General features: G+C 39.6%; 1 protein-coding gene across 1 annotated transcript; it reads left to right on the forward strand.

Moving 5' to 3' along the window:
* The first annotated feature begins 33,205 nt into the window (after nt 1-33,205).
* On the forward strand, nt 33,206-57,651 carry LOC137433710 (protein dispatched homolog 1-like). Its single transcript, XM_078768727.1, has 23 exons — nt 33,206-33,236; nt 33,462-33,652; nt 41,985-42,116; nt 43,182-43,219; nt 44,122-44,358; nt 44,458-44,563; nt 44,741-44,850; nt 44,972-45,021; nt 45,110-45,212; nt 45,314-45,441; nt 45,601-45,662; nt 45,779-45,841; nt 46,350-46,371; nt 46,541-46,655; nt 46,778-46,853; nt 46,990-47,024; nt 47,379-47,459; nt 48,238-48,467; nt 49,838-49,935; nt 50,620-50,682; nt 54,767-54,770; nt 54,880-55,142; nt 55,275-57,651. The coding sequence occupies exons 1-23, from the start codon at nt 33,206-33,208 to the stop codon at nt 57,648-57,650; spliced, it is 4,614 nt and encodes a 1,537-aa protein (XP_078624853.1). The 3' UTR covers nt 57,651.
* The last annotated feature ends 14,438 nt before the right edge of the window (nt 57,652-72,089 follow it).

A 72,089-nucleotide genomic window follows, 5' to 3' on the forward strand; every position in this document is an offset into this window, starting at 1 on the left:
CCAGGTAGTCGTGTCGAAGAGTCTCCTTTGTGCTATTGTCCATCCACGTCTGAAGGAAGGTGATGGTGGCATGTACATGGCCAGCCAGCTCTCTCTGTTGAGCAGACACCTCGACCAATGTGTAGTTGCCCTGGTCCAATTCACTCCAAGTGTTGAGCAGTCGCTTGAACAGCTGTTCATTAGGTCCTGTGGTGGGGCCATACACTATTGAGCAAGACGCCCCTCCAACCAATTCGTGGATGTGGTGCCGACACGCCAGTTGCAGAAGACTCCTGCCAAACTCAGTCTCCAGTCTTACTACGACTCCACTCTTGACCCCAGAGTTCACTGCCGTTGTATCGAAGACAAGAGCGCCTATCCTTGATGTGTGCAAGAGCGCCTTGAACGCCCTGATGAATGGTTACAGTAACAACCGAAAGCAGGCATTAAAATTAATGATTGTAAGCTGCTTTTGTTAACTTTTTTTTATTGAAATGAAGATGGCCAAATTTAAACAACGTTATAACAGTTATAAAAACTGGACAATACAAGGTTGTAAAAGACAATTTAAAGTAAATTTAATCTGATTAATGGTTATCCTATGATTAAAAAGCAAAATTTTCAATTTTTTTCCATAAATATGCTTGAAATTTCAGACAAAAATCAGTTTTTTGGATAAAAGTGGTATTGAATTGTGTCACAGACATTGCTAAGCTATCCAATCATCCTTGGCTTTCAATTCTGCATCTTTTGGTACCAGAATCAACTCTGGGGGTCAAACACAGCTTGAGAAATCGTCAATTTAGGCATTTTTTGAGTCGTCTGTAACTGTTGCTATGGTAACGGGCTGTCTGACCGTAAAACGTCAATATTTTTGAATTTTTTTTTCATGATTTTGTTCCTGATACTCACTCACAACTTTTAGGTAAATTACATTGAATTAGGAAAATCACCTCCGATTTGGCCCAGCCTAGTATGCAGTACCGATAAAGCCATTGAAGGAGATTGCAACATGGAAAAAATCAACAGAGAGAGTAAGTTTTCGGCGGACTCAATATCCATTAGTACTTGCATATGCCATTACCTGCAATGCAGCACAAGGAATCACGAGAGACAGAGTTATGGTCGACTACACAACAAAATGTCAAAGTTTTACAAGACAACATGGTTGTTTCTTTGTTGCTGTCAGTCGGTCAAGAACTTTAGAAGGTGTGTTTCTGAAGAATTTTCAAAGAGGTTATATTTATTGTCATCCATCTGTAAAACAAGAATTAGCTCGACTGGAAGCATCTGCTGTTCATGAATGTTCACCCAAATTTTTGGATGAGAAGGCATTCGAGTGCTCAAAGGATGATATGGTGTTAACTGATTACAAGGTTTCATATATCAATATTAACGGTTTGCAAAATGCTGATCATCTTGAATGTTTAAGAAAAGATAATAATTTAGGGTTTTCTGATTTATTGTGCAAAGCTGAGACCAAACTAGGACCTGATGTAGACAATTCAATGATTGCACTTGAAGATTTCGAAATAGTTGAAAGAATCGATGTTCCGTCGAAATCAATGGGATTAGTCATTTACAAGAAAAAGAATACAGATTTAGTTTGGCTTTCATGCTCAGGCTTTAAACTAGCTTCAGGAAAAGGTCAAATAATCATATGTAAGTTAAATGTAGCCTTAATTATGTTCCTCTACCTTCACCCAAAATATGAAAGAAGTGATCTCGCAGATCTTACAAACTTCATTGGAGCAACTGAATGCAATTCAAATGCAAAGATTATAATGGGTGACTTCAATATGGATACTCTCTCAGGTCTTACACATAAGGAAGATCATTTGAAGTACATTTGTGAAAGTACTGGGTGTGTTCAAGCTTTGAAAGCCATGACACATATAAATGGAGGACAACTAGACCATATCCTATTGGATTCGAAATTTCCCTTTACATTTGTTTCTAGTTGCTTCACTAATTTTTATAGTGACCACAAAGCTATATCAGTGCGATTTTCTACCAGTGAAGGAGTTACAGCAAGGAAAGACAAAGTCAATGTTTGAAGAGGAGTAAGAAAGTGAATGTGGTTGTACCAACAAGCTTTCAAAGCAGTTACATAATATATAAATGGAGGACAACAAGACCATATCCTATTGGGTCCTTCATTTCCCTTTACATTTGTTTTTCGTTGCTTTACTATTTTTCATGGTGACCACAAAGCTACATCAGTATGATTTTCTACCAGTTATATAGTTGTTGTTATGTGGAAAGTAAAGGGTTGTGAGTTATGTAGAAAGTAAATGTTTGAAGAGGATTAAGAAACTGAATGTGTTTATACCAATATTGTACATGATGGACAGAGAGAAGTTGCTCTAAAACAAAAATGTTTCGAAACACAGTCTGTGATTCTTGATGATACCACCATGGTTCTGGAATTGTTTGAATTTATGACCATTTTTGCATGCTAGAGAGAGGTTTGGTAGATTCCTCCAATAGCAGTATGTTCCTCCAATACCTACTAAGAGGTATTGCGTATGCTGTTACCTGTTATCTGTGTTTGCTACATTGTTACCTGTTATCTATACTTGTTTCACTCCTGTTTATTATGCTCTATGGGTGAACATATGAGTCATTTTGCTATGCATTGAAAATGTGGACAATTTGCCAACTTACGTCATTTCAATAAATATAATACCAAATCGTTGTGGTCTTTTTTGTACAACAGCCCCTCCCAATTCTGTTTCAAGGTGCCACATGGTGACATCGGCGGGCACTTTAGTTGCCCGCCGATGTCACTCTCAGAAGTATTATTTGTGCACATTTACCTCAGAAGTGCATTTGTACACAATGCACGCAGTGCAGCATCAACGGACGCCAAAGTGCATTGTGCACCTTTCCCTCCCAATACAGTCTCTATGAGCTGCACTGCGGTATTGCCGGGCGCCGGAGGCGCCCCGGCAATGCCGCGCTGTAGCATATTTAATTATTTGGCATGGGGGCGGTGTACTTTGAATGTATGTGTACTTGTTGTACACCGCTCCTTTCCTATGCCATCTCCAGGCATTGCAAATCGTCATTGCCGGGCACCGAAGGGGGCTCGGCAGTGACGCACGCTGAAAGAGAGTACTCAGTTTTCACTCTGGTTGTTTGTTGTACACCGCTCCTTTCCTATGCCATCTCCAGGCATTGCAAATCGTCATTGCTGGGCACCGAAGGGGGCTCGGCAGTGACGCACGCTGAAAGAGAGTACTCAGTTTTCACTCTGGTTTCTTGTTTGTTTGTTTTCTTGGTTGTTGTACACCGCTCCTTTCCTATGCCATCTCCAGGCATTGCAAATCGTCATTGCCGGGCACCAAAGGGGGCTCGGCAGTGACGCACGCTGAAAGAGAGTACTCAGTTTTCACTCTGGTTTCTTGTTTGTTTGTTTTCTTGGTTGTTGTACACCGCTCCTTTCCTATGCCATCTCCAGGCATTGCAAATCGTCATTGCCGGGCACCAAAGGGGGCTCGGCAGTGACGCACGCTGAAAGAGAGTACTCAGTTTTCACTCTGGTTTCTTGTTTGTTTGTTTTCTTGGTTGTTTGTTTGTTGTACACCGCTCCTTTCCTATGCCATCTCCAGGCATTGCAAATCGTCATTGCCGGGCACCGAAGGGGGCTCGGCAGTGACGCACGCTGAAAGAGAGTACTCAGTTTTCACTCTGGTTTCTTGTTTGTTTTCTTGTTGTACACCGCTCCTTTCCTATGCCATCTCCAGGCATTGCAAATCGTCATTGCCGGGCACCGAAGGGGGCTCGGCAGTGACGCACGCTGAAAGAGAGTACTCAGTTTTCACTCTGGTTTCTTGTTTGTTTTCTTGCTTTCTTGGTTGTCCGGACGATATCTCAGCCATCCTTTGAGCTAGGAAGCTTAAATTTCGGCACAGTAGTGAGCAAGTCCTTTGTCAAATACGGTATTTTTTGTTTTTTGAATAATCAATTAATTGAGGAGTTATTTAATTATTAGCGTTTAATTAAGTACTTATTTAATTAATTAAATTTCATTTCTCTTCTGACCATTATTAACTCAGGCACCTTTTGAGTTAGGAAGCTGATATTTGGACATGCCAATGACCAGGTGATTTGGCTGCAAAGGATATTTTTGATTTATTAATTAATCAATTAATCGATTAATTATTTAATTATTCGATTAATGACAAAAAAAAATTTTTTTTTTAAGTTACAGATTCTGATGAAATAGTGGTAGTTTATGTGTTCTCTGACCAAATTGATTAATAATTTAATTTTTTTATGATTATTATTTATTTATTTTCATTATTAATCATTTATTTATTTTCTTTCTCATTTGGCCAATATCTCAGGCACCTTTTGAGCTGGGAAGCTAATATTTGGACATGAGTGACCAAGTGATGTGGCTATCAAGGATATTTTTGATTTATTGATTAATCATTTCATCTATTAAGTATTTATTGATTAATCGATTAATTATTTATTGAGTAATCAATTAATTATTTAATTTTTTATAAATGACTTATTTAATTAAATTTCTAAAAGATACATCTTCGGATGAAGCACTACTGGTTTAGTTATGCGATTAGCCAATTGATTATGAAAATATTTTGTGATAATCTTTTATTGATTTTAATTATACAATTAATCAATCAATTAGTGTACACCTCTCCCTCCCAATGCAGCCTTAATGAGCTGCACTGCGGTATTGCCGGGCGCCTGAGGCGCCCCGGCAATGCCGCGCTGCAGCATATTTAATTATTTGGCATGGGGCGGTGTACTTTGAATGTATGTGTACTTGTTTTCTTTCTTGTTTGTTTGTTTTCTTTCTTGGTTGTCCGGGCGATATCTCAGCCATCCTTTGAGCTAGGAAGCTGAAATTTCAGCACAGTAGTGAGCAAGTCCTTTGTCAAAAACGGTATTTTTTGTTTTTTGAATAATCAATAAATTGAGGAGTTATTTAATTATTAGCGATTAATTAAGTACTTATTTAATTAATCAAATTTCCTTTCTCTTCTGACCATTATTAACTCAGGCACCTTTTGAGTTAGGAAGCTGATATTTGGACATGCCAATGACCAGGTGATTTGGCTGCAAAGGATATTTTTGATTTATTAATTAATCAATTAATCGATTAATTATTTAATTATTCGATTAATGACAAAAAATTTTTTTTTTTTAAAGTTACAGATTCTGATGAAATAGTGGTAGTTTATGTGTTCTCTGACCAAATTGATTAATAATTTAATTTTTTTATGATTATTATTTATTTATTTTCATTATTAATCATTTATTTATTTTCTTTCTCATTTGGCCAATATCTCAGGCACCTTTTGAGCTGGGAAGCTAATATTTGGACATGAGTGACCAAGTGATGTGGCTATCAAGGATATTTTTGATTTATTGATTAATCATTTCATCTATTAATTATTTATTGATTAATCGATTAATTATTTATTGAGTAATCAATTAATTATTTAATTTTTTATAAATGACTTATTCAATTAAATTTCTAAAAGATACATCTTCGGATGAAGCACTAGTGGTTTAGTTATGCGATTAGCCAATTGATTATGAAAATATTTTGTGAAAATCTTTTATTGATTTTAATTATACAATTAATCAATCAATTAGTGTACACCTCTCCCTCCCAATGCAGCCTCAATGAGCTGCACTGCGGTATTGCCGGGCGCCGGAGGCGCCCCGACAATGCCGCTCTGTAGGATATTTAATTATTTGGCATGGGGGCGGTGTACTTTGAATGTATGTGTACTTGTTTGTTTTCTTTCTTGGTTGTCCGGACGATATCTCAGCCATCCTTTAAGCTAGGAAGCTGAAATTTCGGCACAGTAGTGAGCAAGTCCTTTGTCAAAAACGGTATTTTTTGTTTTTTGAATAATCAATTAATTGAGGAGTTATTTAATTATTAGCGTTTAATTAAGTACTTATTTAATTAATTAAATTTCATTTCTCTTCTGACCATTATTAACTCAGGCACCTTTTGAGTTAGGAAGCTGATATTTGGACATGCCAATGACCAGGTGATTTGGCTGCAAAGGATATTTTTGATTTATTAATTAATCAATTAATCGATTAATTATTTAATTATTCGATTAATGACAAAAAAATTTTTTTTTTTAAAGTTACAGATTCTGATGAAATAGTGGTAGTTTATGTGTTCTCTGACCAAATTGATTAATAATTTAATTTTTTTATGATTATTATTTATTTATTTTCATTATTAATCATTTATTTATTTTCTTTCTCATTTGGCCAATATCTCAGGCACCTTTTGAGCTGGAAAGCTAATATTTGGACATGAGTGACCAAGTGATGTGGCTATCAAGGATATTTTTGATTTATTGATTAATCATTTCATCTATTAATTATTTATTGATTAATCGATTAATTATTTATTGAGTAATCAATTAATTATTTAATTTTTTATAAATGACTTATTTAATTAAATTTCTAAAAGATACATCTTCGGATGAAGCACTAGTGGTTTAGTTATGCGATTAGCCAATTGATTATGAAAATATTTTGTGATAATCTTTTATTGATTTTAATTATACAATTAATCAATCAATTAGTGTACACCCCTCCCTCCCAATGCAGCCTTAATGAGCTGCACTGCGGTATTGCCGGGCGCCAGAGGCGCCCCGGCAATGCCGCGCTGCAGCATATTTAATTATTTGGCATGGGGCGGTGTACTTTGAATGTATGTGTACTTGTTTGTTTGTTGTACACCGCTCCTTTCCTATGCCATCTCCAGGCATTGCAAATCGTCATTGCCGGGCACCAAAGGGGGCTCGGCAGTGACGCACGCTGAAAGAGAGTACTCAGTTTTCACTCTGGTTTCTTTCTTGTTTGTTGTACACCGCTCCTTTCCTATGCCATCTCCAGGCATTGCAAATCGTCATTGCCGGGCACCAAAGGGGGCTCGGCAGTGACGCACGCTGAAAGAGAGTACTCAGTTTTCACTCTGGTTTCTTGTTTTCTTTCTTGGTTGTCCGGACGATATCTCAGCCATCCTTTGAGCTAGGAAGCTGAAATTTCGGCACAGTAGTGAGCAAGTCCTTTGTCAAATACGGTATTTTTTGTTTTTTGAATAATCAATTAATTGAGGAGTTATTTAATTATTAGCGTTTAATTAAGTACTTATTTAATTAATTAAATTTCATTTATCTTCTGACCATTATTAACTCAGGCACCTTTTGAGTTAGGAAGCTGATATTTGGACATGCCAATGACCAGGTGATTTGGCTGCAAAGGATATTTTTGATTTATTAATTAATCAATTAATCGATTAATTATTTAATTATTCGATTAATGACAAAAAATTTTTTTTTTTTTAAGTTACAGATTCTGATGAAATAGTGGTAGTTTATGTGTTCTCTGACCAAATTGATTAATAATTTAATTTTTTTATGATTATTATTTATTTATTTTCATTATTAATCATTTATTTATTTTCTTTCTCATTTGGCCAATATCTCAGGCACCTTTTGAGCTGGGAAGCTAATATTTGGACATGAGTGACCAAGTGATGTGGCTATCAAGGATATTTTTGATTTATTGATTAATCATTTCATCTATTAAGTATTTATTGATTAATCGATTAATTATTTATTGAGTAATCAATTAATTATTTAATTTTTTATAAATGACTTATTTAATTAAATTTCTAAAAGATACATCTTCGGATGAAGCACTACTGGTTTAGTTATGCGATTAGCCAATTGATTATGAAAATATTTTGTGATAATCTTTTATTGATTTTAATTATACAATTAATCAATCAATTAGTGTACACCTCTCCCTCCCAATGCAGCCTCAATGAGCTGCACTGCGGTATTGCCGGGCGCCTGAGGCGCCCCGGCAATGCCGCGCTGCAGCATATTTAATTATTTGGCATGGGGCGGTGTACTTTGAATGTATGTGTACTTGTTGTACACCGCTCCTTTCCTATGCCATCTCCAGGCATTGCAAATCGTCATTGCCGGGCACCAAAGGGGGCTCGGCAGTGACGCACGCTGAAAGAGAGTACTCAGTTTTCACTCTGGTTTCTTGTTTGTTTTCTTGTTGTACACCGCTCCTTTCCTATGCCATCTCCAGGCATTGCAAATCGTCATTGCCGGGCACCAAAGGGGGCTCGGCAGTGACGCACGCTGAAAGAGAGTACTCAGTTTTCACTCTGGTTTCTTGTTTGTTGTACACCGCTCCTTTCCTATGCCATCTCCAGGCATTGCAAATCGTCATTGCCGGGCACCAAAGGGGGCTCGGCAGTGACGCACGCTGAAAGAGAGTACTCAGTTTTCACTCTGGTTTCTTGTTTGTTTGTTTTCTTTCTTGTTTGTTTTCTTTCTTGGTTGTCCGGACGATATCTCAGCCATCCTTTGAGCTAGGAAGCTGAAATTTCGGCACAGTCGTGAGCAAGTCCTTTGTCAAATACGGTATTTTTTGTTTTTTGAATAATCAATTAATTGAGGAGTTATTTAATTATTAGCGTTTAATTAAGTACTTATTTAATTAATTAAATTTCATTTCTCTTCTGACCATTATTAACTCAGGCACCTTTTGAGTTAGGAAGCTGATATTTGGACATGCCAATGACCAGGTGATTTGGCTGCAAAGGATATTTTTGATTTATTAATTAATCAATTAATCGATTAATTATTTAATTATTCGATTAATGACCCAAAAAAATTTTTTTTTTAAGTTACAGATTCTGATGAAATAGTGGTAGTTTATGTGTTCTCTGACCAAATTGATTAATAATTTAATTTTTTTATGATTATTATTTATTTATTTTCATTATTAATCATTTATTTATTTTCTTTCTCATTTGGCCAATATCTCAGGCACCTTTTGAGCTGGGAAGCTAATATTTGGACATAAGTGACCAAGTGATGTGGCTATCAAGGATATTTTTGATTTATTGATTAATCATTTCATCTATTAATTATTTATTGATTAATCGATTAATTATTTATTGAGTAATCAATTAATTATTTAATTTTTTATAAATGACTTATTTAATTAAATTTCTAAAAGATACATCTTCGGATGAAGCACTAGTGGTTTAGTTATGCGATTAGCCAATTGATTATGAAAATATTTTGTGATAATCTTTTATTGATTTTAATTATACAATTAATCAATCAATTAGTGTACACCTCTCCCTCCCAATGCAGCCTTAATGAGCTGCACTGCGGTATTGCCGGGCGCCGGAGGCGCCCCGGCAATGCCGCGCTGCAGCATATTTAATTATTTGGCATGGGGCGGTGTACTTTGAATGTATGTGTACTTGTTTTCTTGTTTGTTTTCTTGCTTGTTTGTTTGTTTTCTTGGTTGTCCGGACGATATCTCAGCCATCCTTTGAGCTAGGAAGCTGAAATTTCGGCACAGTAGTGAGCAAGTCCTTTGTCAAATACGGTATTTTTTGTTTTTTGAATAATCAATTAATTGAGGAGTTATTTAATTATTAGCGTTTAATTAAGTACTTATTTAATTAATTAAATTTCATTTCTCTTCTGACCATTATTAACTCAGGCACCTTTTGAGTTAGGAAGCTGATATTTGGACATGCCAATGACCAGGTGATTTGGCTGCAAAGGATATTTTTGATTTATTAATTAATCAATTAATCGATTAATTATTTAATTATTCGATTAATGACAAAAAAATTTTTTTTTTTAAAGTTACAGATTCTGATGAAATAGTGGTAGTTTATGTGTTCTCTGACCAAATTGATTAATAATTTAATTTTTTTATGATTATTATTTATTTATTTTCATTATTAATCATTTATTTATTTTCTTTCTCATTTGGCCAATATCTCAGGCACCTTTTGAGCTGGGAAGCTAATATTTGGACATGAGTGACCAAGTGATGTGGCTATCAAGGATATTTTTGATTTATTGATTAATCATTTCATCTATTAATTATTTATTGATTAATCGATTAATTATTTATTGAGTAATCAATTAATTATTTAATTTTTTATAAATGACTTATTTAATTAAATTTCTAAAAGATACATCTTCGGATGAAGCACTAGTGGTTTAGTTATGCGATTAGCCAATTGATTATGAAAATATTTTGTGATAATCTTTTATTGATTTTAATTATACAATTAATCAATCAATTAGTGTACACCCCTCCCTCCCAATGCAGCCTTAATGAGCTGCACTGCGGTATTGCCGGGCGCCAGAGGCGCCCCGGCAATGCCGCGCTGCAGCATATTTAATTATTTGGCATGGGGCGGTGTACTTTGAATGTATTTGTACTTGTTGTACACCGCTCCTTTCCTATGCCATCTCCAGGCATTGCAAATCGTCATTGCCGGGCACCAAAGGGGGCTCGGCAGTGACGCACGCTGAAAGAGAGTACTCAGTTTTCACTCTGGTTTCTTGTTTTCTTTCTTGGTTGTCCGGACGATATCTCAGCCATCCTTTGAGCTAGGAAGCTGAAATTTCGGCACAGTAGTGAGCAAGTCCTTTGTCAAATACGGTATTTTTTGTTTTTTGAATAATCAATTAATTGAGGAGTTATTTAATTATTAGCGTTTAATTAAGTACTTATTTAATTAATTAAATTTCATTTCTCTTCTGACCATTATTAACTCAGGCACCTTTTGAGTTAGGAAGCTGATATTTGGACATGCCAATGACCAGGTGATTTGGCTGCAAAGGATATTTTTGATTTATTAATTAATCAATTAATCGATTAATTATTTAATTATTCGATTAATGACAAAAAATTTTTTTTTTTTTAAGTTACAGATTCTGATGAAATAGTGGTAGTTTATGTGTTCTCTGACCAAATTGATTAATAATTTAATTTTTTTATGACTATTATTTATTTATTTTCATTATTAATCATTTATTTATTTTCTTTCTCATTTGGCCAATATCTCAGGCACCTTTTGAGCTGGGAAGCTAATATTTGGACATGAGTGACCAAGTGATGTGGCTATCAAGGATATTTTTGATTTATTGATTAATCATTTCATCTATTAAGTATTTATTGATTAATCGATTAATTATTTATTGAGTAATCAATTAATTATTTAATTTTTTATAAATGACTTATTTAATTAAATTTCTAAAAGATACATCTTCGGATGAAGCACTACTGGTTTAGTTATGCGATTAGCCAATTGATTATGAAAATATTTTGTGATAATCTTTTATTGATTTTAATTATACAATTAATCAATCAATTAGTGTACACCTCTCCCTCCCAATGCAGCCTCAATGAGCTGCACTGCGGTATTGCCGGGCGCCGGAGGCGCCCCGGCAATGCCGCGCTGCAGCATATTTAATTATTTGGCATGGGGCGGTGTACTTTGAATGTATGTGTACTTGTTTTCTTTCTTGTTTGTTTGTTGTACACCGCTCCTTTCCTATGCCACCTCCAGGCATTGCAAATCGTCATTGCCGGGCACCGAAGGGGGCTCGGCAGTGACGCACGCTGAAAGAGAGTACTCAGTTTTCACTCTGGTTTCTTGTTTGTTTTCTTGGTTGTCCGGACGATATCTCAGCCATCCTTTGAGCTAGGAAGCTGAAATTTCGGCACAGTAGTGAGCAAGTCCTTTGTCAAATACGGTATTTTTTGTTTTTTGAATAATCAATTAATTGAGGAGTTATTTAATTATTAGCGTTTAATTAAGTACTTATTTAATTAATTAAATTTCATTTATCTTCTGACCATTATTAACTCAGGCACCTTTTGAGTTAGGAAGCTGATATTTGGACATGCCAATGACCAGGTGATTTGGCTGCAAAGGATATTTTTGATTTATTAATTAATCAATTAATCGATTAATTATTTAATTATTCGATTAATGACAAAAAAATTTTTTTTTTTTAAGTTACAGATTCTGATGAAATAGTGGTAGTTTATGTGTTCTCTGACCAAATTGATTAATAATTTAATTTTTTTATGATTATTATTTATTTATTTTCATTATTAATCATTTATTTATTTTCTTTCTCATTTGGCCAATATCTCAGGCACCTTTTGAGCTGGGAAGCTAATATTTGGACATGAGTGACCAAGTGATGTGGCTATCAAGGATATTTTTGATTTATTGATTAATCATTTCATCTATTAAGTATTTATTGATTAATCGATTAATTATTTATTGAGTAATCAATTAATTATTTAATTTTTTATAAATGACTTATTTAATTAAATTTCTAAAAGATACATCTTCGGATGAAGCACTACTGGTTTAGTTATGCGATTAGCCAATTGATTATGAAAATATTTTGTGATAATCTTTTATTGATTTTAATTATACAATTAATCAATCAATTAGTGTACACCTCTCCCTCCCAATGCAGCCTCAATGAGCTGCACTGCGGTATTGCCGGGCGCCGGAGGCGCCCCGGCAATGCCGCGCTGCAGCATATTTAATTATTTGGCATGGGGCGGTGTACTTTGAATGTATGTGTACTTGTTTTCTTTCTTGGTTGTCCGGGCGATATCTCAGCCATCCTTTGAGCTAGGAAGCTGAAATTTCAGCACAGTAGTGAGCAAGTCCTTTGTCAAAAACGGTATTTTTTGTTTTTTGAATAATCAATAAATTGAGGAGTTATTTAATTATTAGCGATTAATTAAGTACTTATTTAATTAATCAAATTTCCTTTCTCTTCTGACCATTATTAACTCAGGCACCTTTTGAGTTAGGAAGCTGATATTTGGACATGCCAATGACCAGGTGATTTGGCTGCAAAGGATATTTTTGATTTATTAATTAATCAATTAATCGATTAATTATTTAATTATTCGATTAATGACAAAAAAATTTTTTTTTTTAAAGTTACAGATTCTGATGAAATAGTGGTAGTTTATGTGTTCTCTGACCAAATTGATTAATAATTTAATTTTTTTATGATTATTATTTATTTATTTTCATTATTAATCATTTATTTATTTTCTTTCTCATTTGGCCAATATCTCAGGCACCTTTTGAGCTGGGAAGCTAATATTTGGACATGAGTGACCAAGTGATGTGGCTATCAAGGATATTTTTGATTTATTGATTAATCATTTCATCTATTAATTATTTATTGATTAATCGATTAATTATTTATTGAGTAATCAATTAATTATTTAATTTTTTATAAATGACTTATTCAATTAAATTTCTAAAAGATACATCTTCGGATGAAGCACTAGTGGTTTAGTTATGCGATTAGCCAATTGATTATGAAAATATTTTGTGAAAATCTTTTATTGATTTTAATTATACAATTAATCAATCAATTAGTGTACACCTCTCCCTCCCAATGCAGCCTCAATGAGCTGCACTGCGGTATTGCCGGGCGCCGGAGGCGCCCCGACAATGCCGCTCTGTAGGATATTTAATTATTTGGCATGGGGGCGGTGTACTTTGAATGTATGTGTACTTGTTTGTTTTCTTTCTTGGTTGTCCGGACGATATCTCAGCCATCCTTTAAGCTAGGAAGCTGAAATTTCGGCACAGTAGTGAGCAAGTCCTTTGTCAAATACGGTATTTTTTGTTTTTTGAATAATCAATTAATTGAGGAGTTATTTAATTATTAGCGTTTAATTAAGTACTTATTTAATTAATTAAATTTCATTTCTCTTCTGACCATTATTAACTCAGGCACCTTTTGAGTTAGGAAGCTGATATTTGGACATGCCAATGACCAGGTGATTTGGCTGCAAAGGATATTTTTGATTTATTAATTAATCAATTAATCGATTAATTATTTAATTATTCGATTAATGACAAAAAAAATTTTTTTTTTAAAGTTACAGATTCTGATGAAATAGTGGTAGTTTATGTGTTCTCTGACCAAATTGATTAATAATTTAATTTTTTTATGATTATTATTTATTTATTTTCATTATTAATCATTTATTTATTTTCTTTCTCATTTGGCCAATATCTCAGGCACCTTTTGAGCTGGAAAGCTAATATTTGGACATGAGTGACCAAGTGATGTGGCTATCAAGGATATTTTTGATTTATTGATTAATCATTTCATCTATTAATTATTTATTGATTAATCGATTAATTATTTATTGAGTAATCAATTAATTATTTAATTTTTTATAAATGACTTATTTAATTAAATTTCTAAAAGATACATCTTCGGATGAAGCACTAGTGGTTTAGTTATGCGATTAGCCAATTGATTATGAAAATATTTTGTGATAATCTTTTATTGATTTTAATTATACAATTAATCAATCAATTAGTGTACACCCCTCCCTCCCAATGCAGCCTTAATGAGCTGCACTGCGGTATTGCCGGGCGCCAGAGGCGCCCCGGCAATGCCGCGCTGCAGCATATTTAATTATTTGGCATGGGGCGGTGTACTTTGAATGTATGTGTACTTGTTTGTTTGTTGTACACCGCTCCTTTCCTATGCCATCTCCAGGCATTGCAAATCGTCATTGCCGGGCACCAAAGGGGGCTCGGCAGTGACGCACGCTGAAAGAGAGTACTCAGTTTTCACTCTGGTTTCTTTCTTGTTTGTTGTACACCGCTCCTTTCCTATGCCACCTCCAGGCATTGCAAATCGTCATTGCCGGGCACCAAAGGGGGCTCGGCAGTGACGCACGCTGAAAGAGAGTACTCAGTTTTCACTCTGGTTTCTTGTTTTCTTTCTTGGTTGTCCGGACGATATCTCAGCCATCCTTTGAGCTAGGAAGCTGAAATTTCGGCACAGTAGTGAGCAAGTCCTTTGTCAAATACGGTATTTTTTGTTTTTTGAATAATCAATTAATTGAGGAGTTATTTAATTATTAGCGTTTAATTAAGTACTTATTTAATTAATTAAATTTCATTTATCTTCTGACCATTATTAACTCAGGCACCTTTTGAGTTAGGAAGCTGATATTTGGACATGCCAATGACCAGGTGATTTGGCTGCAAAGGATATTTTTGATTTATTAATTAATCAATTAATCGATTAATTATTTAATTATTCGATTAATGACAAAAAATTTTTTTTTTTTTAAGTTACAGATTCTGATGAAATAGTGGTAGTTTATGTGTTCTCTGACCAAATTGATTAATAATTTAATTTTTTTATGATTATTATTTATTTATTTTCATTATTAATCATTTATTTATTTTCTTTCTCATTTGGCCAATATCTCAGGCACCTTTTGAGCTGGGAAGCTAATATTTGGACATGAGTGACCAAGTGATGTGGCTATCAAGGATATTTTTGATTTATTGATTAATCATTTCATCTATTAAGTATTTATTGATTAATCGATTAATTATTTATTGAGTAATCAATTAATTATTTAATTTTTTATAAATGAGTTATTTAATTAAATTTCTAAAAGATACATCTTCGGATGAAGCACTACTGGTTTAGTTATGCGATTAGCCAATTGATTATGAAAATATTTTGTGATAATCTTTTATTGATTTTAATTATACAATTAATCAATCAATTAGTGTACACCTCTCCCTCCCAATGCAGCCTCAATGAGCTGCACTGCGGTATTGCCGGGCGCCGGAGGCGCCCCGGCAATGCCGCGCTGCAGCATATTTAATTATTTGGCATGGGGCGGTGTACTTTGAATGTATGTGTACTTGTTTGTTTTCTTTCTTGGTTGTCCGGACGATATCTCAGCCATCCTTTGAGCTAGGAAGCTGAAATTTCGGCACAATAGTGAGCAAGACCTTTGTCAAAAACGGTATTTTTTGTTTTTTGATTAATCAATTAATTGAGGAGTTATTTAATTATTAGCGTTTAATTAAGTACTTATTTAATTAATTAAATTTCATTTCTCTTCTGACCATTATTAACTCAGGCACCTTTTGAGTTAGGAAGCTGATATTTGGACATGCCAATGACCAGGTGATTTGGCTGCAAAGGATATTTTTGATTTATTAATTAATCAATTAATCGATTAATTATTTAATTATTCGATTAATGACAAAAAATTTTTTTTTTAAAGTTACAGATTCTGATGAAATAGTGCTAGTTTATGTGTTCTCTGACCAAATTGATTACCAATTTAATTTTTTTATGATTATTATTTATTTATTTTCATTATTAATCATTTATTTATTTTCTTTCTCATTTGGCCAATATCTCAGGCACCTTTTGAGCTGGGAAGCTAATATTTGGACATAAGTGACCAAGTGATGTGGCTATCAAGGATATTTTTGATTTATTGATTAATCATTTCATCTATTAATTATTTATTGATTAATCGATTAATTATTTATTGAGTAATCAATTAATTATTTAATTTTTTATAAATGACTTATTTAATTAAATTTCTAAAAGATACATCTTCGGATGAAGCACTAGTGGTTTAGTTATGCGATTAGCCAATTGATTATGAAAATATTTTGTGATAATCTTTTATTGATTTTAATTATACAATTAATCAATCAATTAGTGTACACCTCTCCCTCCCAATGCAGCCTCTATGAGCTGCACTGCGGTATTGCCGGGCGCCGGAGGCGCCCCGGCAATGCCGCGCTGCAGCATATTTAATTATTTGGCATGGGGCGGTGTACTTTGAATGTATGTGTACTTGTTGTACACCGCTCCTTTCCTATGCCACCTCCAGGCATTGCAAATCGTCATTGCCGGGCACCGAAGGGGGCTCGGCAGTGACGCACGCTGAAAGAGAGTACTCAGTTTTCACTCTGGTTTCTTGTTTGTTTTCTTGTTTGTTTTCTTTCTTGTTTTCTTGGTTGTCCGGGCGATATCTCAGCCATCCTTTGAGCTAGGAAGCTGAAATTTCGGCACAGTAGTGAGCAAGTCCTTTGTCAAATACGGTATTTTTTGTTTTTTGAATAATCAATTAATTGAGGAGTTATTTAATTATTAGCATTTAATTAAGTACTTATTTAATTAATTAAATTTCATTTCTCTTCTGACCATTATTAACTCAGGCACCTTTTGAGTTAGGAAGCTAATATTTGGACATGAGTGACCAAGTGATGTGGCTATCAAGGATATTTTTGATTTATTGATTAATCATTTCATCTATTAATTATTTATTGATTAATCGATTAATTATTTATTGAGTAATCAATTAATTATTTAATTTTTTATAAATGACTTATTCAATTAAATTTCTAAAAGATACATCTTCGGATGAAGCACTAGTGGTTTAGTTATGCGATTAGCCAATTGATTATGAAAATATTTTGTGAAAATCTTTTATTGATTTTAATTATACAATTAATCAATCAATTAGTGTACACCTCTCCCTCCCAATGCAGCCTCAATGAGCTGCACTGCGGTATTGCCGGGCGCCGGAGGCGCCCCGACAATGCCGCTCTGTAGGATATTTAATTATTTGGCATGGGGGCGGTGTACTTTGAATGTATGTGTACTTGTTGTACACCGCTCCTTTCCTATGCCATCTCCAGGCATTGCAAATCGTCATTGCCGGGCACCAAAGGGGGCTCGGCAGTGACGCACGCTGAAAGAGAGTACTCAGTTTTCACTCTGGTTTCTTGTTTTCTTTCTTGGTTGTCCGGACGATATCTCAGCCATCCTTTGAGCTAGGAAGCTGAAATTTCGGCACAGTAGTGAGCAAGTCCTTTGTCAAATACGGTATTTTTTCTTTTTTGAATAATCAATTAATTGAGGAGTTATTTAATTATTAGCGTTTAATTAAGTACTTATTTAATTAATTAAATTTCATTTATCTTCTGACCATTATTAACTCAGGCACCTTTTGAGTTAGGAAGCTGATATTTGGACATGCCAATGACCAGGTGATTTGGCTGCAAAGGATATTTTTGATTTATTAATTAATCAATTAATCGATTAATTATTTAATTATTCGATTAATGACAAAAAAATTTTTTTTTTTTAAGTTACAGATTCTGATGAAATAGTGGTAGTTTATGTGTTCTCTGACCAAATTGATTAATAATTTAATTTTTTTATGATTATTATTTATTTATTTTCATTATTAATCATTTATTTATTTTCTTTCTCATTTGGCCAATATCTCAGGCACCTTTTGAGCTGGGAAGCTAATATTTGGACATGAGTGACCAAGTGATGTGGCTATCAAGGATATTTTTGATTTATTGATTAATCATTTCATCTATTAAGTATTTATTGATTAATCGATTAATTATTTATTGAGTAATCAATTAATTATTTAATTTTTTATAAATGACTTATTTAATTAAATTTCTAAAAGATACATCTTTGGATGAAGCACTACTGGTTTAGTTATGCGATTAGCCAATTGATTATGAAAATATTTTGTGATAATCTTTTATTGATTTTAATTATACAATTAATCAATCAATTAGTGTACACCTCTCCCTCCCAATGCAGCCTCAATGAGCTGCACTGCGGTATTGCCGGGCGCCGGAGGCGCCCCGGCAATGCCGCGCTGCAGCATATTTAATTATTTGGCATGGGGCGGTGTACTTTGAATGTATGTGTACTTGTTTGTTTTCTTTCTTGGTTGTCCGGACGATATCTCAGCCATCCTTTGAGCTAGGAAGCTGAAATTTCGGCACAGTAGTGAGCAAGTCCTTTGTCAAATACGGTATTTTTTGTTTTTTGAATAATCAGTTAATTGAGGAGTTATTTAATTATTAGCGTTTAATTAAGTACTTATTTAATTAATTAAATTTCATTTCTCTTCTGACCATTATTAACTCAGGCACCTTTTGAGTTAGGAAGCTGATATTTGGACATGCCAATGACCAGGTGATTTGGCTGCAAAGGATATTTTTGATTTATTAATTAATCAATTAATCGATTAATTATTTAATTATTCCATTAATGACAAAAAATTTTTTTTTTTTAAAGTTACAGATTCTGATGAAATAGTGGTAGTTTATGTGTTCTCTGAACAAATTGATTAATAATTTAATTTTTTTATGATTATTATTTATTTATTTTCATTATTAATCATTTATTTATTTTCTTTCTCATTTGGCCAATATCTCAGGCACCTTTTGAGCTGGAAAGCTAATATTTGGACATGAGTGACCAAGTGATGTGGCTATCAAGGATATTTTTGATTTATTGATTAATCATTTCATCTATTAATTATTTATTGATTAATCGATTAATTATTTATTGAGTAATCAATTAATTATTTAATTTTTTATAAATGACTTATTTAATTAAATTTCTAAAAGATACATCTTCGGATGAAGCACTAGTGGTTTAGTTATGCGATTAGCCAATTGATTATGAAAATATTTTGTGATAATCTTTTATTGATTTTAATTATACAATTAATCAATCAATTAGTGTACACCCCTCCCTCCCAATGCAGCCTTAATGAGCTGCACTGCGGTATTGCTGGGCGCCAGAGGCGCCCCGGCAATGCCGCGCTGCAGCATATTTAATTATTTGGCATGGGGCGGTGTACTTTGAATGTATGTGTACTTGTTGTACACCGCTCCTTTCCTATGCCATCTCCAGGCATTGCAAATCGTCATTGCTGGGCACCGAAGGGGGCTCGGCAGTGACGCACGCTGAAAGAGAGTACTCAGTTTTCACTCTGGTTGTTTGTTGTACACCGCTCCTTTCCTATGCCATCTCCAGGCATTGCAAATCGTCATTGCTGGGCACCGAAGGGGGCTCGGCAGTGACGCACGCTGAAAGAGAGTACTCAGTTTTCACTCTGGTTTCTTGTTTGTTTGTTTTCTTGGTTGTCCGGACGATATCTCAGCCATCCTTTGAGCTAGGAAGCTGAAATTTCGGCACAGTAGTGAGCAAGTCCTTTGTCAAATACGGTATTTTTTGTTTTTTGAATAATCAATTAATTGAGGAGTTATTTAATTATTAGCGTTTAATTAAGTACTTATTTAATTAATTAAATTTCATTTCTCTTCTGACCATTATTAACTCAGGCACCTTTTGAGTTAGGAAGCTGATATTTGGACATGCCAATGACCAGGTGATTTGGCTGCAAAGGATATTTTTGATTTATTAATTAATCAATTAATCGATTAATTATTTAATTATTCGATTAATGACAAAAAAAATTTTTTTTTTAAAGTTACAGATTCTGATGAAATAGTGGTAGTTTATGTGTTCTCTGACCAAATTGATTAATAATTTAATTTTTTTATGATTATTATTTATTTATTTTCATTATTAATCATTTATTTATTTTCTTTCTCATTTGGCCAATATCTCAGGCACCTTTTGAGCTGGAAAGCTAATATTTGGACATGAGTGACCAAGTGATGTGGCTATCAAGGATATTTTTGATTTATTGATTAATCATTTCATCTATTAATTATTTATTGATTAATCGATTAATTATTTATTGAGTAATCAATTAATTATTTAATTTTTTATAAATGACTTATTTAATTAAATTTCTAAAAGATACATCTTCGGATGAAGCACTAGTGGTTTAGTTATGCGATTAGCCAATTGATTATGAAAATATTTTGTGATAATCTTTTATTGATTTTAATTATACAATTAATCAATCAATTAGTGTACACCCCTCCCTCCCAATGCAGCCTTAATGAGCTGCACTGCGGTATTGCCGGGCGCCAGAGGCGCCCCGGCAATGCCGCGCTGCAGCATATTTAATTATTTGGCATGGGGCGGTGTACTTTGAATGTATGTGTACTTGTTGTACACCGCTCCTTTCCTATGCCATCTCCAGGCATTGCAAATCGTCATTGCTGGGCACCGAAGGGGGCTCGGCAGTGACGCACGCTGAAAGAGAGTACTCAGTTTTCACTCTGGTTTCTTGTTTGTTTGTTTGTTTTCTTGTTTGTTTGTTTGTTTGTTTTCTTTCTTGGTTGTCCGGGCGATATCTCAGCCATCCTTTGAGCTAGGAAGCTGAAATTTTGGCACAATAGTGAGAAAGTCCTTTGTCAAAAACGGTATTTTTTTTTTTTTGATTAATCAATAAATTAAGGAGTTATTTAATTATTAGCGATTAATTAAGTTCTTATTTAATTAATTAAATTTCCTTTCTCTTCTGACCATTAACTCAGGCACCTTTTGAGTTAGGAAGCTGATATTTGGACATGCCAATGACCAGGTGATTTGGCTGCAAATGATATTTTTGATTTATTAATTAATCAATTAATCGATTAATTATTTAATTATTCGATTAATGACCCAAAAAAATTTTTTTTTTAAGTTACAGATTCTGATGAAATAGTGGTAGTTTATGTGTTCTCTGACCAAATTGATTACCAATTTAATTTTTTTATGATTATTATTTATTTATTTTCATTATTAATCATTTATTTATTTTCTTTCTCATTTGGCCAATATCTCAGGCACCTTTTGAGCTGGGAAGCTAATATTTGGACATAAGTGACCAAGTGATGTGGCTATCAAGGATATTTTTGATTTATTGATTAATCATTTCATCTATTAATTATTTATTGATTAATCGATTAATTATTTATTGAGTAATCAATTAATTATTTAATTTTTTATAAATGACTTATTTAATTAAATTTCTAAAAGATACATCTTCGGATGAAGCACTAGTGGTTTAGTTATGCGATTAGCCAATTGATTATGAAAATATTTTGTGATAATCTTTTATTGATTTTAATTATACAATTAATCAATCAATTAGTGTACACCTCTCCCTCCCAATGCAGCCTCAATGAGCTGCACTGCGGTATTGCCGGGCGCCGGAGGCGCCCCGGCAATGCCGCGCTGCAGCATATTTAATTATTTGGCATGGGGCGGTGTACTTTGAATGTATGTGTACTTGTTGATTTATTGATTAATCATTTCATCTATTAATTATTTATTGATTAATCGATTAATTATTTATTGAGTAATCAATTAATTATTTAATTTTTTATAAATGACTTATTTAATTAAATTTCTAAAAGATACATCTTCGGATGAAGCACTAGTGGTTTAGTTATGCGATTAGCCAATTGATTATGAAAATATTTTGTGATAATCTGTTATTGATTTTAATTATACAATTAATCAATCAATTAGTGTACACCTCTCCCTCCCAATGCAGCCTCTATGAGCTGCACTGCGGTATTGCCGGGCGCCGGAGGCGCCCCGGCAATGCCGCGCTGCAGCATATTTAATTATTTGGCATGGGGCGGTGTACTTTGAATGTATGTGTACTTGTTTGTTTTCTTTCTTGGTTGTCCGGACGATATCTCAGCCATCCTTTGAGCTAGGAAGCTGAAATTTCGGCACAGTCGTGAGCAAGTCCTTTGTCAAATACGGTATTTTTTGTTTTTTGAATAATCAATTAATTGAGGAGTTATTTAATTATTAGCGTTTAATTAAGTACTTATTTAATTAATTAAATTTCATTTCTCTTCTGACCATTATTAACTCAGGCACCTTTTGAGTTAGGAAGCTGATATTTGGACATGCCAATGACCAGGTGATTTGGCTGCAAAGGATATTTTTGATTTATTAATTAATCAATTAATCGATTAATTATTTAATTATTCGATTAATGACCCAAAAAATTTTTTTTTTTAAGTTACAGATTCTGATGAAATAGTGGTAGTTTATGTGTTCTCTGACCAAATTGATTACCAATTTAATTTTTTTATGATTATTATTTATTTATTTTCATTATTAATCATTTATTTATTTTCTTTCTCATTTGGCCAATATCTCAGGCACCTTTTGAGCTGGGAAGCTAATATTTGGACATAAGTGACCAAGTGATGTGGCTATCAAGGATATTTTTGATTTATTGATTAATCATTTCATCTATTAATTATTTATTGATTAATCGATTAATTATTTATTGAGTAATCAATTAATTATTTAATTTTTTATAAATGACTTATTTAATTAAATTTCTAAAAGATACATCTTCGGATGAAGCACTAGTGGTTTAGTTATGCGATTAGCCAATTGATTATGAAAATATTTTGTGATAATCTTTTATTGATTTTAATTATACAATTAATCAATCAATTAGTGTACACCTCTCCCTCCCAATGCAGCCTTAATGAGCTGCACTGCGGTGTTGCCGGGCGCCGGAGGCGCCCCGGCAATGCCGCGCTGCAGCATATTTAATTATTTGGCATGGGGCGGTGTACTTTGAATGTATGTGTACTTGTTTGTTTTCTTTCTTGTTTTCTTTCTTTCTTGGTTGTCCGGGCGATATCTCAGCCATCCTTTGAGCTAGGAAGCTGAAATTTCGGCACAGTAGTGAGCAAGTCCTTTGTCAAAAACGGTTTTTTTTTTTTGATTAATCAATAAATTGAGGAGTGATTTAATTATTAGCGATTAATTAAGTACTTATTTAATTAATCAAATTTCCTTTCTCTTCTGACCATTAACTCAGGCACCTTTTGAGTTAGGAAGCTGATATTTGGACATGCCAATGACCAGGTGATTTGGCTGCAAAGGATATTTTTGATTTATTAATTAATCAATTAATCGATTAATTATTTAATTATTCGATTAATGACCAAAATTTTTTTTTTTTTTAGGTTACAGATTCTGATGAAATAGTGGTAGTTTATGTGTTCTCTGACCAAATTGATTAATAATTTAATTTTTTTATGATAATTATTTATTTATTTTCATTATTAATCATTTATTTATTTTCTTTCTCATTTGGCCAATATCTCAGGCACCTTTTGAGCTGGGAAGCTAATATTTGGACATGAGTGACCAAGTGATGTGGCTATCAAGGATATTTTTGATTTATTGATTAATCATTTCATCTATTAATTATTTATTGATTAATCGATTAATTATTTATTGAGTAATCAATTAATTATTTAATTTTTTATAAATGACTTATTTAATTAGATTTCTAAAAGATCCATCTTCGGATGAAGCACTAGTGGTTTAGTTATGCGATTAGCCAATTGATTATGAAAATATTTTGTGATAATCTTTTATTGATTTTAATTATACAATTAATCAATCAATTAGTGTACACCTCTCCCTCCCAATGCAGCCTCAATGAGCTGCACTGCGGTATTGCCGGGCGCCGGAGGCGCGCCGGCAATGCCGCGCTGCAGCATATTTAAATATTTGGCATGGGGCGGTGTACTTTGAATGTATCTGTACTTGTTTGTTTTCTTTCTTGGTTGTCCGGACGATATCTCAGCCATCCTTTGAGCTAGGAAGCTGAAATTTCGGCACAGTAGTGAGCAAGTCCTTTGTCAAATACGGTATTGTACACCGCTCCTTTCCTATGCCATCTCCAGGCATTGCAAATCGTCATTGCCGGGCACCAAAGGGGGCTCGGCAGTGACGCACGCTGAAAGAGAGTACTCAGTTTTCACTCTGGTTTCTTGTTTGTTTGTTGTACACCGCTCCTTTCCTATGCCATCTCCAGGCATTGCAAATCGTCATTGCCGGGCACCAAAGGGGGCTCGGCAGTGACGCACGCTGAAAGAGAGTACTCAGTTTTCACTCTGGTTTCTTGTTTGTTTTCTTGGTTGTCCGGACGATATCTCAGCCATCCTTTGAGCTAGGAAGCTGAAATTTCGGCACAGTAGTGAGCAAGTCCTTTGTCAAATACGGTATTTTTTGTTTTTTGAATAATCAATTAATTGAGGAGTTATTTAATTATTAGCGTTTAATTAAGTACTTATTTAATTAATTAAATTTCATTTCTCTTCTGACCATTATTAACTCAGGCACCTTTTGAGTTAGGAAGCTGATATTTGGACATGCCAATGACCAGGTGATTTGGCTGCAAAGGATATTTTTGATTTATTAATTAATCAATTAATCGATTAATTATTTAATTATTCGATTAATGACAAAAAATTTTTTTTTTTTAAAGTTACAGATTCTGATGAAATAGTGGTAGTTTATGTGTTCTCTGACCAAATTGATTAATAATTTAATTTTTTTATGATTATTATTTATTTATTTTCATTATTAATCATTTATTTATTTTCTTTCTCATTTGGCCAATATCTCAGGCACCTTTTGAGCTGGGAAGCTAATATTTGGACATGAGTGACCAAGTGATGTGGCTATCAAGGATATTTTTGATTTATTGATTAATCATTTCATCTATTAATTATTTATTGATTAATCGATTAATTATTTATTGAGTAATCAATTAATTATTTAATTTTTTATAAATGACTTATTTAATTAAATTTCTAAAAGATACATCTTCGGATGAAGCACTAGTGGTTTAGTTATGCGATTAGCCAATTGATTATGAAAATATTTTGTGATAATCTTTTATTGATTTTAATTATACAATTAATCAATCAATTAGTGTACACCCCTCCCTCCCAATGCAGCCTCAATGAGCTGCACTGCGGTATTGCCGGGCGCCAGAGGCGCCCCGGCAATGCCGCGCTGCAGCATATTTAATTATTTGGCATGGGGCGGTGTACTTTGAATGTATGTGTACTTGTTTGTTTTCTTTCTTGGTTGTCCGGACGATATCTCAGCCATCCTTTGAGCTAGGAAGCTGAAATTTCGGCACAGTTGTGAGCAAGTCCTTTGTCAAATACGGTATTTTTTGTTTTTTGAATAATCAATTAATTGAGGAGTTATTTAATTATTAGCGTTTAATTAAGTACTTATTTAATTAATTAAATTTCATTTATCTTCTGACCATTATTAACTCAGGCACCTTTTGAGTTAGGAAGCTGATATTTGGACATGCCAATGACCAGGTGATTTGGCTGCAAAGGATATTTTTGATTTATTAATTAATCAATTAATCGATTAATTATTTAATTATTCGATTAATGACAAAAAAATTTTTTTTTTTTAAGTTACAGATTCTGATGAAATAGTGGTAGTTTATGTGTTCTCTGACCAAATTGATTAATAATTTCATTTTTTTATGATTATTATTTATTTATTTTCATTATTAATCATTTATTTATTTTCTTTCTCATTTGGCCAATATCTCAGGCACCTTTTGAGCTGGGAAGCTAATATTTGGACATGAGTGACCAAGTGATGTGGCTATCAAGGATATTTTTGATTTATTGATTAATCATTTCATCTATTAAGTATTTATTGATTAATCGATTAATTATTTATTGAGTAATCAATTAATTATTTAATTTTTTATAAATGACTTATTTAATTAAATTTCTAAAAGATACATCTTCGGATGAAGCACTACTGGTTTAGTTATGCGATTAGCCAATTGATTATGAAAATATTTTGTGATAATTGTACACCGCACCTTTCCTATGCCATCTCCAGGCATTGCAAATCGTCATTGCTGGGCACCGAAGGGGGCTCGGCAGTGACGCACGCTGAAAGAGAGTACTCAGTTTTCACTCTGGTTGTTTTCTTGTTTTCTTTCTTTCTTGGTTGTCCGGACGATATCTCAGCCATCCTTTGAGCTAGGAAGCTGAAATTTCGGCACAGTAGTGAGCAAGTCCTTTGTCAAATACGGTATTTTTTGTTTTTTGAATAATCAATTAATTGAGGAGTTATTTAATTATTAGCGTTTAATTAAGTACTTATTTAATTAATTAAATTTCATTTATCTTCTGACCATTATTAACTCAGGCACCTTTTGAGTTAGGAAGCTGATATTTGGACATGCCAATGACCAGGTGATTTGGCTGCAAAGGATATTTTTGATTTATTAATTAATCAATTAATCGATTAATTATTTAATTATTCGATTAATGACAAAAAAATTTTTTTTTTTTAAGTTACAGATTCTGATGAAATAGTGGTAGTTTATGTGTTCTCTGACCAAATTGATTAATAATTTAATTTTTTTATGATTATTATTTATTTATTTTCATTATTAATCATTTATTTATTTTCTTTCTCATTTGGCCAATATCTCAGGCACCTTTTGAGCTGGGAAGCTAATATTTGGACATGAGTGACCAAGTGATGTGGCTATCAAGGATATTTTTGATTTATTGATTAATCATTTCATCTATTAAGTATTTATTGATTAATCGATTAATTATTTATTGAGTAATCAATTAATTATTTAATTTTTTATAAATGACTTATTTAATTAAATTTCTAAAAGATACATCTTCGGATGAAGCACTACTGGTTTAGTTATGCGATTAGCCAATTGATTATGAAAATATTTTGTGATAATCTTTTATTGATTTTAATTATACAATTAATCAATCAATTAGTGTACACCTCTCCCTCCCAATGCAGCCTCAATGAGCTGCACTGCGGTATTGCCGGGCGCCGGAGGCGCCCCGGCAATGCCGCGCTGCAGCATATTTAATTATTTGGCATGGGGCGGTGTACTTTGAATGTATGTGTACTTGTCTTTTATTGATTTTAATTATACAATTAATCAATCAATTAGTGTACACCTCTCCCTCCCAATGCAGCCTCAATGAGCTGCACTGCGGTATTGCCGGGCGCCGGAGGCGCCCCGGCAATGCCGCGCTGCAGCATATTTAATTATTTGGCATGGGGCGGTGTACTTTGAATGTATGTGTACTTGTTTTCTTGTTTGTTTTCTTTCTTGGTTGTCCGGACGATATCTCAGCCATCCTTTGAGCTAGGAAGCTGAAATTTCGGCACAGTAGTGAGCAAGTCCTTTGTCAAATACGGTATTTTTTGTTTTTTGAATAATCAATTAATTGAGGAGTTATTTAATTATTAGCGTTTAATTAAGTACTTATTTAATTAATTAAATTTCATTTCTCTTCTGACCATTATTAACTCAGGCACCTTTTGAGTTAGGAAGCTGATATTTGGACATGCCAATGACCAGGTGATTTGGCTGCAAAGGATATTTTTGATTTATTAATTAATCAATTAATCGATAAATTATTTAATTATTCGATTAATGACAAAAATTTTTTTTTTTTTAAAGTTACAGATTCTGATGAAATAGTGGTAGTTTATGTGTTCTCTGACCAAATTGATTAATAATTTAATTTTTTTATGATTATTATTTATTTATTTTCATTATTAATCATTTATTTATTTTCTTTCTCATTTGGCCAATATCTCAGGCACCTTTTGAGCTGGGAAGCTAATATTTGGACATGAGTGACCAAGTGATGTGGCTATCAAGGATATTTTTGATTTATTGATTAATCATTTCATCTATTAAGTATTTATTGATTAATCGATTAATTATTTATTGAGTAATCAATGAATTATTTAATTTTTTATAAATGACTTATTTAATTAAATTTCTAAAAGATACATCTTCAGGTGAAGCACTAGTGGTTTAGTTATGCGATTAGCCAATTGATTATGAAAATATTTTGTGATAATCTTTTATTGATTTTAATTATACAATTAATCAATCAATTAGTGTACACCTCTCCCTCCCAATGCAGCCTCAATGAGCTGCACTGCGGTATTGCCGGGCGCCAGAGGCGCCCCGGCAATGCCGCGCTGCAGCATATTTAATTATTTGGCATGGGGCGGTGTACTTTGAATGTATGTGTACTTGTTTGTTTTCTTTCTTGTTTTATTGTTTCTTGGTTGTCCGGACGATATCTCAGCCATCCTTTGAGCTAGGAAGCTGAAATTTCGGCACAATAGTGAGCAAGTCCTTTGTCAAAAACGGTATTTTTTTTTTGATTAATCAATAAATTGAGGAGTTATTTAATTATTAGCGATTAATTAAGTACTTATTTAATTAATAAAATTTCCTTTCTCTTCTGACCATTAACTGAGGCACCTTTTGAGTTAGGAAGCTGATATTTGGACATGCCAATTACCAGGTGATTTGGCTGCAAAGAATATTTTTGATTTATGAATTAATCAATTAATCGATTAATTATTTAATTATTTGATTAATGACATAAAAAATTTTTTTTTTTAGTTACAGATTCTGATGAAATAGTGGTAGTTTATGTGTTCTCTGACCAAATTGATTAATAATTTAATTTTTTTATGATTATTATTTATTTATTTTCATTATTAATCATTTATTTATTTTCTTTCTCATTTGGCCAATATCTCAGGCACCTTTTGAGCTGGGAAGCTAATATTTGGACATGAGTGACCAAGTGATGTGGCTATCAAGGATATTTTTGATTTATTGATTTATCATTTCATCTATTAATTCGGCACACCTGAGCTCCTCACCACATACAAGGCTTTCATCCGCAGCTCAATGGAATACTGTTCTCCCCTATGGGCCGGTGCTCCTGCCTCACACCTAGCTCGGCTTCACGCTGTTGAAACCAAAGCTTTCAGAATTATTGGAATCTCCCGCGATGAAGCTATCTCTGAGGGCCTTTCACTCACTCACCGCAGGCAGGTAGGTGGTCTTTCTGTCTTCTACCGACTCCTCTCCGGCCTTGCACCCCCAGCTCTCTCTGTGCTCTGTCCCCCAAATATTCCTACAGGTCGCACAAGATCTGCCAGCAACCCTCTGATGGTTAAACTGCCGAAATCTCGGCTCTCTGCTCACCTTCACTCTTTCATTCCTCTTTTCTCCCGCCTCTGGAACAAACTCCCTCACTCCCTTCAATCCCACTCCTCCCTCCAGGTCTTTAAAACAGCTGTTCACCACCATCTCTTATCTTCCCCCATCCAAAACCTTGATCTTTTCTACCCCCGCTAATTCACCCCAGATCCACCTTGTTTGAAATTCCAACTTCTTTCCTGGAAGTCCTGGCAGTGTCCATATGTTTTATACCTCTCCCACCGCCCCCTTCCCACGCCCCCCCCCCCCCCAAGCCCTCGCCCTCTCTCAGATCTCTCGATGTCTCCATGTCTCTCGGTCCCTGCTCTCAAATGTTGTGTTTGTGTCCTTCCCCCTCTCTCCCCATCTTGTCTACCGCTCCCTATGTTATATGTTTTATGTGTCGGTTTGTCTTTCTGTGTGATTAATGTTCGCTCTTTCACGAGCCTCGACCTTGTATTAAAAAAAAAAAAAAAAAAAAAAAAAAAAAAAAATTATTTATTGATTAATCGATTAATTATTTATTGAGTAATCAATTAATTATTTAATTTTTTATAAATGACTTATTTAATTAAATTTCTAAAAGATACATCTTCGGATGAAGCACTAGTGGTTTAGTTATGCGATTAGCCAATTGATTATGAAAATATTTTGTGATAATCTTTTATTGATTTTAATTATACAATTAATCAATCAATGAGTGTACACCTCTCCCTCCCAATGCAGCCTCAATGAGCTGCACTGCGGTATTGCCGGGCGCCAGAGGCGCCCCGGTAATGCCGCGCTGTAGGATATTTCATTATTTGGCATGGGGGCAGTGTACTTTGAATGTATGTGTACTTGTTTGTTTTCTTTCTTGTTTTCTTGTTTCTTGGTTGTCCGGACGATATCTCAGCCATCCTTTGAGCTAGGAAGCTGAAATTTCAGCACAATAGTGAGCAAGTCCTTTGTCAAAAACGATATATATTTTTTTTGATTAATCAATAAATTGAGGAGTTATTTAATTATTAGCGATTAATTAAGTACTTATTTAATTAATCAAATTTCCTTTCTCTTCTGACCATTAACTCAGGCACCTTTTGAGTTAGGAAGCTGATATTTGGACATGCCAATGACCAGGTGATTTGGCTGCGAAGGATATTTTTGATTTATTAATTAATCAATTAATCGATTAATTATTTAATTATTCGATTAATGAGAATTTTTTTTTTTTTTTTAAGTTACAGATTCTGATGAAATAGTGGTATTTTATGTGTTCTCTGACCAAATTGATTAATAATTTAATTTTTTTATGATTATTATTTATTTATTTTCATTATTAATCATTTATTTATTTTCTTTCTCATTTGGCCAATATCTCAGGCACCTTTTGAACTGGGAAGCTAATATTTGGACATGAGTGATCAAGGATATTTTTGATTTATTGATTAATCATTTCATCTATTAATTATTTATTGATTAATCGATTAATTATTTATTGAGTAATCAATTAATTATTTAATTTTTTATAAATGACTTATTTAATTAAATTTCTAAAAGATACATCTTCGGATGAAGCACTAGTGGTTTAGTTATGCGATTAGCCAATTGATTATGAAAATATTTTGTGATAATCTTTTATTGATTTTAATTATACAATTAATCAATCAATTAGTGTACACCTTTCACTCCCAATGCAGCCTCAATGAGCTGCACTGCGGTATTGCCGGGCGCCGGAGGCGCCCCGGCAATGCCGCGCTGCAGCATATTTAATTATTTGGCATGGGGCGGTGTACTTTGAATGTATTTGTACTTGTTGTCCACCGCTCCTTTCCTATGCCATATCCAGGCATTGCAAATCGTCATTGCCGGGCACCAAAGGGGGCTCGGCAGTGACGCACGCTGAAAGGGAGTACTCAGTTTTCACTCTGGTTTCTTGCTTTCTTTCTTGTTTTCTTGTTTGTTTGTCTGGGCGATATCTCAGCCATCCTTTGAGCTAGGAAGCTGAAATTTCGGCACAATAGTGAACAAGTCCTTTGTCAAAAACGGTATTTTTTTTTTGATTAATCAATAAATTGAGGAGTTATTTAATTATTAGCGATTAATTAAGTACTTATTTAATTAATCAAATTTCCTTTCTCTTCTGACTGTAAGAGAATTTGTAGCGGGGGACTGAAGACTCCAATGACCGGACACAGGTTTTACAAAAGGTCTTGGTTTATTAACTGGTTATTCACTTTATTCCATTTACCAAATAATACTGCATAATTCAATGGACCAGGTTAACTCTTTTACTGCATGGTCCTTCTCGTTCGGCCGATGTTCCTCCGCCACTCCCGTTGGTCAGAGCTCCTGGTCACAAGTCCTCCCGACTCAATGTTTGCTCTGGTTTATATGGACAAAACTGGAGTTAATCCCCTGTCCGCTGAATCTTAATCCTTTCTCCGCTAATGCCCCGAGGTCATGCATGCACCAAGTCCTGGCATCAGCTCGCTCCCCTCCTGCTGCGAGGGGTGCTCCAGCCTGGGGCTGTGACCAGGTGGACAAGAGATTATCATGTTCGGGCACATTCCTGACAGTCATTTATGAACTCGTCTTTCACAGAGTTTGCAGGTAAAATGTATCTGCTTCGTTACCAGTGTTAATTAATAAGTTACCAGTGCCAATTAATAAGTTACACTGAGTTACACTTCCACATGACCATTAACTCAGGCACCTTTTGAGTTAGGAAGCTGATATTTGGACATGCCAATGACCAGGTGATTTGGCTGCAAATTATATTTTTGATTTATAAATTAATCAATTAATCGATTAATTATTTAATTATTCGATCAATGACAAAAATTTTTTTTTTTTTAAAGTTACAGATTCTGATGAAATAGTGGTAGTTTATGTGTTCTCTGACCAAATTGATTAATAATTTAATTTTTTTTTTATTATTATTTATTTATTTTCATTATTAATCATTTATTTCTTTTCTTTCTCATTTGGCCAATATCTCAGGCACCTTTTGAGCTGGGAAGCTAATATTTGGACATGAGTGACCAAGTGATGTGGCTATCAAGGTTATTTTTGATTCCTTGATTAATCATTTCATCTATTAATTATTTATTGATTAATCGATTAATTATTTATTGAGTAATCAATTAATTATTTAATTTTTTATAAATGACTTATTTAATTAAATTTCTAAAAGATACATCTTCTGATGAAGCACTAGTGGTTTAGTTATGCGATGAGCCAATTGATTATGAAAATATTTTGTGATAATCTTTTATTGATTTTAATTATACAATTAATCAATCAATTAGTGTACACCTCTCCCTCCCAATGCAGCCTCAATGAGCTGCACTGCGGTATTGCCGGGCGCCGGAGGCGCCCCGGCAATGCCGCGCTGCAGCATATTTAATTATTTGGCATGGGGCGGTGTACTTTGAATGTATTTGTACTTGTTACATTTTATTTTTGAGAGTGGGTAAAAGAAAACCATCTTCTTTTTCGGATCTCTAAATAATGTGATCAAGTTTCTTCAAGTGGACATCCGTTGTTTTTTTTTATTACAAGGATAACATGACATCCTACTTTATAAAATACTAGCCGGGTACCGATCTGTGACGGGTTCGTAGATTGCTCATCTCAAATGAGCAATTTATTTGGAGCGTGTATTGGTAGAAACGGGAATTCAGTGTAAATATTCATTGAGCAGATATCACAGTGGGTGTAGCTGGTAACCTTGGCAACCTCGTTCCATTCCACCAGCTGAGATTTCCAATCCATTCTCGTACCTCCGAAGTGATACTTGGGAGCGAGGGTGAAATTATGGAAGCTCGGCTGGGAAATGGATTTAGGCACTTTTTGTTTGATCCTATCGCCTAACTGAAGATCGCAGAAGTTATTTCCATGCCAAGCGACCACCTCCAGGCACCTGCCTATCCCCCACCGCATGGCTTCTTTAGCCCCAACCCACCCCCTCTGTCTATACTCCCCATAGCTTTACTTTCGGCAATTTCCAATCGTTTTTTTGTTTGTATACTGTGGCTGGAGTTTTTTTTTCTCTGTGGCCGGGTGTTTTTATTGTTATTATTTTTTTGAAAGCGAAGTTTGTCATGAAATTGGAGAAATTATACAAGGAAATTAAAAAATATATTGATTTTTAAACTGTGATTTGCTGTTGGTACAACTTTCCAACTCTAAAGTAGTCCATGTCTACATCGTGTTTCTGTTTGCTCACATTTATCCCCCGCCCCCCTCTCTCGCCTTCTCTAGTTATGCAGAGTTGATTGCAGAGTGGCCACTGGCAGTGCTGGTTGCTTGCACGTCGATCATCACCATCTGTACCCTGCTAGCTGTGCTCGTGCCTGAACTCCCGGACTTCTCTGATCCACTTCTGGTGTGTTATTTTGATTATAGCTTTTTAAAGTGAACATCATTTTGATCTCCACACACTATTGTTATGGGCCCATGTTAATCAATTGCTTTTGCATTGAGGGAAAAAGAAACAGATCATCAGTGCGTTGTTTTGAAGCTGCAGATACAAAACAACAACAACAGGCATTTTAAGGCCATTTTCCCTGCAAGAGTGGGGGTTAGCCTTGCGGTCCCCATGACAATCTTCTCCATTTTGCCCTATTTTCTGCATCTCCCCTTTGTTAACCCCCTTGCCCGCATTTCTTCTTCCACCATCTTTAGCCAAGTCTTTCTCGGTCTTCCCCGTCCTCTACTTCCTTCTACATTCATTTCCATCACTCTTCTCACCCAGTCACATTCATCCTTCCTCAACACATGACCAAACCATCTCAACCTGTTTCTCTTCACAGCATCAATCACAGGCTCTATTCCCATCATCTTTCACAATTCTCATGATCTTTCGCAATTTTCGCAATTTGAAGCTGCAGATGCAAGGGTCAAATTTATTTTGTCACAATTAAAAGCAAAGTCATCATCTCGATCGATGTGATGTGTCTACAAAGATATGCCCTCCAACCTCGACCTTGACAATACTGAGGTTGCCATATCATTATTATTTTTATGACTGGAAAACTTTTGAGGTACTAGAAAACCTGCCTTTTGAAAATGGACAGGTTATAAATGTTAGGAAAGCCAAGACGAGGGAAATAATTCAAGGGCTTAGCAGTGAAGGAATCACCTTTGGAGGCCATTTTCCTTGCAGAGCAGGGGTTGGCCTTTTTCGGGCACCTTGGTCCCCTTTTTGAAGCAATGTTTTATGGCCGGATGCCCTTCCTGCCGCCACCCCTGTTCGTCGCCTCTTGCGACACACAGGGAATTACCAGTGAGCTGGTACTCAATTTACCGACCTCGGAAGGATGACAGGCTGAGTTAACCCCCCCTGGCGTTAATTCAGTGATCGACCGGGATTCGAACCCAGGATCCTCGAATCTCAAGCCGGCACCCGAACCGCGAAGCCAACACCAGTGAAGGGAAAGAAGCAAACATCATAATGGTTCACCCATGAATTTCCAATGGCCACACAATAATTATGTGACGTAGCGCCTTGCCGAGTATTTTGTGGAGTAGATAATGGAGGTATACAAGCAGCCAGAAACTGAAGTAATATTTATGGAAAAGGGAAAGACGCGACATTGTGATGTAATGATATGGTTCGTGGTCGACAGTCAGATTTGCAGAATTGATAAGTCTGATTGCTTTTGATTCGACTGTCAAGTAAATATGTAAAGCCAGAGCCTCCCCAAATGTGAGAGAGCAGTCTACACAAGGACAAATAAATCATTTATGTAATTGGAGCAACTGTTCAGACAAGAAGAATGTTCGACATCTGAACTGGACTCCCAGTTTATTAGTTTACTTGCTTTAGTTTACTTGGTGCTTTTTATGGCAGAATGTGATAAGTGCATATCTATTTATTTTTATTTGTTGTTTTTGTTATCGTTATTGTCTCCCGCCCCTCCGACAAGGTCGGAGACCATAGACGTTAGAATGAACTGCGTCCGACAAACCGATAATTAGTCAGGTTTGTTATGTAATTTCGTTCTTTTTTTGTGGAGATTAGCAAAACTATACATTTTTGGAAAGCTGATAGCACCAGGAATCCGAAAAACCATGTTTCCATTTGCGCAAATTTTTCTTTGGCGGCCATATTGGATTTTCAAAATGGCCACCATCGGAAACCTATTTTTCGCGATATCTCAACATCCGAACCACCTAGAGTGCTGATTCCAACACCTATACCCACATTTTTGGGGATGAGGAATCACATGAAGCCATCTAAAATAATCTACACCTACCCTGGGATACCAGGTGGCAGCCTACAGCGGATTTTCAAGATGGCCACTTTCAGGAAACATGTTTTTTTCTGAATATGTATACCACATTGAGTGATGTTTCGCTACATTGTGGCACACGGATCATAATTATGAAACCACATCCCTCATATATCCTAAACAGGTGATTTATGTATTCAAGAGCTAAGTATATAGAGATGAGGCTATACAATCCATAATTATACATGTAATAATTACTTTTATTTGAACATAGAATATTTCCCATAGATGAAATTTTATCTTTGTCAACATTCATCAACATTTTGTCCTCATAGGTTTTCAAATGTCCTCATCACTGTCGTCAGAGCAGAGAACAGGTTGACGGTCATCGTCGTTTTCACATTCGGAGCTGCACAAACACAAGTCTGTGCATGCCAAGTCATTGGCACGGCACGAACACCGTCTCGATGAGCAGTCTCCTTTGCACTGACATCTGACCATCTCAAGTATTGCTTTCGGTGCTGGTGGTACATCTGTCATTAGTGGTTTCAATTCCCCATCGTTGTCCTTGAAGTAGCCATGTTGCTGTGGATCCAGGAACACTTGATGTGCGATAGTAGCCTGAGCCCATACCCTTGCCTGAAGATGTACACGATCAACATGCTGATTTAGAGCCCCTAGCGTTGGAGGTAACTTGTGACTTTCAGTCATGTGTTTACAGAAGAGGTACCAGCGCAACTCCGGAATGCTGTTGATACATATTCCCTTTGGTACGTACACTGCACATACAAATCTTGCCAAGTTGGACATCTGATCTGCGGTCACATCTGCAGCATCACCGAGCATTCTCATGGCCTGTATCACGTCACTATCGGCTCTGACGAAAGCTTCAAACCATGTTGTTTTGCCTATTCGCGAAAACCGTCCAGTATTGTCTGCTCCTGTGAATGTGTGGAATGCTGGCAATGCCTTGGCCTTTTCGACGCCAAGATTGTTCCAGATTGGTTGTACTTGCACAAGGCCCGACACAAGGGAGACAGCAGTGTTTTTGAGCAGAACATCATAGTTAGCTATGACCAAGACCAGGACATCCGTATCAGGAGAGAAGAAGGTAAGCTGTTCTACGTTGGGATTGCGGCGAGTTGCCAGCACTGCTTGGTGAATCATCAGAGTGTCTGCCTCCTCATGATTATTGTCTTCAAAATGCACGCCTTTGTTACTCTTGGCCTTTCCTGCTGCACATATAATTATCAGCTTGGAGGCATCTCTGTTGTACTCCAACGTTTTCTCAGCCAGATATTCTGCCAAATCTGACTTTGTCTGATCGTGTGACAAGAACCGCTTCATGGTGATGTGTTGGATCTTGGTATTGTCCTTCACTTGGTACTGGACTGGATTGTGCCCCCCTCGTCTTTTTTGTCTTGTGCTTTGCTTCGACGAATCGGCCTTGTAAGTATCAAACACGAGGATAACTTCGTCAAAATGTCTTGTCAGTGACATCAATCTGGTATTAAAGCTGACACTGAGATCTTCAACGGTTACTGTTGCAGCTGGTTTTGTCGACAATTTCTGTACAAGAACCATGGCGTCGACTACTGCTATTTTCATAGCTGCAGAGTTATGGACTTGAGCTTGAGGACTTGAGGTCGGAGCTAAGTCACCCGGAGCTAAGTCTCCATGTTTCACAAGGAGATGGATTAACTTTGACTTGTCAAGGCAAGGAAGCAGGTCACCGTTTGGTGCGAACAAGGCGCGAGGTGTAAGGGTGAATTCGTAGTTGCCTATTGCGTCTTTCTGGTCAACATCACGGCTTGATTTTGTCAATATCATCAGCCTTCCATACAAGTCTTTTGTTTCCTTCAAGTCGACTGACTTGTCCCTGAGCATGATCTTGGTCTTCTTCACACCAGACAAGTACATCGTGTTGTTTTCTTTTTTCACGGGTGCAAATAAGCTGACTGTTCCGTTGATTCTTTCGTCAACATACTCTTCGTACAAGTGTTGACCAATGTTGTCGATATTCAGGATTTGTGACGTGTGCTCCTCTGGGACATAGGCATGTGTGATCAAGTTGTATATGCTATTTCCTTCTGTGGTAAATGGATTGCCATGACTCATGATAGCAGCCTTGATCTTTTCAACCGCTGTATTGTTCAGATTCACTGCCCTCGGACTAAGTTCGTGGTGTTCTGTCACTTTGTCTGTTTTGGTGTCGAACTGATCTTTGAATTCTCTGGTCAGCCGTGACAATTCTGGAGAGGCCATAAAGAATCTCTGCCTTGCATTGGCATTATTGGAGATGCCTGGAAGTCCAGAATGAACCTTCATTGCTCTGTTTTCCTGTTCACAAGCGTGGTCTGCACCGATTGATACAAAGGGGATGCTAGATTTCGTTACTGAGATATTTCCATTCTCGAGTTCCTTGTATGTGGCCGGATGCGTCTTCCTCAGGTCATACATATCTGCTATGTATCGCGGCCAAAGACGTTTGTATTTGATACGATCCATGGAGAAAAATAGCTTGCTGAGTGCCTCACCAGATTCGAGGTGGAGTTTGAGATCTGCGTCCCGAGAAGCTTCCACAAAGAACAGAATTGTCTCCACTCGATGCAGGTAATTCATCAAGGACTTGAACATGGCTTTTTTGGATTGTTCTGTTTCCCAAGTCTTGAATATGTTCACAACATCAGCTGTAGTGATGACATTCAACAGTTTTGTGTTGGCTTCTTTCACACTTGTGGCTTTGGTGAACTTGTCCTTTTCTGAACATGCCTCGTCTATTTCTTCTGACATATCTGAGCAAACGGCTTTCAACTGTGGATAATCTTTGAAGAACAGGTCCAGTGCCATTTCATAAAGTGCTATATATGAATAAATATGAGCACGGAGAGTGCGTTTGTAATGCGAACATCTCAGGATCTGCCTTGTTGTTGAAGGTCCGTAGAGGTCGGCCTCTATCCACGCGTCATCAATACCTGAGTTCTCAATGGAAGTACCCAGGGCTCTCAAAGCAGCCATGACCACATGCAGCTCGCCAAGCCGAGGTACAACGGTACCTTTCAGGTCTGGCCTTGCATCCAGCAGCCTTATCACCTTTTCATAGAGGGCCATATCCCAGGAAATGACTGTAGGGTGGCTTGTACCAACAACTAAGTTCTTTAGCTGAGTTGTCTGAGAGATGACGGTCAGAAGAGTCGACCACTCGTGTGCTACTTCAGGTAGAAGGGGTAAGACTCCGACTTGTGTCAAACTGTGACTACCCGACAGCAATGAGTGGTATCCTGCCCAACCAGGTATATATGTGCTGTTTGATTTCTGCATTCTGGTGATCATAGAAGCAACCAACCATCCTAGATGTGTAAGGTGATACGCTGGTGATATACCATCCTTGCTGATGTGGAATGTGTCTGTTCTCTTTATGGTTTTCGGCACCGGCTTGTCACAATGAAGCATAGGAACCTGGTACGGGGTCACTGACAAACTGGTAGTGTCAGCTATGCTCAGTTGTGGCGCCAATGTTTCTCCTTGAGTGTCACGTTTTTGATAAACAGCAATGATTGTTCCATGGGTTGTCCCTTTGCCATCCACGCTGTCTTCAGCAAAGTCTGTGTTATCAGCTGCAAAAAACACAAAAGTTCCCTTCTTCAAAAATGGAGGAACATAAAGTCCTTGGAACTTCAGGGTGTTTTCCACAATGGCATTTGCTAGGGCTGTTTCGAGGTGCATAACACGACTGTACGAGACACAGTAACCTTGAGAGCAGAGACTTTCCAGGAGTTTCTTGTTTCTTGTGTCATGGTGAACTGCCAAGGCTAATCCTAGAGACTGTGGAGTTTCTTGTGATTTGGTTGATCGGAAGGTCGCAGAATCAGTTTTGGGCCTATAGTTCACTTGCTTGTCAGATTTGAATCCACCCAATAGCATCTGACTAACAGTGAGTACTTCTCTGTTAACGTGAGTGGTTCGTTTTTCAGTTTCTAGTGTTTCTGTTGGCCCCACCATAACCCATCTGATCATTGCGTGGAGTGCTGCTGGAACATCATCTGTGCTGCTAGTGACCTGTATAGCATCGGATGAGTTTTCCTGTTGGTGGAAGTTCTTGATAATTCTGCGCAATGCCTTTGCTGCTTTATAGATAATATTCAGATCGTCTACTTCACTTTCTATCATGGCAGACTGAACCATATCGGATTCGCATGCATCTGGGGAGTAAAGAACAGAAGGTTTTCTCCTGTCCTTTTGCCTAACAGACGTTACGTGTGGTAGTTCTAGAAGAATTCTCTCCTTGAGCCAGTGTCTACTATATGCAGGGAAGTGGTGCGCCAATGCATCTGTGCCACCAAGCAAGTTGATGTATGTTGTTTCAATATGTGCCATGGATAAGTATTGTTTATTCTGAGTTTGACAGTCGACAAGGCTAATCAACTCAATCAAACATGATGTTTGAAACGGATGACCTCTCTCTGTTGTTCCCTTGTTATCCTTGGTACGTAACACATGGAATACATTTGTTGTCCAACATGACTTGTGGTATTGAACATCGATTGCATGTGCATCAGTGGGTGAGATGGATGTGTTTAACCTAGTTTGCAGGGTGAGATTTCCAGACAGCTCCACAGCATCGTGTAATGCTTTCCCACCGTTTTCTGTTCTCAATGTGTACAATTTTTGCTCGTTATCTTCCTGGCAGAAAAAGCAATGTTCCTTAATGAATGGAGCTGTTGCAGAACGTGTAAACGGACTGGTGGTGGAAGTTGATGGTTCGTCCAGTTCTGTGCTTTTTCGCTTTTGTCCACGTTTTTTCTCTGTGTAGGAGCCGGCTGAAATGTGATATTGATGGCGGTCTTTGGCACGTTGTACCTTCTCTTTGTTGGTTGCATTTGAATAACAGATACGATGCCAAACTGCATTATTGAATTGCAGACTTTCACTTGTTTCATCCTTTAAGCGACTGTGAATTTTAACATATTTTCCATCATGGTAGGCTGCTCTATCATTAAGGGTTTGTAGCAAGTGTTCAAACGAGTCCGGTTTGGGCTGCTGGACAAGCGTTCCATATTTTGCTGAAGCGGTTTGACATATTATGCAGTGCTGCCACTGTGTGGGCTGAGTCGTAACTTCACTCATCTTCTCTCAAGACCTGCAAATATATAAAACGACAACAGGTAAGTAATTGTGAGCTTCATGAGGTTTATTTTAAATGAACTATTAGGTCTGATATAATGACTTTCCATGTACATGAACTGAACATGTTGAAATGATTATTTTCATGTACATGAATTATGAAATGAAATGAAATGAGTAGATTATTTTAGATGGCTTCATGTGATTCCTCATCCCCAAAAATGTGGGTATAGGTGTTGGAATCAGCACTCTAGGTGGTTCGGATGTTGAGATATCGCGAAAAATAGGTTTCCGATGGTGGCCATTTTGAAAATCCAATATGGCCGCCAAAGAACAATTTGCGCAAATGGAAACATGGTTTTTCGGATTCCTGGTGCTATAAGCTTTCCAAAAATGTATAGGTTTGCTAATCTCCACAAAAAAAGAACGAAATTATAAATCTGAACATAATGAACCTGACTAAATCTGTCCATGTACTTTTGTGAACGCGATATTTCAAAAACCGTTGAACAATTAGCTTTCAGATAGCAGATATCTATTCCTCATGACATTATCTCAACCTGATGAGATCACGGCTGTGTTTTGCCGAATTATGTTGCCATGGCAACCAGGCTTGCGTAGGCTTGCATGACTAGGCTTGCGTACACGATATTTCAAAACCGTTGAACATTTGGCTTTCATATTACACAGATATATTCATCATAACACTCAAAAGGTGGGAGACCTCTGGCATCGGCTCGTTTCTATTGAGAAAGTAAGGTAGTGGGAAGATGATAGGGAAGCAAGTTCGATTTCAAGTCAAAAGGAGAATAGAAGAACATTTTTAAAATGTGATAAATGTTTTATGTGGGCAGTAGTGGGGATGGTGGTGACAGAGGGTCATTTGTCCTGGAGAAAATGTCTAGAAATGGCACACCTCAAGGTTGTAAAGGAACATAAATACTTTGTGTGGGAAATTTGCAGATGAAAGTTATTTGTTTGTTGTCTGAGTCTGCAGAAGAAATAGGCAGTGGTAATGGTGTAGCAACTCTGAGCAGAGGTGCTGGTGTCTAGCTTGGGCAGGCAATGGTGAGGCCAGAGTGCATGCAGGCAGCTATGGGAGATATTGAGTGTGGTGGGTGTGTGTGAGGCCACAGCTAGTGCAGGTAGAGGTCAGGCCCAGGAGATGCTTTTATTGGCGACAAAGCTTTTACCATTTATACCATTTAAAAAAAATATACAGTATTAGTTTTTTTACTGTAAATATTAGAATATTAGAATTTTGCTGTAACATTCGTAGTTATACATACATAGTGCTGTACTATAAAGATTGTAAATATGTGCTTCTAACATGGTGAGCTCATGGATGTGTATGCACAGGGTTTTGAGCCTCGTGGAACGGAAATAAGTCAGCGCCTCGTGACCTGGAACAATATGGTGAAAAATACAGGATACATGGCTACTTTGTCCAATCTACCATTTCGCTATGCCGAGCAACTTGCAAGGAGGTTAGCATAGCATAGCATGGTATGTTGGTATGTTGTGATGGGATTAATTACGAATAGCTTTTGCATAATGAGTTGTTGGGAGTTTAAACTGGTGAATGTATGGGCTCTTTAAAGCATCTTTTGTAATGAGGCTTTTTGCAAACTACTTTGTGCAAGTTTATTATTAATTCTGAGATACAGCTTGGTGTTGCAGTTTTTATGGCGTAGCCCATAGAGCAAAGCCATTGAGAACAGTGTTTGTCCAGCCGTATGTATGTCCCCTCAAACGTTGTACCAATCAGAGCTGAGGATCTGGTCACATGACAGGGTGATGTGATTACGTCTGATGTCATGACGGCCGTGCAGCAGCTGACTCTCCACACAACGCCATTTTGATTTATATGCCGTTCATGCCGAACATATCGTCGAACCTGTCATATATCACAATCGCCGTGCTCTCCCTTTACATTTTTCATTCAGTGTGAAACACAAACAAACCGATTGTTAAAATGACCATCAAATATCGAAAGCATCGGCGTTGCGTCTCTTCAAACAATATGGTATGGTACGTTTCGGCCTTAGGCGTTATGCCTCATCTTCGGACCGCTTCGGACAAATTAAGCCCAGGTTTCTTAATGCAGTAGTCTATCGTTTCAGTCATATCGTTTTCATAATAATAATGCAGTAAATATAACCATAACATTTTAATCCCAATGTCGTGAATGGAAAGTTAATGCATTGAAGCAGTGTATGGTTCATGATCAATGATGAGCGGTGTTCGGCACTAATATTAATAGTTCGGCACTAATATTAATAATCGCAGGAGTAAGGAATTAGCCTCGGTTTTTTAATGGTAATATCATTTTCGAAATAATGATAACGTAACGTTTATAGTAAATCTAATCGTAACACGAATCAATTGTATTGGCCACAAGTAGACTTCAATGAAGTTGTCGAGACATCTCAAGGATGATCAGAGGAAATTGGATGCACCTGAGCTTAATTTGAAGCATCATAGCAAAGGGGTTGGTTGAATACTTATTGCCTCGAGACATTTCAGCTTTTATTTTTTATTTTTTTTGTAAAAAAGAAAAAGAAAAAAGATTCAACCCGCTTTGACATTTTGAGGTATCTATATATATAAAGCAGTAAAGTATGTTTGTTTGTTTGTTTGTTTGTCCTCTTATACTGTAACTCAAGAACTACTCATCGCAGAGCAAAACCAAAGGCATATTCGGAATCAGTACGTCTCAGAGCAACTACAGCACACCTTAAAATTTTTAAAAACTTCGCGTTTTAAAATTATGACGTCTTCAGCGTATTTCGGAACGTTAATTTTTCAACTTCATATTCGGAATCAGTACGTCCCAGAGAAACTTCGTAACGTTAATTTTTCAACTTCATCCGATTGACATGGGACCAACGGCATGTGACAGAGAGTGAAACATTTATTTGACGACAATGACTTCCGACTTCTGGGTTCGGAATGCGGGACCAATGCCATTTGACAGGGAATAAAAAATAAATGCGACATTCAATTGACGACAATGACTTCCGACTTGACTCCCCCCTCCCCTCCCCTCCCCCCTCCCCTCCCCCCTTCCCCCTCCCCTCCCCCCTCCCCACTCCCCTCCCCATCCCCCTCCCTCCCCTCCCCCCTCCCTCCTCCCACCCCCCCCTCCCCCTCCCATCCCTCCCCCCTCCCCATCCCCCCCTCTTCTCCCCTCTCCCCCTCCCCCCCCCCCTCTTCTCCCCTCTCCCCCTCCCCCACCCCCTCCCCCTCTTCTCCCCTCCCCCCTCTTCTCCCCTCCCCCCCTCTTCTCCCCCGTTCCCCTCCCCTCCCCTCCCCCCTCCCCTCTCCTCCGCCGCCCTGCAATGCCTGGTACTTCTGCTAGTTATGTATAGATCAGTGATGAAAAAAAAAATCTCAATTTAATCCATTTTAAATTCAGGCTGTAACACAACAAAATTTGAAAAAAGTCAAGGGGTGCGAATACTTTCTGAATGCAGCATGTGTTTATATTTGGCAGTGCTGGGAAATTGCTCTTTGTTCCTCCTGTATTATCTTTCCATTCCAGGCGAGCACAGTTGCATCATCACTGGCCGGAGGACCATGAGCGGAGAGAAGTACCTGCAGTCAACATGGAGGCTGCCCGAGAAGAGAACGAGGTAAACGGGGCTGGATTTGTGCCCTGGCACGCCAATGTTGAATGGGATTTTCGATCTGATGGCTTCTTCTGCGATGCTCCAGGTGATTTCACTCAAAAGTACATTCCCAATCGCCATTTTCTAGCTTGTTTTGTTCTTTTTTTTGTAATTTTATGTTCTTTTGCTGCTCATGTTTTGTACGGAAATTATTTTTGAAGTGAGAAAAGACCACCAGGCTCTTTACTGCTTGTCATATCCACAAAAAAACTAAAATATACAATTCCACAACAGGAATCCACTCCAATAATCTCTGGCCACAAAAAAGTAACATGAAGGGAAGGGAGAAGGATGAGGGAGGGATGGAATACAATACATGGAGATAGGAGGCCTTGTACACATTTTGTAAGTAAAGTGTGAGAGGACGGCATGGACATTGTGTGTGTTGTCGACAAAAATTAACCAATCAGTATAAATATAAATTGGGCACTATGTGTCTTGGAGAAAATTTACGAGGCTGGCAGCTCGGAGGTATGCACACTCGCCTCTATGCTGTTTAGCCTGGTTCGAATCCCACCTAGGTATAAACTGTCATCCCGGTGTATCACAGGCAGGTGATTTGTCAATCTGTGTGAATGTACAGGCTCTAGAATCTTTAAAGAGAACGGCAGGGTGATTGGTGAATCTATTTGCCGTCCCTTGAATGGATGTTAAACTGGGTGTTTTGTTTACCAGCATTAGTTGGTGGGCGTTGGAGATCCGACGGTGTCCTTTGCGAGGAGTAGGCAAACTAGCGCCACCATTCCAAACAAATTACAACTTGCTGCCCTAACCTTCGTTGAACACCGGGGCTGGCCATCTGATTCGTGAAAGACTTGGGCCGAGCTTCCCCTGGCCAACCTCCAATAATGTGTGAACATTTGTTGGCGTTAAAGGAGGTTGGAAAGTTGAACAGCATTGCTCTGGATTCTGGAAGGTCTGATGCAAAATGTAAAAGACTTTTTCATGGAGTTGTTTTCGGAAGGAATGGATGCGACACTTAATTTTGTTGTTGGAAAATAAATTTGGCAAATGTAGCCAGTTGATGACGGAAGTTGAAGTTTACATTTTTATGATGCATCTTGAGGTTATTGGTCTCCTTTCGGTTTCACCGGAGGGGACTGTAGGTTTTCTATCCATCGAACCGCTCATCCCACCTGCGATTTGTCAGAATTTTTTTTTTCCCCATCCCCTTCAACATATTCAACTGAAACAACAACAACAGCATGCATTTTAAGGCCATTTTCCCTGCTAGAGCAGGGGTTAGCCATATTCAACTGAAGCATGGCTTTTATTATAAGCTCAAGAACAAGTTTGAATTTCAGGGTGTTTCGTCAATTTTTCACATAATTTTGCCCTTTTTGGACTTGGAGAAAATGCCACGTCGGTAAAGCACATTTATTGCAAAGCAATTCTCGCTCTTGTTGTCTTTACATTTATTGATGCATCTTTTGAGATACACTGTGCATTTTCTTTTTCTTTCTTCTTTTTATGCGTCATCAGAGGCATTATGTTTTTGGGTTGTTCGTCCGGTTGTCCATCCATCTTTACCTAAACATAGATCAAGTATGTACTATGATGTAAAGATTCACTGATTAGATTATATTTCACTGATTAGATCAAGAGGTCAAAGATCAGAGTTCATGTTCGGTGAAAATGCTGTTACCGTGATGACTTGTGAATCAGGGATGGGATTTTGACCAAACTTGGTACAAGTCCATATTATGATGCAAAGACGAACTGATTCGATTTTGGTTTCAAAGGTCGGATGTCATGTCAAGTAGAAATGTGATCATTGAGAACAGCTGAAGGGATTTCAATAAAATTTGGTACAAGTCTGTATAATGATGTAATGATGTGGGTGGAGACATATCGGTCGACGTCACGATGTTGAAGAGTGGCGTTCGAGTTTCTAATAAGGTAATCTCTTTGACATCGAGATGAGATGCCCTAATAATGGGTCTGCTGTCTTCTTCACCTCGTCTTGCACTCCTTCCATCTCCTCCTTTCCTCTGAGTTGTTACGGTTAGGGTTAGGGTCCTCCCTTCTCCTTCTCCTGCTTCTCTTACCCTAGTGCCATAACAATAGCAACAAGGGTTGCTTCGTGGTGGTTTCATTTGAATGGTCGACTTTAAAACCTTATCTTATTTTGATTCACTTTTTGATTGTTACATATTTGCACAAACTATGCAATATCCCAGTATCGCACTTTTTTTTTTCTTCCATTCCTTCTGGAATGTATTTTCTTTGTTTCTTACCTTGCAGATGAGAAGTACCCTCGTTTTGTGTTTGCAGCAGCAGATGGTGGAAGTTTGTGGAGTGTGACAGCCTTGAAATCTATGTGTCAGATCTATGAGAGAAAGGTGAGTATGCCTCAAAGGTATTTTGGTTACAAAAGTACATTTTGAAATGACAAATCCATTGTCGTGCAAGCAGCTATCTATTAGGCAACATTGTTACCATAAAGACACAATTTGCTGGTATACTGCCCCTTTCATGTAGCAGATATGTATCAGCGATACACTGCATGAGCATTTCATTGATATTCCCTGCACTCCTTGATACTTCTGCCACGAAGGTGGGCGGAGGTTGTTTTCACCCCTGTCTGTTTGTCTGTGAACAGGATATCTCAAAACGTTGTGGACAAATTCTGATGAAACTTGGTGGGCAGGTTTGGTGTGTGACAAGGAAGAAATGATTTGATTTTGGTGAAGATCCGAATCTGGATGCGGTTTCGTGAATTTTTAAAGTGATTCTTCACCATTGAGTGATAGGGCCAAAACCAATAAACAGCACGATATCTCAAAAAGTTATGGACGGATTTGAACAAAACCTGGTGGACAAGTTGGGTGTGTGTCAATGACTAATCAATTATATTTTGGTGAAAATCCAAATCCAGAGTCTAATACGAGCATTTTTTAATTTTTTCCTGTGATTCTTCACCACTGAAAGATGGCGCCAAACACTATGTGGTATATCATGATATCTCAAAAAGTTGTGGATATCTCAAAAAAAAATCTGAAAAGTTGTGGACAAGTTTTGACAAAATGAGGTGGACAAATTGGTTCGGTGACGAGATCAAGCCGATTCAATTTCGGCTCAGATCCAACCTGTCAGTGGGATACAAAACTAATCTGTTCAGCCTAAGCCTTGTGGAGGTATGCCATGCACTCTACCGAGTGCCGTTTTAGCTTTATTTTGTGTGTGTTTTGTTGTTGAGTGGTGAAGGTTATAATGGTGGGTGGTTGATCGGTTGTTCCACCATGTTATTTTTAGCCTGTCCCCTGCTGCAGCAGCAGCAGCAGCAGCAGCAGCAGCAGCAGCAGCAGCAGGTGTGTGTGCATGCATGACCTGAAATCCATCCAATTGACCTGAAATTCCAATTTACCATTTGAGCTATTGTCATCAAATTTTCACCAAAGCTTTATTATGATAATACGTAGAAGGCAAATTAATAATTTGGTCAAAAAGTCAAAGGTCAGCATCACATAATATCGTCAATTTCCATCCGATTGACCTGACATTTTAAGAATTTGCTTATCAGGTGACTGAATCGGGTCACTAATGAAAAGGTAGGAGTCGATTTTTTTTTTTTTTTTTTTTTTTAGATCAAAGGTCAAGGTTGCATCAAATTGTCAATTTTCATCCAGTTGACCTGAAATTTTAAGAATTTGTGTATTGAGTCACAGAATTGGTTCACCAATCAATAGATAGAAGCTGAATATTTTTTTTACATCTAAAGCTCAAAGGGTGCCGGTGTGTGCCCCGGTTTAGAATAGGTACACCGTATTCCTCCGTGTCGTAAGAGGTGACTCAAGGGTTCGCGTCAGGAAGGGCATCTGGCCATAAAAACATTGCCTCAAAAAGGAAAGAATTTTTTTTTTAAATTGAAAGCCCAAAGGTCAAGGCTGCATAAAATGGTGGTTTTGATAACATGATATTGCCACCACCATGATTCACAGAAGGGATGGTGTTCTTTGGGTGATGTGCTGTGTTGGGTTTGTACCAAACATAATGTTTTGCATTAAGGCCAAAACTTTCCATCTAGGTTTCGTCAAACCACAAAACATTTTACCACATGGCTTCAGAATATTAGTAGTGGTTTTTGCATACCTCAAACGGGACTCAAGGTGGGCTTTTTGGAGTAATAGCTTCCTTCTTGCCACCCTACCGTACCAGCCAGATTTGTGGAGTGCTTGGGATATTGTTGTCTTACATGGAGATGCCTACATGGAGAAGAGGAAGAAGTTGTTTCTTGGGTTTGTTGATCTGGAGAAAGCATTCGATCGGGTTCCACGCAAAGTATTGACATGGGCATTGAGGAAGTTAGGAGTGGAGGAATGGTTGATCAGAGTAGTGATGGCAATGTACAAAAGAGCGCGCACAGCTGTAAGGACGAAGGACAGGAACAGTGGTGAGTTTGAGGTGAAGGTGGGAGTGCATCAGGGGTCGGTACTAAGTCCACTACTATTTGTAGCTGTGATGGAGGTGCTGGCTCAGAACGTAAAGGAGGGTTTACCGTGGGAGTTGTTGTATGCAGATGATCTGGTGTTGATTGCGGAAAGTATGGATGGACTGAAGGAAAAGATGAACACGTGGAAGGAATGTATGGAGACAAAAGTTCTGAAGGTGAATATCAGAAAGACGAAGGTGATGGCAAGTGGTAAAGCATGTGGTGAGGTGGAAAGAACTGGGAAGTGGTCCTGTGCTGTGTGTAGGAAGGGTGTCGGAGTGAACTCCATTCAGTGTACAATGTGCGCTGAGTGGGTTCATCAAAAATGTAGTGGTCTGAGAGGGTCATTAACCAGTGTGGCAGCTACATTCAAATGTAAGGTTTGCACAGAGGGAGCTGCAGATGGAGGAAATGTTGAGTTGGATCTTGGAGACGGCGTGAAGCTGGAAGGTGTGAAAACATTTTGCTACCTCGGAGACATGCTGAATGGAGAAGGTGGATCAGACTCGGCAACGGTTGCTCGAGTGAAATGTGCATGGAAGAAGTTTCGGGAATTGAGTGGCGTGCTGATGATGAGGGGAGTGTCGTTGAAGCTGAAGGGAAAGGTGTATGCTGCATGTGTGAGAAGTGTTATGATTTATGGGAGCGAGACATGGGTAATGAACGTCGAGCAGCAACGAAGGTTGGAAAGGGTGGAAATGCGAATGGTTCGACGGATGTGCGGAGTATCGTTGAGAGAGAGGAAGATAAATGATGAATTGCGAAAGATGATGGGAATAGAGCCTGTGATGGATGCTGTGAAGAGGAACAGGTTGAGATGGTTTGGTCATGTGTTGAGGAAGGATCAAAGTGACTGGTTGAGAAGAGTGATGGAAATGAATGTAGAAGGAAGTAGAAGACGGGGAAGACCGAGAAAGACTTGGCTAAAGATGGTGGAAGAAGAAATGCGGGCAAGGGGGTTAACAAGGAGAGATGCAGAAAATAGGGCAAAATGGAGAAGATTGTCATGAGGACCGCAAGGCTAACCCCCCGCTCTAGCAGGGAAAATGGCCTTTAAAATGCATGTTGTTGTTGTTGTTGTTTGGGATATTGTTGTCACGTGCACACAGTGACCAGTCTTTGCCATAATGGCCTGCGGCTCTTTCAAAGTTGCCATTGGCCTCTTGGTGGGGGCTCTCTGAAATTTTCCTCCTTGCTTGGTCATCCAGTTTGGAGGGACGGTCTGATCTAGGCAAGGGCTTGGTGGTAATGATTGTCTTGATTGTGCTCCAATGGATATTCAAGGCCTTTGAAATATTTATATACCCATCCACTGAGCTATGCGTTTCCACAACTTTATACTGGAGATATTTTGAAAGCTCCTTGGTGTTCATGGTTGAGTCTTTGCTGTGAAATTCACTACCCAGCAGAGGAAACCTACAGGAACAGCTTATTTTATTCTGAAATAATCAGAATCGCTACAAACAACACAGGTGGAGGCAAATTAACTTGGTGTGTGATTTTGAAGGTGATTGGTTACACCTGAGCTAATTTACAAATGCTATTATATGGGGGAGGTGGGAGAACACTTATCCAATCAGGATATTATAAGTTTTGTATTTTTAATTAATTTTCTGAAATTTGTAGAATTTGTTTATTCACTTAGAAGTTGTGGGTTACGATGTGTAGATAAAGGTGGAAAAGTCTTACTTAATCAATTTTAATTCCAGGATATAAGGCAACAAAAGTTGAAAATTTTGAAAGGGGGTGTAGTGTAGACTTTCTATACTCACTGTATATATTATATAAATACATATTGTTTTGTGAAGGAAAGAGAGAAGGGGTGGGGTTGGAGGGTGGAGAGCAGAGCTAATTATGGATATGATGATGCCGTGTTCCTATTTGTGATCAGAGTAAACAGGTTTGCCGACCATATCAGCAGGGTGGAGTGATCACACGGGATTACAAAATGGAAGTATGTGACCAAAAAAGATTATTTTGTATTAGACAATATCCATGGATGATGGGAAATGTAACTTTACGCTGCAGGTGTTATTCACTTTTATACTTGTATCAGCAGCATTGCTGCACTTACCAAATGATGCAACCAGTACATTGAATCAATCCATAAATTAATCTCACTCAAATGTGTCATTCTCTTCACACGCCAATTTCCCGCTGCCTTCGACATATCTCCCACAACTCCCGTCAGCCCTCCCTCCCACAACGGAATCATTTTTCCGTTTCCGGTCCGGTCGTGAGAGGACGCTGGCGTCACTTGCTCGCCGCTTCTCTGATTGGACCATTGTCCGTATCTTGCTTTCCTGGTGGTCGTGGCGGATTTTTGGCCATTGAGTCTGCCCTCTGCACGGTCCCGGCTCTGCTCTGCTGCTCCTGGCTTCACCTGCTCGGCTCCTTCGCTGTTTCCTCGGGCTCACTCTCGTGGGTTGTGCCCATTGTTTGCAGCGGCGGTGGTGGCGGTTTGCCGCCGTGATCTTGATTAGCGGCGGCGGTCGTTTGCCGCTGCATTTGCCGCTTTGCCTCCTCAACCTTGGCCTCGTACTCGTCTCTTCGCTCCTGTCTGCCCTCTGCATGGTCCCGGCTCTGCTCCTGGCTTCACCTGCTCGGCTCCTTCGCTGTTTCCTCAGGCCCACTCCCGTGGGTTGTGACGATTGTTTCGCCTCCTCACCCTTGGCCTCGTGCTCGTCCCTTCGCTCCTGCTGGCATGGCTCTGCGGTACTCCGCCGCAAGGCTTCTCCTGCTTAAAACCCGCTCCACCCCATCATGCATCTCTGCAATCAAATCGAATGGACTCCTGCGTCGACCCAGGTACATTCACCGTGGCTCCGGTCGTAAGTTTGTTTATTTACAATCAGGTCACTCCATCCCCATCCTCTGGTCGGCTCAGCGCACTCCCACTCATCGTCCCAACACACCTGGTCACAACAACGCACAAAATCGCACCTCCTGTCTGCGAACCCTGGCCAAATCACCTGGATTCATACCCGCCGTACAAAACAACATCAAGCTCACCCTGTTCAATACCCGGTCCCTCAACAACAAATGCCTCATCCTGAACGACTACATCCTGGAAAATAAACTGGACTTTCTCTGTCTCACTGAGACCTGGCAACAACCACTGGACTACTACACGCTCAACCTCACCACACCCAATGGATATTCTTACATCAATAAACCACGCTCGGAGGGCCGAGGTGGTGGAATTGCCGTTATTCACCGACAAGACATCAAGACCAACCTCATCTCCATCTCATCTGCTCCATCATTTGAACACCTGGCTTTTAAACTCTCTGGTCACACACAGTCAGTCATGGCTGTTGTCTACCGCCCTCCCAAACCACACCCATCATTCCTGTCTGACTTCTCCTACTTTCTGACCCAGCTATGTTCCCTCTCCCCCTCAATCCTCCTCCTTGGTGATTTCAATATCCACATGGACTCCACTGACTCCACGCTAACCACTGACTTCACTGATTTACTCACCTGCTTTAACCTCACTCAACATGTCAACTTCCTACCCATAACCGTGGTCACATTTTGGACCTTGTCTGCTCTACTGGACTAATTTTGCACCATCTCTCTGGCTCCGACCTCACTCTCTCTGACCACCTAGCCATCACTCTGACCATCAACATCCCCACCCCAGCACCAAGGCATTATCGCACTATCAACTTCCGTAAGCTAAACGCTCTTTCACCTACCTCATTCTCATCGACCCTCTCTGAAAGAATGTCCACTTCTCCCTTCGTTGACCTCTACACCCCTTCTGACCTCACTGACTACTACAACCACACTCTCTCCACCTGCCTTGACCAACTTGCGCCTATAAAAACCAAAACAGTTTCTTTCACCCATTCTGCTCCCTGGTTTACCCCTGAACTCCGCCTGATGAAAACTCGTGCTCGCCAACTTGAAAGACTCCGCAATAAAACAGGTCTCACAGTTCACTCCCAGGCCTACAAGGACCACATACAACACTATAAAGATGCCCTCTCCCGCGCCCGCTCCGCCTACTACTCTCAAATTATCCACTCTGGCTCTGGAAACCCAAAAGCACTCTTCTCGACAATAAACAAACTCCTCAGCCCCCTGAACACCACCACCCAGTCATTCACAATAGACAACTGCATCTCCTTCCTTTCATTCTTCCAACGCAAAATTGAAAACATCTACAACAGCTTGACCACCGCCGCACCCGCTCCCCCTCAAACCACCTGCCCCCCCTTATCCTGCCATCCCCTGTCTCAATTCTCCCCAGTCTCCCCTACTGACCTCTCTGAACTCCTCATCGAAATGAAAACTGCCACCTGCACTCTTGACCCCATCCCCTCCAGCTTTGTCAAGGCCTCCCTTCCTGCTCTCTCTCCACTTATCATTGCAACAATAAACTCCTCCCTGTCTACAGGCATCGTCCCACCATCCCTCAAAATTGCTGCTGTTACCCCCATTCTGAAAAAACCTGGACTAAACCCTGACACCCTAAATAACTTCAGACCCATCTCCAACCTACCCTTTCTGTCAAAGGTTTTGGAACGCGCTGTAGCCACTCAACTCAAACATCACCTCTCTGCCAATAACCTGTATGAAACATTCCAATCCGGATTCCGCTCCAACCACCGTACTGAAACTGCTCTCCTCAAAATCACCAACGACCTTCTCCTCTCCTCTGACGCTGGCAACCTCAACATTCTCATCCTCCTCGACCTCAGCGCCGCCTTTGACACCATCGATCACACCTTCCTCCTCACCCGACTTGAAACCACCTTTAACATTACCGGCACTGCCCTCTCTTGGATTAAATCATACCTCTCTGACAGACGTCAGTTCATCTCCATCAATAACTGCAAATCCCCCACTGCTCCCCTCCCCCAAGGTGTCCCCCAAGGTTCAGTTCTTGGCCCCCTCCTCTTCATCCTTTACCTGTGCCCCCCTCGGTCACTTAATCCGCCGTCATGGTCTCCAATTCCACTGCTTCGCCGATGACATCCAGCTTTTCATCTCCACCAAGTCCATCTCCACCGCCACCCACTCTATCCTGACAAACTGCATCACTGAAATAAAATCCTGGCTTCAAATCAACTTCCTCAAACTTAACTGTGATAAATCTGAAATAATCATCATTGGCCCAAAAACGCTCACCAAGTCCACCCATAACTTTGCCCTCAACATCGACGGTTTCCCAGTATCCACCTCCCCTCACATCCGGAATCTTGGCATCATCTTTGACCAAACCCTCTCCTTCGACAAATACACTAAACAGATCACAAAGACAGCCTTCTTTCACCTGAAAAACATCGCCCGTCTCCGTCCATCCCTCTCCTCCGTGGCTGCAGAAACCCTCATCCACGCCTTCATCACTTCCCGTCTGGACTACTGCAATAGCCTCCTTTATGGTTCACCCTCAACAATCACCAATAAACTCCAATACATTCAGAACTCCGCTGCCCGTCTACTCACCCATTCCCGGACCCGTGACCACATCACCCCCGTCCTTTACAAGCTTCACTGGCTCCCCATCTCCCAGAGAATCCAGTACAAAATCCTCCTCTTGACCTACAAAGCCCTCCATAACCTGGCCCCATCCTACCTGGCTGACCTCCTCTCCAGACACACTCCCACCCGCAACCTCCGCTCTGCTGGTACCAACCTCCTGACCCCCCCCCCCCATCCGGACCAAATTTAGATCCTGGGGGGACAGGGCCTTCTCCATCGCTGCTCCCACCCTCTGGAACTCGCTACCTCACACCATCAGAGACTCCTCCTCACTCACCACATTCAAAACATCACTCCAGACCCACCTGTTCAACACTGCATTCAACATTTAACCCACAGCATCTAACCCCTGACTATCTCCTCTCCTTCTCCCTCCTTTGTGCTTTGAATATTTCCCTATTGATTCTTCTTTTTTTGCAATTGTTTTTATGTTTTGCTATGCATTATGTTTTGCACTCTGTCAAAGCGTCTTTGGGCTTCCTGAAAAGCGCTATATAAAATAAATGCATTATTATTATTATTAAATGTATTTGTTTTGTGGCTAGGAAGGTTTATCTTGCTGTCATCGTAATCACCTTTTCGTTGCCGTTGCAGGTGCAGTCACATGCATAGTATTCGGAGCTCTGCCATCATGCGAGTGCACGCCGTTGTTGCCCAGCATGGTCCCCTGGATCTTACGTAGCGGCACTGTTCAATCGTTCTGGTTGTAAAGACATCACAGAACGAGATCTGTCTGCTGCACTGCGCTTGTTACGGGCATGTGCACCACTTTATCACAATGGCACTCTTGAGCCTGGTAGCTGGAACTTTGCGACAGGGCGGCGTAAGCGTGGTCGCTGCCGTTTGGTGCCACGTCGCTGTGTGCGACGAAATGCAGTCTATCACATGCTTCATTTTCTGTTTGACAATGATTTCCTGGCAGTAAAAGATGCTGGTGAAAAGCGAAACGATCAAGGAGGACAAGGTAGACGCCAAAAAAAAAAAAAAAAAAAAGGTAGACGCAAAAAAAGGAAAAAAAAAGGTAGACGCAAGAGCAATGAAATAGTGGGTGAGGAGAAACCTTTGCTTTCAGCTGTGCCATATCTGCGCTATGCCATGGTATTTGCACCAACTGCAAAAGGCGAGGGTATGATGGAATTGTATCGAGACCAACTGGAAAACTGGAATTTGACAGATGGCCTAACACGAGTTGCTGGTATTGAGTTTGGCATCAAGCACATACTCTTCCAAGACTATCTTTTGACAGACACTATGTACCCTGCAATAGCCATGGTTGTGGTCCTCGTTGTGATGTGTCTCTACACAGGCTCAGCTTTCATCACACTCATGACAATGTTTGCCATGGTGAGTTCGCTCATCCTCGCATACTTTGTCTACCGACTACTTCTTGGCTTTGAATTCTTCCCATTTATGAACCTCACGTCGCTGGTTGTGCTTGTTGGTATCGGGGCTGATGATGCTTTTGTTTTGTGTGATGTATGGCACCAAGCTGGGATTGATGCATCCAGTGCACCTGGAGAAGAGGTGTCCTTGCTCAGACGAGTTCGTGTCACATTACGCCATGCTGCGCTGTCCATGTTCATCACCAGCTTCACAACGGCAGCGGCTTTTTATGCCAATTATATCAGTAGCATCACAGCTGTACGTTGCTTTGGTGTCTATGCGGGTACGGCCATCCTTGCCAACTTTGCTCTCATGGTTTCCTGGCTTCCAGCTGTTGTTGTGTTGCAGCATCGCTATCTCACAGAGATAACACCACCATCACCACTAACAATCACCTGTGAGGGCAAGTCTGTTGTGGCAGCAGCCTGGCGCCAAATGGCTGCAGTTCGTGTGACAATATCTCGTCTTGCTCGTTGTCTCTTCCGTCGCCTCCTCCCACAAGCTGTTTTTGCCCTTCGCCACATATGGCTTTGCCTTTTCTTCGCACTTGCAATTGCTGGTGCATATGCTGTGTTCATTGATCCAGGTATACGTCTACCATCGCTCGAGCTCACTGAATTTCGTGTTTTCCATCCTTCGCATCCTTTTGAACGTTATGACACTGAACTTCGACAACTGTTTGCCTTTGAGAGGTCAGGTCGAGTCGGGCATGGCAGTAGCAGTGGACCAAGTGGAGACCTAGCATTGCCAGTAACACTTGTTTGGGGCATCCTGCCTATTGATTTGGGGGATCCTCTTAACCCACGAGACCGGGGAGCGCTCACGTTGGATTTGGAATTTGATGCTAGTAGCCCTGAGGCGCAACAATGGTTGCTTGGATTCTGTGAGCGTTTACGCAAGCAAAGTTTTTACCTTCCACGTGATGGTGACAAAGGCTTCTCTGGATGCTTCATGGGGGCTTTCAAACGCTGGATGGAAACTGAAGCAGAGGCTACAGAAAATAATAACTGCCAAGAAGGTGATGGAAGTATGACTTTGGAGCCTTGCTGCAGTGGGCAGGTATTCCCTTATCAACGAGTTGTGTTTGAACATTGTCTCAAACGTGCTGTCCTGCAATTGGAGCATCGTTACCGTGTGCCTCTTGACAGCCGTTCACCTGGCCCTCGTTTTGATATTAATGATACGTTACAAGCTGTGCTTGTGGAGTTCCTAACAACACAGCCTTTTACACTTGCCTATGGGCCCATGGCTCAGTTCTACCGACATCTCAATAATTGTCTCACATCTGAGCTAACCTCTGCTCCACAGGGCCTGCGCCAAGCCTGGTTTGTTACCAGTCTGGAGTACTATGACCTGCAAGCGAGTCTGTGGGCTGGTTGCCTGATTTCTCTCGGTCTTGCTGCTGGCCTGGCATTTGCTGTCATGCTTGCCACAACTCACAGCCCTCTTATAAGCCTGCATGCTCTGCTTTCCATTGGTAGTGCCATTGCTGTGACGACAGGTATACTTGCCACTCTTGGGTGGGAACTCAATGTACTTGAGTCGGCGACTGTATCAGTTGCTGTTGGGCTCAGTGTGGACTTTGCATTGCACTATGGTATTGCTTACCGGCTGGCTCCAGCTGGTGGCCGCCGGGAACGTGTCACCTTCTCGCTGGACCGTATGGGATCAGCTGTTAGTATGGCTGCCCTAACAACATTCCTGGCTGGTGCTACAATGATTCCATCAACAGTGTTGGCCTACACCCAGCTTGGCACCTTCCTGATGCTTGTGATGGCTGTCAGCTGGGCTTACGCCACCTTCTTTTTCCAGAGCCTCTGCTGCTGTATGGGCCCACTTGGGGAAGTTCAAGCTTCCGTTGGCATCCTTATTCCATCTACCTCTTCTGCTTCTTGCATGCATTCTTCTCAATGTTCATGTGTTCCAATTCCCTCCTCTTCCCATATTTTGCCCTGCCATTCTAGCCCTTGGTGCACATCATTGGTTAATGCTTGTTCTGGGCAGAAACCGCATCTGCTCCCATCATTAGAGGAACATAAGCTGTAAACCTTGCCAGCTGAAGCTGGTGGTGATGAGAGCGATAGGGGAGATTTAGCACCACGGTGCATTGGTTGCCATGAGCTGCTTGGTACACAACCGATGCCCAGTGGAGATTCTCATCTTGGAGAACAAGGAAATGCTGACAATTGTGATCATTCTAATGCTCTCCATCAAGATGACGATGTTTGCCATGCGCAAAAATGCAAGGAACCAATACCTTCTTCCTCGAACGACAAAGAAGAAAATGCTTTACTAAGTCACTTTTTAGCAGTTTCTGCAGGTCCTGGGAGCCTCAATAGCATGCGCAGCTCACTGAGGCTACCATTGCATGCTGGCAGCGTAGCGGCAGCAATGGCATGCCGAGAGGGTGTTGTGAACCTCTCCCTTGATCCCATTGTGCTTCGAAACAGTGACAGTGGTGTTCCAGATGTATGGCTGCGGAGAACCGATACGTCGGCCTACAGCTGCTCTGTTTAAGTGTTTAAAGTTTATCATCGGTCCTGGTGTGGCAGGAAAACATTTGTGGCAGTGATGCCTCTTAATTTTTTTATGGAAGATTATTCCATTCCATTAGAGTATTGGTTCCACAAAGAAATCTTGACATTAGGGCTTTTTTGAAATACAAATTAAACTCGCTGTAAAACTGACTCAAAAGAGCAGAATGGTAAGTAAAAAAACAAAAACAAATAAAAGCGAAAACAAATCGTTGGGTATCGAGTTAAAACTTTTATATCTGATAATAGGAAGTTTACCTTTAGCAGACTGTTTTGTGTGTCTTCATTTGTTGTCTTTTTGTTGACTTTCCCCTTTTTTACCGTGTTGCTGTTTATACTGATTAGCTTGTGTTGTCGTGTAATGTTTTGGTCCATTAATATTGCTCATTGGTTGAAGAAGGACCAGGTCACTTACTTGTAGCGTTTTGGTTACAGAGTGAAAGTTTTGCTTGTTCTTGGAACGAGAATGTGAAGGGTTTGATAAAATAAGTTATCTGGGAGATTGCAGTGGACTTTAAGTGAAAGAAGGAGATATTTCAAGGCCTGCTTTAATTAGTGTATACTTTTCTTTTTTTTTCTTTTCTTTTTATGCTTTGGCGAAGTAGATCCAGCACTTTACATTTTTACAAAGAATTAAGCTTTCTCTATCGATTATTTATAAAGTTATTTAATATTCGTCCTTTAAGTTTCAACATCTCTAGTGGTATGTTTTATGAATATGAACTTGGCTGTGATTTATCCATACATCTCGTAAGGATAATGAAATTGCTTGATATCAAGATTAAACGGTTCTTTCAACGGTTTTGTTCATAATCGCCATCTAATCTGCGGTACTATTGTCAGCTCCTCCGGGATGCCAGAAAGAAAGTGTTCTATTTCGATGAAGTAATGCTGATTACATTGTTACTCCAAACAATCTGCAATATATTCAGCAGATTGAGGAATATCGTTACTTGTTCAGCAACATCCCCAGCTTGTAACGAAGTCCATTTTTATTCATCGTTCCCAAAAGGTGTTGGAAGCGAATAACACTCGTTCTCCGGCAGCAACTTGTTAATCTGCACATACATCTCTTTTTCTCTTGCCCGTCTTGCTCAATCTTTACCGTTATCTAACAAAGGCAGCTGACAGAATGGCAATGCGTCTGCAATGAAATTCTCCACAAGCTCGTGGAAGAAAAACCTATTGTAAAAGGATACTTGTCCCCAAAACATTGCTGGAATATGCAAAATACTGAAGGAAATGGTTATTTATCGTAAATATGCAGTATACATGGTAAGTTTGTCCCAAAATATCTATATAGTGGACTTTTTTAATGGCAATTAATTTATCGTACAATTTTTTTTTTTTGTGTGCACATCAATTTCAAAGAAGATGACTGTTTTGTTTGTCTGAACTTGAGCGTTTTTTAAAAATTGTACTTGTGTTTATAACCTTGAGTCAATCGTCACTGGACTTCGCTGTAAATTTCAATGAGCTCGACACTTTTTGTTGACCAGAAATATCATCATTCACTGTTCCGACCTCCTTGTTATCTCGCTTTCCTCCATTTAGATTTTTTTTTTTTTTTGCATTTGCAGGAAAAGCCATCTTGTGTTTATGGTTGTTCGTTACCAATGCACCAAAGACGAGTTCCTTCAAGAATCATTATTTTCTATCCTTTAGCAAACCAAAGTGTAGGTTGAATATAAACCACCACGTATTTGTCGCAGCACATGGGAAATGGCTCGTGTTCTGCTCCACTGATGTCGCCGTATTCGTAAAGTGCACACGAAATTGAGTGTGCCACAGTGTCATTTTGACTCGTTGCACACGGTGTAAAAAGCAGTATTTATGTGCACATTTGTCTGGGGAATGGCTAAAAACCTATGGAGTACAGATAGTATCAGAGCCTCTGTTGTTTATTTAGGGAACATTATCCATCAGAGTTTGGAGAAATAATTATTCTTGTAGTTTTTGTTTTGTCAGGTGAGCTGCTGGGTTAGCTCTGTAAGCAAAACACCTGTTCAGAAGCTAAATGTATTGCTCAATTCGAGTTTCTTATTGATCCGTGGAGTGCTATGGCTGTTAAAATTTTAACGGCTGGAGATAGTCTTCAGTAATTTGTATCATCGTGATTTGTAATGTAGATGTTGAGTAATTTCACATTTGCATTCAGTTTTACATTGGCTCTCTGAGGGTGACCGGATTCTGCTCCAATGCGATTCTTTGCTTCTACCCTAACGGGTTGACTTTGTTTATTTGTTATAATGGAATGAACATTGTTTCATCACTGGTGGTGTAAGCATCCTTTTTGATGAAGTTTAAATTATTATCTTCCTGCACTGTATTTGTGGTTCCAAATGAAGCGAACAAAATAAAGTTTTCATTGGCATGTCTTTCCTTTTTGGTGAACAACCCTTTTATTTTATAAATAATGTCATTGTGTTTGTCGGAAATTAGAAATCCTGCCAATCTTTATTTACCATGGAGGTGTGGTGCATGTTTGAGATTTTATTCGCTTCCGTAAGTGATTGATTGCAAAGTTGTAGTTTTTGCAAGAAATAATTAAACCCCCCTTACTGTTCCAGCAGGCAGTCGGCATTGTGTGAACATTTATGTTTGGATGAAATGAACTCTCGATTGGACAACAACAATTCTGTCGGTCACGTTGCTCACCAATTTTGCTTGCAGGAGTGGCACACTATGCAATAATACCCTCTCCTCTGGTGACGATAATGACAATATGGTGACTTGTATAATGTCAATGTGATCCTTGTATCCTTACTATATATAATTCATGGACCAGTGTTTGTGTGTTTGTTTGTTTGTTTGTCTTGCTACTCCTTCTACAGTTCCGGGCCAATTGCATCCAGACCTGCGACATAGCATCAGCATGGCCCCAGTTTATCAACATGAGGGGTGTTTTATCTTTGCCAGTGGTCTTGGGGTGAGGAGGGACGGGGTCGCAAGTCCTCTATGTAAATGTGTATCATGTAGCGCCACCTCTAGATGGGAGCAGGTATAACAAGTCCCTACCCTTTACAGTCTAGTATTCCTGTCCCCACGTTTTGCTGGACAGTGAGGTGTTTTAAATTACAAGCATTAGGTATTTTTTGCTTCATGGACATAACCCGGGTTGTTGTTGTTTTTATTTTTTGGGGAGCGGGAGCCTGTTACCTATACAGCACCCAAATAAATGTATGCGTCAGAAGAATGTATTGCATACTTAGAACAAGATCGCCCATAGTGTGGGTACTCTGCTCGTGGCGAATAATGTATTTAACGACTCATAGACTAATAGTTAATAAATAATTTCTTAAATGCCTAAATTTATTCGGTATCTTAACTGTGATACAAAATACGAAGGCAAATTAACAATAGCTTTTTATATCCATTCATTGCTCTCAGCAGACCAAAAACTGAAGGAATAACCTGAAATATATTTGGAATACTTCTCTGTATACACTGCAATGTAAGTTTGAAAAATAATTAGAATATTAACACAAATAGAAACCAGGCTGAACAGTTTACGTTTTGTATCCCAATGACAGGCCGGAACGAGATCTGGACCTGAACCAAAATCTAATCGGCTTGTTCTTTTCACCTTACCAACTCATCCCCCAAGTTTTGTCATAACTGGTCCACAACATTTTGAAATATCATGTTATACACCGTTTTGGTCCCCATCTCAAAACGGTGAAGAATCACTTTAAAAATTATAGTATCTATATCTTCACCAAAATCAAATCAATTTGCCTTTGTCGCACACCCAAACCGTCCACCAAATTTCATCCGAATACATCCACAACTTTTGAGATATCTTGCTAACAGACAGACAGGTGTGAAAACATAACTTCCGTCCACCTTAGGTGGCGAGGCAATAAACTAAGGCTTTTTTCTTTCTTTTTTTTGTATACAAGATCGAGGCTCGTGAAAGAGCTAACATTAATCACAGAAAAAGTCAAACCGACACATAAAACACAAAATAAGGGGAGCGGTAGACAAGATGGGGAGAGAGGGGGAAGGACACAAACACAACATTTGAGAGCAGGGACATCGAGAGAACTGTGGGAGGGAGAGGGCTTGGGGGGAGGTGGGAGAGATATAAAACATATGGACACTGCAAGGACTTCCAGGAAAGAAGTTGGAATTTCGAAAAAGTGTATCTGGGGTGAATTAGTGGGGGTAGAAAAGATCAAGATTTTGGATGGGGGAAGATATGAGATGGTGGTGAACAGCTGTTTTAAATACCTGGAGGGAGGAGTGGGATTGAAGGGAGTGGGGGAGTTTGTTCCAGAAGCGGAGAAAAGAGGAATGAAAGAGTGAAGGTGAGCAGAGAGCCCAGATTTTGGCAGTTTAACCATAAGAGGGTTGCTGGCAGATCTTGTGCGACCTGTAGGAATATTTGGGGGACAGAGCACAGAGAGAGCTGGGGGAGCAAGGCCGGAGAGGAGTCGGTAGAAGACAGAAAGACCACCAACCTGCCTGTGGTGAGTGAGTGAGAGTGAAAGGCTCTCGGAGTTAGCTTCATCGCAGGAGATTCCAATGATTCTGAAAGCTTTGGCTTCAACAGCGTGAAGCCGAGCTCGGTGTGAGGCAGGAGCACCGGCCCATAGGGGGGAACAGTATTCCATTGAGCTGCGGATGAAAGCCTTGTATGTGGTGAGGAGCTCAGGTGCGCCAAGGAAGGACTTCGCACGACGGAGGATGCCAAGTCGGCGACTGGCTTTGGAGGCCAGCTTGGCAATGTTGTTTTCCCAAGAAAGATCATGGCAGACAGTGAGACCCAAAAGATTGAGCGACAGAACTTCTTCGAGAGGATTGTTGAGAAAGTAGATGGGAGGATTTTTCAGTCGGTCTTTTCGGAGAGACATAGTGAGGGTGTGAGAGCTGTCAGGATTGAAAGACATGTTGCACTTGTTTGACCAGTTTGTGATTTTGTCCAGGTCTGCAGAGAGTGAGGAGGCTGCAGGCTGCCGATCTGAGGGATGAGGAATGGAGCGGCAGAGAGTGGAGTCATCAGCAAAGAGATAGAGAGGATTTTCCAGAGAGTTGGAGAGATCATTGATGAACACCAGAAATAGCACAGGGCCCAGAACACTACCTTGGGGAACTCCAGCCAGAACAGGAAGGGGAGATGAGAGAAATCCATTCAGGGCCACACGTTCACTATGACCAGAGAGGAAGTCCGCAAGCCAAGCGTGGAGATTTCCATGGATACTGTAGTGAAATTATACCGAAGGTGAACCCAGGGAGTGCTCGCTTATCCCACTAAAAGGGGCGTCTATAAGACCCGGGACAACCGCGGCGCAAGGACACTCTAGCGGCACTTACTGTGACATAGTCCTGTAGTTTGAATGGTATGTACGCCCCTATATGCTGCTGCTTGTTTTGTTTTACCTATTGATATCGGACATTGCCCATGTAATACTCTGATTCTAATGTCTATTGCATGAATGTATTTTACAGGATGTTACCACAGATCTAAATGATATTAAACCTACCCAAGGGACAAGTCGTGTCTGTGCTTGATTTTCACGACAGATACCATAGGAGGAGAGTTTGGTCAGCAGAGCGGGGTGCCAGACCGTATCGAAGGCACGTGATATGTCGAGGGAGACAGCTCTAATTTCCTGTTTGGCATTAAGAGTAGAATGACCTGGTCTGAATCCAAATTGATGATCGGAGATCAAGCCATTGGAGAAGAGGAACGTTTTGTATCCCAATATTGTAATGTAATAAATTGTAATGTTCCATATGTTTGTTAATTCATTTTGAAAGTCAAAAATTACTCCGCATCGGCACGAATATACCAGTTTTTCAAAGTGAGGTGCACACATTTGAACTGGTTGCCCTATGGTTTATGATTCAGGATGGTTTGAAATTGTAACCAGTGTGTGGCTCTTAACATGATCCTTTGTTCTCTTAGTCAAGGCTGGAGTACCCCAAGGCAGTGTTCGCGGCCTTATCCTATTCCTAATATTCATAAATGATCTCACCGACTCTCTGGAAAAGCTTCTATCTCTTTGCTGATGACTGCACTCTCTGCTGTGACATCCCCCATCCTTCAACCAGACAGGCAGCAGCCTCTTGCCTCTCCTCAGACCTTGACAAAATCACAAACTCGTCAAACATTTGAACATGTCTTTCAATCCTGAGAAATCTCCACACACACAATCTCTCCGAAAGGATGATACCGTAAACCTTCCCATATACTTTCTCAACAACCATTTCAGAGGTTCAGTCACTCAAACTCTTGGGTCTCACTCTCAGCTATGTCTCCCAAAGATTCTTCTCCTATGTGATGCTCCATGATTTCCCGATGCAATATGTAGTCCCTCCCTATAGTTATTATTCTTCGCAATCACCAGCACCTTGCATTTCTTTATTTTAAACCGCATCTACCAATATTTTGTCCAATCTATGAAAGTATCTCGACTTTCCTGGGTCTGATCACCTGCACCTCCCTTCTGTAATGCATTGCCTCCAAACTTTGTCATGTGCAAATTTACAAAGCCAACTCTTAAACCCCACAACCGAAATGATTGATGTAAATTATAAATGATAATGGTCGGAGTATAGATCCTTGGGTACTGCATTCCTCACAACCTCATCGCGACGTCCATTCACAGCCAGTCTTTGCTTCCGATCACGAATCCAGTTAGCTACTCTACCAGCTACAACGCAAGCCCTAACCTTAGGTAACGGCCTTCTGCAAGAAAATGCCTTTTGAAAGTCTACCTTTCATACATCCACTGCGCTTCCCTCCTCGACCCAATTAGAAACTGCTTTGTAAAACTCAAAATTTGTAGCTTGCTGTGACTGCATTTCATTATTGGTTTAAACTTGTCTATAAGCTTCCTCATGTGATCCTCGATTAACTTCTAACATATTCCACACAAATGAAGTTTAACAGGTCTATAGTTGTCCAATTCCCATCTGAACCCCTTAAATAAGGTGTAACATTTGTTATTCTCCAATCCTCTGGTATTTGTCCTGATTTCAATGAGCTCTAAAAGATATCGGTTAATATCTCACTTTTCTGCTCTGACACCTCCCTCAAAAGTCTCGGACACATATTATCCGTCTCCGAAGCTTTATATTCTGGTATCTTTCGGAGCTGTTGCTTTACTTCCTCTTTGCTTGGAACTCTTCACCTCATGGATACATTCTCCTTGAATGTTGATGCTAATTGTCCTGTTAGTTTGTCCCAATCGATAGCACTTGTATCTCTCCTCGTACCCTCAAAGTTTCCCTTCCTGAATTCTAATAGCCTTACTCTGTTTTACTTTAACTCTAACTCTTCACAGAATCCTTGTACACATTGTTGTGGTCACTTATCCTTAAATGCTCCACCGCCCCCACCATTTTGGGATCATTACTTAAAAAGAGGCCCAACACTGCCACTCCACCTCGTGAGTTATCGACGAGCTGGTTTAAAAAGCAATCCTGGATTAGATCTCTCTTCTGTTCTGCCCTTTCCCTGTTCATGGACCCAATCTATCCCTGGCAAATTGAAATCTTCCATGAGCAATACTCTTCCCTCACCACATGTTCTTCATGAACCCTTGTTTCCTGCTCTTTCCTCACACCAGGAGCCCAATCAAAGCATAGTACAAGTATCTAACCCATCTTACAATCCCCGATTTCTATCCACACAGAATCCTCCACGTTCGTTATTAACGCACAGGTTGTAAACCTGGTGCGTTATAGCGTTTGCCTGGGAATTTCTGTCGCTCCAAAAGTGAAGCACGTTTCTGTCGCTCAGATGTGTAAACATGACGTCATCAAATCTATATTTAGGCTAACCATGGGCTACCCCTTTGGCTGGTACGCGGCCGCTCGCTAGTACATAATATAGGATATATTTGTTATATGTTATGTTATAGGATATATAGGATATATGTTATATGATATAGGATATATATAGGATAGGTTATAGGATATATATGTTATAGGATAGGAATATAGGACCCAGAGGACCCAAATGACCCAGAGGACCCAAATGACCCAGAGGACCCAAATGACCCAGAGGACCCAAATGACCCAGAGGACCCAAATGACCCAGAGGACCCAAATGACCCAGAGGACCCAAATGACCCAGAGGACCCAAATGACCCAGAGGACCCAAATGACCCAGAGGACCCAAATGACCCAGAGGACCCAAATGACCCAGAGGACCCAAATGACCCAGAGGACCCAAATGACCCAGAGGACCCAAATGACCCAGAGGACCCAGAGGACCCAAATGACCCAGAGGACCCAAATGACCCAGAGGACCCAAATGACCCAGAGGACCCAAATGACCCAGAGGACCCAAATGACCCAGAGGACCCAAATGACCCAGAGGACCCAAATGACCCAGAGGACCCAAATGACCCAGAGGACCCAAATTACCCAGAGGACCCAATGACCCAGAGGACCCAAATGACCCAGAGGACCCAAATTACCCAGAGGACCCAATGACCCAGAGGACCCAAATGACCCAGAGGACCCAAATGACCCAGAGGACCCAAATGACCCAAATGACCCAAATGACCCAGAGGACCCAAATGACCCAAATGACCCAGAGGACCCAAATGACCCAGATGACCCAGAGGACCCAAATGACCCAGAGGACCCAAATGACCCAGAGGACCCAAATGACCCAGAGGACCCAAATGACCCAGAGGACCCAAATGACCCAAATGACCCAGAGGACCCAAATGACCCAAATGACCCAGAGGACCCAGAGGACCCAAATGACCCAGAGGACCCAAATGACCCAGAGGACCCAAATGACCCAGAGGACCCAAATGACCCAGAGGACCCAAATGACCCAGAGGACCCAAATGACCCAGAGGACCCAAATGACCCAGAGGACCCAAATGACCCAGAGGACCCAAATGACCCAGAGGACCCAAATGACCCAGAGGACCCAAATGACCCAGAGGACCCAAATGACCCAGAGGACCCAAATGACCCAGAGGACCCAAATGACCCAGAGGACCCAAATGACCCAGAGGACCCAAATGACCCAGAGGACCCAAATGACCCAGAGGACCCAAATGACCCAGAGGACCCAAATGACCCAGAGGACCCAAATGACCCAAATGACCCAGAGGACCCAAATGACCCAGAGGACCCAAATGACCCAAATGACCCAGAGGACCCAAATGACCCAGAGGACCCAAATGACCCAGAGGACCCAAATGACCCTCTGGGTCAATAAAAGTTGAAACTGGGCAAATGTCAATGAAAATTTGCCAGACCCAGACCAGAAAATGACCCAGAGGACCCAAATGCCCAGAGGACCCAGAGGACCCTGTGAATGTGAATGAATGTGAACATAATGTGAATACTAGTAGCAATTTTACAAAAACCATGGCATAATTTCAAATCTTGACCCGAGATGATAATTATGCTACATCATAATTTCCATGTGCCAACCTGGGCGGAATCCAAGTGGATTCACTTGTTGTCCCCCGTCGCACCATGGAGCCAAAGGGGGACTATGGTTTTCCCCTGCGTCCGTGCATGCGGTGAACCTTGTGAGTGGAATATCTTGAAAAATAAATGAACTACTAACTTCTAATCGGGCGTGTGGGTGTATCTCGGCATAAGGAAGAACGCTATTGAAAATTGGGTCGCCACGTCAAAATCCAAGATGGCCGTCACCATATATATGTCTGAACCTTGTGAGCGAAATATCTTGAAAAATAAGCGAAGTACCAACTTCTAATCTGGTGTGTGGGTGTATCTAGGCACAAGGAAGAACGCTATTGAAAATTGGGTCGCCACGTCAAAATCCAAGATGGCCGCCTTACGTCTTCCTCTTTGTCAACTCACATCACTTCACCGACGGGGGACCGAGACGTAACGCTTGTTTTCTTGATATCAACCCTTTCTCTTGACACAATATTGTTTTACCAAGATTGCTACACCTCCTATTTTCTCTTTTCTGTCACACCTACACATCTTGGTCACCTTCTCGTGCTGTCCTCCAATTTAGCTCATTAAACTGTCTCGTTTACTGCAACTCCATAATATCCTCGCTATTTACTTTAGCTTCAAGCCCCACATTATTTAAATTATTGGTGTTGGTATTGAATATTTTTAAACTTTTCACTTCCTGTGTTGATTTTTCTTTTCTTTCTTTTCTGACTGTCATGGCTAATCATGTTCAGTTAGCCTTTCCCAAGCCAATTTACCCTTCTCTAGCCAAAAAAATCGAGCCAAAATTCCAACTGCAAACTTATTTAGCCTGCAGCTATCGTTATAGAAATACTCTCTCTGTCCTGAAATTAATCAACTTTCTTTCCTTGACAAACAACCTTTCTGCCATATTATCACCATAGGTTGACATCTGCTGCAATTCCTACATTTGCCACTGGAGATTGGTGCCTGAAAATGTTGTTGCAGTTAATAATAATTTCCCATGAAAGTCAACATTGCCTTGCATCTTCCTTACGATTCCCTAATTTCTTACTGGAAATGGCCTTCAATCATCTTTTAAATGCAGTATTCCCCACCAGAGGGCGCCGTTGCTTAACTAACACAGGTGTTACACTGATCTCCACTGGAAAAGGCATTGCCTGAAATCGTATCCATATATCTATAATAACAAACGGGTGTGTGTGTCCTCCATAACTTCAAAACCATGAAACCTAGTGGCCCCAAACTTTGCATGCATACCTCTCGAACTCCAAGGGAGTGTGAAAGAAAACTGGATGTTTGGGTGTGTTAAAACACCCCTTTTGATGACGATTTTAGTGGGTATTTAAAACAAAATACCAAAATAAGTCTTACCAAAATGGCAGTCCGACATCTTGGTCAGCCCTCTCTGACATCACTGGGTTCTTAAGCTGCCATTTCGTTTCCGCCTATTGAAACATGCCTTGCCTTGGAAACACCATCTACTCTCACGGACTAATTACAGCATATAATCAAAATCTGGATTTGGATTTGAGAATTGGATTCGTTAAGTATCAGAATTTGGAGTGAAATCTGAAAATTTTAACGTTAACGATTCTTATAACTCAGTGGATATCTTAAAACTGTTTTGAGCAGGGTTGTCCTTCCTCCTTCTCCATATTGCCAAATCATTCAACTTAACTTTGTCTGCTGTTCCAACAATTATATTGAGTGAAGAAAAGATGAATAATGTGCCCAAAGTGTAACTTTATTGAATACAACGAAAATAATTAACCAGTGGGATTGATGTGAAGGCTTTCACAGTTGCACCTGGTTACTCTGTGGGGGAAATCTCCAGAGTTGGGAAGGTAAAATAAAGTAGAACGTCACTCGGTAGAGCGCATACCCTCCGCCAGGCTGAACAGTTTATGTTTTGTATTCCACTGAGAGGCCGGATCTGGATTTGGACCTGAACCAAAATCGAATTGGCTTTTTCTTGTCACCTAACCAACTCGCCCACCAAGTTTAGTGATGACTCGTCCATAACTTTTTTTAACTATGTTATATAATCGCTTTTCGTCATATCTCTCAATGGTGAAGAATCACTTTAAATAATTCCAATAGCCGGATCTGAATCCGCATCTTCACCAAAATCTCATCATTTCGTCCTTGTCGCATAACTAACCTTTCCACCAAATTTCGTCCGAATCCATCCACAACTTTTTGTTGTAATATCTTATTCACAGACAGACAGGAGTGAAAACATAACCTCTGCCTACCTTTGGTGGCGGAGGAAAAACATCACTTTCCAGTACATCTAATATTATCATATAATGGAATTTGGATAGGAGTTGATAAAGAAAATGTATTAAATATAATATTGTTACGGAAACGGAGTACGGCGCTCCCCTTAGCCGGGGGGGGGGGGGGGGGAAGGTTAATCCCCCTTCTATTTGCACTGGCCGTCTCCGATCCTGAGGCTACCCCGCTCTCCTGTGGGGCGGGATTGCCCAAAGTGATTGGTCAAGGGATTCCCGTACACCTCTGGCAATCCCTCCACAAGGCAGGTGGGTAACTCCGCTCGAAACCACGGGCAAGATGTTATTTGCCGAGCGGTTTTAGCAGCCCGCAGTTCGAACCATTAGCAAACACTAAACCCGATTCATATGCGTTGGCCGAAATCGCACCAGAGGTACTCAATGGGGAAAATCACAAAGACGATCGGACGAGCATGAAGAAAGAAGGAAATCAAAGAATGGAGGAACAGATATTTATTACAACTATTTCCACAACCAAAGAAACCAAGGAGAAGGAAAGAAACGAAAGTAATTTACAGAAGAAGAAGAAGACACAGTGCAATTCTTACTTATACAGCTTACTTATACCCAGGACAATATAGACAGAACGAACAGTGGATATGAGAATTGTGTTTTTTTATTGTTGTTGTAAAGTATCACCCTCCTTCCTCCATTTGTTGTGTATAAAGGTCAAAGGTCGTTCCGTAGTTATTCCATATACCACACGTAGCCAATCATAGATTTCCTCCTTGTTCGGTAGTTATCTCCTTATTCGGTAGTTATCTCCTTATTATGTGTATTAGATTAAGGCTGTGTCTTCCTTTAATTAACACTCCATTGCACCGAAGTGGAATAAGGTAGATTCCCTGCACATCCCCCCTTTCGTCAATTGCCAACTGCACTGGGCGGTTTGCTGCATTCTGCCGCTGCTGTGGGGTGGTGGTTTTTCGCTGCAAGACTCCATTAGCCACGAGGTCATCTCGGAGCGGCAGGTGGGAGGAGTCAGCCCAGCGCCGGGAACAAGGCGTGGCCTTGCCAACGCCTCCTCTGGGGGCGGGATCGGTGGGCCCTCGCGGCCAATCAGGGCCGAGGCGAGCTCACCGATGGGCGTGTCCTGGAGGCCGGCGGCTTGATCGCCCCAGGGGCAATAAAAGCATGCGCGGAAGCCTTTGGGGGTGAGCTCAGACAGGGAGAGAGAGAGACGCGGCAGAAGCAGTACCATGCAGCTTTGACTCCACCAGGCAGCTTTGACTCCACCAGGCAGCTTTGACTCGACCAGGCAGCTTTGACTCCACCAGGCAGCTTTGACTCCACCAGGCAGCTTTGACTCCACCAGGCAGCGTTGGCTCCACCCGGCATCTTCGACCCGTTACCCCGCGGGAACCAGGATCGGTGGCATTGGTGGCTGTCGAGGTCCAGTCCGGCGTCCCGTGTGGGATCAAGCCCGAACCATCTGCCCCAGCTGAACCTTCCTCTCTCCTTCCAGTCCTTCAGTCCTGCCATTCCATCCTTCTGTGTACGTGAGTTTGTTCTGTGTGTCTTGTCCTGGGGTATAAGTAAGACTGTTTATAGATAAGTTAATAATTGCACTGTGTCTCCTTCCATTCTTTCTGTCTTTATTTTATTATCCTTCCTTGTTCCTTGGTTTATTTTGGTTGTAAATAGTAGTAATAAATCATATTCGTATATCCTACCATTTGTCTTCTTCTTCTTCACATCCGTCGTCTTTGTCTTTTCCCCATTGAATACCTGTGGCACGATTTGGCCAACGTTCAGGAATCGGGTCGTCATTGTTAATAGTTCGTGCCGCGGTTGCTAAAACCGCTTGGCAATTAACATCTGTCCACGGTACTAACGGGGCCGTGCCACCGGCCTTTCTGGAGGTCGCTGTACAGCGTCAGGGACCACGTCGGTCAGTCATAAACGAGGGGACTAATCTCCCCTCGATAAGGGGAACAGAGGCCGACGTTGGGTTCCGCAACATTTGGTGTCAGGAGAGAGATTCGGACCTGAAGCGCTTAGCATGCTCAAATTACGAGTGGCCCAAAAATTGTGTTTTATAAAATCCTAAATTAAAAAATCGTGCCATGGATTGTCAAGGCGACGGGATGCCGGTGGGGGAAATAGAAGAGGGGTTAGGCGTAACCCAGGACCAGGGGGAAGAAATGGAGGAGGAGAGAAATGGTGAGGTGGTTGAGGAGGTATCAGGTGCACAAAATGGCGGCGCCTCGCACGTGGGTGCGGTAGCCGAGCCCGCGCTACCAGCGGGCTTTGACATG

This window comes from Myxine glutinosa, unplaced genomic scaffold, assembly GCF_964187855.1.
Source record: "Myxine glutinosa unplaced genomic scaffold, kmMyxGlut1.1 SCAFFOLD_227, whole genome shotgun sequence".
NCBI classification, from domain to species: domain Eukaryota; kingdom Metazoa; phylum Chordata; class Myxini; order Myxiniformes; family Myxinidae; genus Myxine; species Myxine glutinosa.

Coding starts and splice junctions, on each gene's coding strand:
- LOC137433710 (XM_078768727.1), top strand. CDS start 33,206: ATGGCTTCTTTAGCCCCAACCCACCCCCTCT. Junction 46,372..46,540: donor CCATAACAATAGCAACAAGG/GTTGCTTCGTGG, acceptor CTTACCTTGCAG/ATGAGAAGTACCCTCGTTTT. Junction 55,143..55,274: donor TTGACAATGATTTCCTGGCA/GTAAAAGATGCT, acceptor ATAGTGGGTGAG/GAGAAACCTTTGCTTTCAGC.